We start from the raw sequence: 72,089 nt of genomic DNA on the forward strand, positions 1-72,089 counted from the left end.
ATTCTCTCTAGTGCCTGTTGCTGATGAGGTGATCTCATACAGGGTTAGCGGCCAGGTAATTCGGGGGAGGACACTGTGCTGGTACATCCAGCACAGTGTACATGTGGTTCTTCTGTCCATTAGGGTCTAGTCAAATAACTTTCCCAGGCACTTGACAGGGTTATTGACGAATTATGGATTTTTTTCTCTCTGGATCGTCATGCTGAACCTGTCTGTCACCTTTCCTTGTCTTTCTGTCACCTTTCCTTATCACCATGCTTCTCGAATTGCAAGGTTTATTAATCAAAAGTTAAACATTACATTTAGTAAAATGTTTCAAGCATTCAGCATAGTTAAACATGATTACTGTCAGTTATTGTGAATCATTCTTTGCAACACAATACATTCAATAAACTGTTGAAATGAGATTAATTTTGTTACTCAGGGTTCCTTTGTTTCTCTGCTACAGAGAGAACAACAGGAAAACCTGCTTAAGCTATAGACCCATCATTTTAAGTGTTCAGCGAAGCCTCTCTCCGTCTCCCGCTGGTCACAACTGCACTAAGCCAGAGGGGGAGTCGTGTCATCAAATACCTAATTCAGTGGGATGAGGCCTCAGGTGTAAACCTTTCTTGTCTCCTCTGATAAAAGACACTTCTTTTGAAGATGAGGATGTGTACTGGGGCTATAGGCTGCTGTTTTGTGGAACTCACAAATGGAGGGGATTGCAATTAAAAGACAAATGAAGCAGGGATCCACATCACTGGGGAGTGGTGGTCGTGTACTTCAAAATGATGAATAATTCTGTGTGTAAGAGCTCACATGAACTCATGTCCAAAGTGGATCAGACATCTCATTAAAGGAAGCAGCTCAATAAAACATGCATCTGGTCTAATGGATTCTCTCTAAAGATACTCTTCTCTTCTCTACTATGTCACGTCAGCTGTACGTTGGAGTGGACGGATCTGGGGAGCACTAAGCTGAATGTTAAGGGGCCAGTATTGATTGATTGGCCAGTATTGATTGATTGATTTTCTCCATAACAAACTTCTCTCTAACCCAGAAAAACAGATATAATTCACCATTTAAGTACCGGTCATACCAAAAGCTATATTTACATGTTCTTTGCTACATTGTTTCCACATTGCAGCAGCAGACAATGAGCCTAAAAGGTTGACGCCTGGAGCAGTAATAAAAACACATTTTATATTAATTAGTTCAAAAAATGTAATTAGTCAAATTAAATAAAAAGGATGTGAAGCACATAAAAAAAAAGATAGGATATATAGGATATTGATAAGATGTATAGGATATTGATAGGATATGTAGGATATTGATAGGATATGTAGGATATTGATAAGATGTATAGGATATTGATAAGATGTATAGGATATTGATAGGATATGTAGGATATTGATAGGAGATATAGGATATTGATAAGATATATATAGGATATTGATAAGATACAGTGGGACAAAAAAGTATTTAGTCAGCCACCAATTGTGCAAGTTCTCCCACTTAAAAGATGAGAGAGGCCTGTAATTTTCATCATAGGTACACTTCAACTATGACAGACAAAATAAGAAAAAAAATATCCAGAAAATCACATTGTAGGATTTTTTATGAATTTATTTGCAAATTATGGTGGGAAATAAGTATTTGGTCACCTACAAACAAGCAAGATTTCTGGCTCTCACAGACCTGTAATTTCTTCTTTAAGAGGCTCCTCTGTCCTCCACTCGTTACCTGTATTAATGGCACCTGTTTGAACTTGTACAAAAAGACACCTGTCCACAACCTCAAACAGTCACACTCCAAACTCCACTATGGCCAAGACCAAAGAGCTGTCAAAGGACACCAGAAACAAAATTGTAAACCTTCACCAGGCTGGGAAGACTGAATCTGCAATAGGTAAGCAGCTTGGTTTGAAGAAATCAACTGTGGGAGCAATTATTAGGAAATGGAAGACATACAAGCCCACTGATAATCTCCCTCGATCTGGGGCTCCACGCAAGATCTCACCCGTGGGGTCAAAATGATCAGAACGGTGAGCAAAAATCACCAGAACCACACGGGGGACCTAGTGAATAACCTGCAGAGAGCTGGGACCAAAGTAACAAAGCCTATCATCAGTAACACACTATGCCGCCAGGGACTCAAATCCTGCAGTGCCAGACGTGTCCCCCTGCTTAAGCCAGTACATGTCCAGGCCCGTCTGAAGTTTGCTAGAGAGCATTTGGATGATCCAGAAGAAGATTGGGAGAATGTCATATGGTCAGATGAAACCAAAATATAACTTTTTGGTAAAAACTCAACTTGTCGTGTTTGGAGGACAAAGAATGCTGAGTTGCATTCAAAGAACACCATATCTACTGTGAAGCATGGGGGTGGAAACATCATGCTTTGGGACTGTTTTTCTGCAAAGGGACCAGGACGACTGATCGTGTAAAGGAAAGAATGAATGGGGCCATGTATCGTGAGATTTTGAGTGAAAACCTCCTTCCATCAGCAAGGGCATTGAAGATGAAACGTGGCTGGGTCTTTCAGCATGACAATGATCCCAAACACACCGCCCGGGCAACGAAGGAGTGGCTTCGTAAGAAGCATTTCAGGGTCCTGGAGTGGCCTAGCCAGTCTCCAGATCTCAACCCCATAGAAAATCTTTGGAGGGAGTTGAAAGTCTGTGTTGCCCAGCAACAGCCCCAAAACATCACTGCTCTAGAGATCTGCATGGAGGAATGGGCCAAAATACCAGCAACAGTGTGTGAAAACCTTGTGAAGACTTACAGAAAACGTTTGACCTCTGTCATTGCCAACAAAGGGTATATAACAAAGTATTGAGAGAAACTTTTGTTATTGACCAAATACTTATTTTCCACCATAATTTGCAAATAAATTCATTAAAAATCCTACAATGTGATTTTCTGGATTTTCTTTTCTAATTTTGTCTGTCATAGTTGAAGTGTACCTATGATGAAAATTACAGGCCTCTCATCTTTTTAAGTGGGAGAACTTGCACAATTGGGGGCTGACTAAATACTTTTTTGCCCCACTGTATATAGGATATTGATAGGCTATTGATAGGATATGTAGTATATTGATAGGATATGCAGGATACTGATAGGCTATGCAGGATATGAATCAACAGACTCATTTGTATTTTCTTTCACCTATACAGTGAATGGAGGCTTGTAATGCCCAAGCCAGATCAAGCTATGCAGCAGCAGGTATTAGAGGTGGTGATGGTGAGTAATGTTAGTGGTGGAGGTGGCAGACGACAGATAGTGAGTGCCACTCCAGTGTCAAGCACCACTCTGTGTGTCAGGTACTGGTACTCTCCTCACCCCTACACAATTCTCCTCAGTTTTCAGTCAATCATAGAGCTGCTGCTGCCAGACTGGATAGGGGCTTTCTCACCTGTCTGGAACAACATGCTATATGCACTACATATGTCATATAAGTAACACCAAATTCACTGAAATGTATCTGTAATGCCATTATAACAGATGTAGATAATGTGACCTCACCTCTCCATTATTTCCCTTGAAAGCAGCATAGAACATGCCCTCGCCCTGCGAAGCAACTTCCCCTCCAATGATGCGAACTAGTCAGTCCACTTATAATCAAACTCTAAAGAGAATTCCTAATGCCAAAGCTATTACACTCCCATTGACAGACTCGCTCTCTACACCCCCTCCTGAAGGTAGATACCGTAAAGCTCATTGAGAATCAGAGCCAGACACAGTGTTTTTCATCTATGGTGACCTTTGATTTTCCATCTGCCAAGACATGCAATTTCATCGGATTGCCTAGTGGGTGGGGAACCTTTACTCCTATGGGGAAGGACTGGCCACCAACATGATGCCATTTACTAAGATAACACTGTGGGTGTGTATAGTCGGTCCGGAGGACAGATGGGGGGGGGGGGGGGGGTGAGAGAGAGAGTGACTGCAAGGTATTTTTCCTTGGATAACTACAGCTTTGCATATATATATGTCTTTAAAATCATATACTTCCTGGTGTGGTTGTGATATCATTCCCTTGCACATTTGAATTGCCTCTTCCCTAAGGTGAAGTATTAATTAATCAACTGTAGTACATTTCAGCCAGAAACAACTGAACACAATACAACCAGGGCTCTGAATCTAAACACAACAAAAATGTTTAGTGCATCTTTTCATTTGCTTCAGGACAGCTCATATAACTGACATGTTAGTTATAATGTGAATGATGTACAAAGCTGGATATTCATTAAAATAAGATGTGGTTAGATCAACATTAGATGAGCTACAAAACCAAGTGAAGCTCAATTTCTTTAAAAAACAGAACCCAACACATTTCAGTCATTGTTTCACCGGTCAAAAACAAACTGGTACTTTCATCAAGTACTTTTGATCCATAGAAGCTTGACTTATAGTATTGCACGTAGCATGGCCTTGAGTGTTACATTGACAGGTGTGATCTTTCAAATGGTTATGTTCAGTGGTAAGAAATGCTGCAATTCATTTTGTGTGAAAAAGGAACAAAATGACCATGACATTATGTACTTTAATGTTATTAAAAAGTAAATGCCACACAAGGGTAAGGTTTTTAAATGGCACCTTCCATACGATCTAGAGAGTACAAATTAGAGAAAAAAACGGTGAAAAGTCCAAGATCACATACATTCATGAACATCTTTTCTAGATACCAATGTCCAATATAAAAGATTCTTCCTCCAAAACGACATTTCATGAAAATACAACTTCAATTTCATGGGACATTTTGTTCCATTTTGACCCAGATTGAGTCAGTAATGACGTCTGAAAGGATACATCTAAAGAGGCAGACGGACTGACTGCAGCTGGAAACGGCCAGATGAGAGCCCCTCTTATTAGGTTAATAGAGGAGCTACATCAGAGGGAGCACTCATAGCATAGAACAACTCTGCAGGATTGACATAGTTCGGTCTGGCAGTTTGATGTTCCACGAGGAGAAATCACGATAGTTGGGGCCTTAACAACCTCATGTATTTCACAAGAGTGAGAAAGAGTCAAGGACGCACGGTCAGGGTTCCCGGATGCAGTTTAGAATCATTTAACTGCTTCAAACATCAAGCACTTAATCAAATCACTGTGGGCTTGAGGTATTAATGAATTAAATACATGAATAAAATGATATTTTTATTATATTGAATACATTTACGTAGGTGTTTTATGTATTGTGTAATGTATTCCCATTGGTATTCATCACCTACTGTGTGTACTACAACATCAACCTGTGAGAGAGAGTGGGGAGAAAGAAAGATAAAAGAGAGAGATATAGATGGAGAAAGAGAGACTGTAAATGTACCGATACTGAAGACTGGTCTGCTTAACTATCAGTCTCTCTCAAACAGAACCACAGGCTGCAGAACATACCAGATATAGCAGCAGCACAGCCAAAACAACTATCTGAATAATAATAACTCCCTGTAGGAGGATGTCTCATATGCCAACAGCAGGTTGGAAATTCTCATTACTTCTTCAACAAAAGAAAGATGTAATGATCAGAACTAAAAATTAAACGCTCATAAAGTCCTGCTTTTTGGGGTGGGGGGGGGGGGGGGGGGAAGCGACAGCAAAAATAACATCACAATGTGTGGGACTGTGCAATAGATTGATATACAGTATGTAAGACATGGTAGTGACCTCTCATAAACAACCCCAGACCCCCCTCTCTTTCTCTCTCTCGCTCTCGTCAGAGCAGAGGAGTGCACAAGGACAGGACAGTTCAAAGAGTTCTGGTACAGAGAGAGACAGACAGTGAGCTGATGTTGTTGACCTGAGGGTTCAGTGCTGCTGGGTAATTGGCCATTCATCCTTTGTGTGTGATTCACCAGCAGTCACGTCCTTGGCGTCCAGAGAGAATGACTGTCCATCCGTGTTTCAAAGCACCAGAGAGAGTAAGACAGACAGAAATAGAGAGAGACAGAGCTGCTAACCCCAGAAGTCAGGTCCATCAGTTCAGTCTACAGTGCATAGAAAGACATTGTTCCAAAAAACACATTGGCCTGCAGCCCAATAACATCTCTTCTCTCCCACACTCTCTCACAAATTGTGTCTCCTTTCTCTCAAACACACACACTTCTCTCTCTCTCTCTCTCACTCACACACACACACACACACACACACACACGTTGTTCTCTCAATGTCCCATTGGCACCTCAGGCTGTAATTTCTGAGACTGACACTCAGCCCTGGAAAACATGAATCTCCTCTTCACTGAAACAATGCTGTCTCACCAACCTGAGAAAGAGAGGAGGGAGATTGATAGAGGAGGAAGGTAAGAAACAAGGAGAAGGTGAGAGGGGGAGTCAGACAAAGCCTAAATGTGGGAAAAGTTATCCAATGTTATACAAGTTAACTTCCTTGCACTACATAGCCTGAAATAGCTTGAATCTACTAAATTAACATTAACATAAAAACATACAGCATTGCTTCTATATTTAGAAATGTTTTTCTATGTTTTTATTTAACTGGGCAAGTCAGTTAAGAACAAATTCTTAATTTCAATGATGGCCTAGGAACAGTGAGTTAACTGCCTTGTTCAGGGGCAGAATGACAGATTTTTACCTTGTCAGCTCGGGGACTCGATCTTGCAATCTTTCGGTTACTAGTCCAACACTCTAACCACTAGGCTACCTGGCGCCCGGCTAAATGCCTAACTGGAGTGTGTAGAGGGGTGTGGAGTGTCACTCACCCCACAGTCAGCTCAGTGAAGGCTGAGGGACCACACACACACACAAAGACCTTTGACCCCTCAGGCCTAACCAGGAAGTCAGTCAGCATGGAGGCCTCAACCCGCCCCTTCCTGCCTGCCCACCCATCACACGGCTCTGACAGAATATACTCCACCTGGAACCTGGAACCATAGATTAGAGCAGAACAGAACCCATCACACAGCTCTGACAGAATATACTCCACCTGGAACCGTAACAAACGAATGCATCTTCTGCCTTACCAATTGACAGACGGATCATCAGAACACACTATACACTGAGTGAGCATAGAGATCAAGAGAGTGAACATTCTCTGTCTGCCTAGCAGCAAGACGACATGTCCAGTAACATGTATGTGTTAATGCTGCTTCACAGGTAATGGTTCACATGAGAATCTAGTCAATATGGTAATGATGGGGAGTGTTCACACACCATGAAGACATGCAATAATAGACATCTGAAGCGAGCAAGAACACACACACACACACGAGATTCACCACAGAGGGTCCGTCTTGCTGACATTAACGCAGCCAGCCTCATAATGACCACCCTCAATATGAATACACAGTAAAACACACACCTCTCATCTTCAGCTGCGAGGCCGTCAAGTTCAGAGTGCCACAGGATGTCTCTTTCCTGTTTGTTGAAGAACATCAGTTTGGTTTTCCTAGAACACACACAGATCTAACGCCGTCAGAACAACATTGTCCTTTACAATGTATTCACATCCTCAGAAAGAGAACAATGACAGCCTTGTCCTTTACAATGTATTCACATCCTCAGAAAGAGAACAATGACAGCCTTGTCCTTTACAATGTATTCACATCCTCAGAAAGAGAACAATGACAGCCTTGTCCTTTACAATGTATTCACATCCTCAGAAAGAGAACAATGACAGCCTTGTCCTTTACAATGTATTCACATCCTCAGAAAGAGAACAATGACAGCCTTGTCCTTTACAATGTATTCACATCCTCAGAAAGAGAACAATGACAGCCTTGTCCTTTACAATGTATTCACATCCTCAGAAAGAGAACAATGACAGCCTTGCAATAGCACAGCAGTCAGAGTACAGCCTCCTTCAGTTTCTATTCAGTCAAAATTAGAAAGGAAATACTCTGCATAACATATCTGAAAGAATGGGATCAACAATACAGCAATGTATTTGATTTGATAGGCAGAATATTTTCCATACTGCTTATACCTATCCAAGCCTTTCATACATTGGGGCAAAAAAGTATTTAGTCAGCCCCCAATTGTGCAAGTTCTCCCAATTAAAAAGATGAGAGAGGCCTGTAATTTTCAGCATATGTACACTTCAACTATGACAGACAAAATGAGAAAAAATAATCCAGGAAATCACATTGTAGGATTTTTTATGAATTTATTTGCAAATTATGGTGGAAAATAAGTATTTGGTCAATAACAAAAGTTTCTCAATACTTTGTTATATAACCTTTGTTGGCAATGACAGAGGTCAAACGTTTGCTGTAAGTCGTTCACAAGGTTTTCACACACTGTTGCTGGTATTTTGGCCCATTCCTCCATGCAGATCTCCTCTAGAGCAGTGATGTTTTGGGGCTGTTGCTGGGCAACATGGACTTTCAACTCCCTCCAAAGATTTTCTATGGGGTTGAGATCTGGAGACTGGCTAGGCCACTCCAGGACCTTGAAATGCTTCTTACGAAGCCAGTCCTTCGTTGCCCGGGCAGTGTGTTTGGGATCATTGTCATGCTGGAAGATCCAGCCACGTTTCATCTTCAATGCCCTTGGTGATGGAAGGTTTTCACTCAAAATCTCACGATACATGGCCCCATTCATTCTTTCCTTTACACGGATCAGTCGTCCTGGTCCCTTTGCAGAAAAACAGCCCCAAAGCAAGATGTTTCCACCCCCATGCTTCACAGTAGGTATGTTGTTCTTTGAATGCAACTCAGCATTCTTTGTCCTCCAAACACGACGAGTTGAGTTTTTACCAAAAAGTTATATTTTGGTTTCATCTGACCATATGACATTCTCCCAATCTTCTTCTGGATCATCCAAATGCTCTCTAGCAAACTTCAGACGTGCCTGGACATGTACTGGCTTAAGCAGGGGGACACGTCTGGCACTGCAGGATTTGAGTCCCTGGCGGCGTAGTGTGTTACTGATGGTAGGCTTTGTTACTTTGGTACCAGCTCTCTGCAGGTCATTCACTAGGTCCCCCCGTGTGGTTCTGGGATTTTTGCTCACCGCTCTTGTGATCATTTTGACCCCACGGGGTGAGATCTTGCGTGGAGCCCCAGATCGAGGGAGATTATCAGTGGTCTTGTATGTCTTCCATTTCCTAATAATTGCTCCCACAGTTGATTTCAAGCTGCTTACCTATTGCAGATTCAGTCTTCCCAGCCTGGTGCAGGTTTACAATTTTGTTTCTGGTGTCCTTTGACAGCTCTTTGGTCTTGGCCATAGTGGAGTTTGGAGTGTGACTGTTTGAGGTTGTGGACAGGTGTCTTTTATACTGATAACAAGTTCAAACAGGTGCCATTAATACAGGTAACGAGTGGAGGACAGAAGAGCCTCTTAAAGAAGAAGTTACAGGTCTGTGAGAGACAGAAATCTTGCTTGTTTGTAGGTGACCAAATACTTATTTTCCACCATATTTTGCAAATAAATTCATAAAAAAATCCTACAATGTGATTTTCTGGATTTTATTTTCTCATTTTCTCTGTCATAGTTGAAGTGTACCTATGATGAAAATTACAAAATTCTTTTTAAGTGGGAGAACTTGCACAATTTGTGGCTGACTAAATACTTTTTTGCCCCACTGTATCTACATGAAGTGCTTAGGGGGAAGGGGCTATACTAGGGTTTTTTTCTGGGTGGATCCATGACAGTGTATTTCACCTGAGTGAGCCCAGGTCCTGGAGAGCCAATCGGATCACCCGAGCCATCGGCGTGAACCCCGTGCCGGCTGCTAACAGGTAGAGGTGAGTGACCTCGCGCAGGAGGCGGAGACTGAATGGACCATCTGGGCTGCTGACAGACAGGTGGTCACCTAGGCAACCAGGGAAGAGGAGAGAAGGAAACCCATTAAGCTGATAAACCACACAAACACAAAAATAAGCAAAAACAGATAATACATAAATAAAAAAAGACTTCATTATTCAAGCTATCCTGATTTGTAAACAGAACATTTCCTACCATCAGCTATCCATTTCCTCTTTCATGACGTTTCTCTTTGTACTGTACAGCTAGTCTTCGTTGTAATGGAGAATGTTTTTCTTCTTTAACTGACTGACTGGGAAATAAACATCCTCCATCTGTCCCAATGTTGCAGCTGGGCCAGCATCGCCAGGCAACCACACACATCACTCAACACTAGCATATTATTCAGGTAATGGGGGCCAGATGAGGACATAGCCTGAAGCCCTGTCAGTGAGCATAGTTTACACAGAAAGATAAAGAAAGAAGCCTCTATATTTCCTGTCTACTTCTGTGCAGATCGACTGGTAGGACAATTACTTTTCCAGGAAGAAGGTGATTCCACTGTTAAGAGGACAAGACACAAGACAAAGGCCAGGGAATCTGATTCATTGTGGGTGGAAAGGAAAGGAGGGTTATATTCTGGCACCCTGACTATGTAGAAGGCTGGACTCTGAGAAGAGGGGTTGAGATGATAGATGGGATAAAACAACCTGTTTATGAGTTTTTAAATAGAAACTAATTACACCATCAATCCTGTTTGGGGGCTGAGCAATCTCCCCCTGTAATTGATTTATCTGAATAGTGCCTGCTACTGCTGATGTATGAATAAGAGAGGAGAGAGAGAGAGGCGAGAGAGAGCGAGAGAGGAGAGAGAAAAGAGAAAGGGAGGTGACAAAATTATACAGGATGAGAGAGAGATGAGGAAAAAAGATAGGGTCTAACTAGGGCTGTGACGATTATAGAATTTTAGGTAACGATTAATTGTCATGCAAATGACCACAGTTATTGTCATAATTGTATTTTCTGTTGAAAAATGTTTTGAACTTGTACCGTATCTTTGACAATGAGCTACGACTTACCTACTAAATACAACAGCATTGGTGACACCCCTATCTCAAAAACTAATGGTTTGGACCACTTGGATCTTTTGGAAATGAAGCTTCTCCTCCCGACCGTACCATTCTGCTCGTAAAACGACTACCAAATGTACCCACTTCATGTAAAAATGCTATTATCTACTTGAATATAAAAGTTGATAATTGTCCATAATTGTTGGTTACACGATTATAATCGATAATTGTGCTAGCCCTAACTACTTGTAACATCTGACATTTAATACTCAAAATACATAATGAGACTGGAATTGCAAAGTGCTACTATTAATCATAAGTATATCCCTAATCACAATGGTAAAACTATAGTCCTCCCTGTGAATGTTAAAGTCCTAATCATGTTATTACTAACGGTCCTGTAAATGCAGTACCCGATCATAATCACAATCAATGCTTGTGTACTGCATTTTAAAGAATAAATGTTGTTAAAGGTTTTTTTATTTGAATCGACACACAGGAGTCAAGAACTTCTGTCACCTAGTCTACTTGTGTACGCAGCAGAAAAACATGTAAATGAGTTTATGGTAAACAAAAGGTAATCTAATCAATCCTGGTTGGAAGAAAAATAACCTTCCCTCTGGTTTGTGACGTGCTATTTTTTCCATCATGTTGTTGCCTACCTTGCTCACTTATCTGAGATATTAATATTCCACAGGGTGGCTAAACCACCTACAGGCTGACATATGCTGCTGTACATCTCACAAGCAAGCAATGAAAAAAGAAAGTTACATCAACTGATTTTGTGTACCGCCTACGTCTACACATGGCAAGGTTGAAGTAGGAGAACGTTATAAAACAAACACACTTGACCTCTACATATGAATATTCCACTTACATATGAACACACAGCACACGAACACACACGTACATTTACACACACAAAACGCACACAACCTACTCACTAACAACCTTATATTTATTTACTTTACTCTTATTATCATCTATCCGAATGCCTAATCACTTTACTCTGCCTTCATGTATATATCAACCTCAAGTAGCTCGTACCTCTAAACATTGATGTGGTACTCCCTGTATATAGCTCCACATTGATGTGGTACTCCCTGTATATAGCTCCACATTGATGTGGTACTCCCTGTATATAGCTCCACATTGATGTGGTACTCCCTGTATATAGCTCCACATTGATGTGGTACTCCCTGTATATAGCTCCACATTGATGTGGTACTCCCTGTATATAGCTCCACATTGATGTGGTACTCCCTGTATATAGCTCCAAACATTGATGTGGTACTCCCTGTATATAGCTCCACATTGATGTGGTACTCCCTGTATATAGCTCCACATTGATGTGGTACTCCCTGTATATAGCTCCACATTGATGTGGTACTCCCTGTATATAGCTCCACATTGATGTGGTACTCCCTGTATATAGCTCCACATTGATGTGGTACTCCCTGTATATAGCTCCACATTGATGTGGTACTCCCTGTATATAGCTCCACATTGATGTGGTACTCTCTGTATATAGCTCCACATTGATGTGGTACTCCCTGTATATAGCTCCACATTGATGTGGTACTCCCTGTATATAGCTCCACATTGATGTGGTACTCCCTGTATATAGCTCCACATTGATGTGGTACTCCCTGTATATAGCTCCACATTGATGTGGTACTCCCTGTATATAGCTCCACATTGATGTGGTACTCCCTGTATATAGCTCCACATTGATGTGGTACTCCCTGTATATAGCTCCACATTGATGTGGTACTCCCTGTATATAGCTCCACATTGATGTGGTACTCCCTGTATATAGCTCCATTCTTGCGTATTTTATTTGAGTCCTCTTTTGATCGTTACTATTTAAAAACAATATCTATATATATAATAATAATTCAACTCTGCATCTTTGGAAATGATTCGGAATGTCAATGTAAAGTCTACACCAGTTGTTATTTATCACATACACCGAATACATCTGAACAACCCACTTAGCTGTTACAGTGAGGTTTACTGGGGGCCTCAGACTTACCGATGTTGAGGTTGTTTAGGTGTGGAGTCAACACTCCATCTGGGTAGACTTTGATCATGAGGAAGATGTCAGTGGCTGCAGTCCCCTGTGTGGAGTCCAGTGTAGCTGGTACCAGTGTTTCCTCGACTGGCGTGTAGGGCTTCACCACCTCACTGTCTACACATATTGCATTAACATTAGCAATTAATTTCATGGAATGCTATGGGATTAGCGGTAGCCAGATATGAAATGTGTATACAGTTGACTAACACTATAAGGCTTGTTTTTCTCTGGAGGCCAGGAAGGAGCTGGTACGATGTACATTACTGGCGGTTTTAGATTTTAGTGATGTTATATATATATGCAGGCCTCAACCACTACCCTGAGAGCAACTGATTCAGTGTAGCATGCGGCCCTCAGGTTCATTAATAATCAAAAACATTTAACACATCATTGTGATCTCTACAGCGCTGTTAGCTGGTCGTCATTGACATTGCGTAGGCTTAAACACTGGTATACACTGATTTATAAGGCCATATTGGGTAAAATGCCATTTTATCTCGGTTCTTTAAAAAAAAAATCTGATCAGTTATGGTCCCATTCTCATTTGCTTTTAACAGTACCAAGAATTAGAACAGGTCATGGTAGAAATAGTTTTAGTTACTCAGCTCTGTGGTCCTGGAATTCTCTCCTGAACATTTAACCATTTGATGATCTAGTCACGTTGGTGGAGTTTAAACACTTGGTCGATGTAAATATCATAGAAGCGTGTAATTGACTTTAGAACTGCTGGTTTTTTGTTGCGACATTTGTGTTTCTTTACATAATAGTTGTACTGTATATGTGTCTATAGTTTAGTTCAATGTTGTTTTGTCTGAAACGTTGTTCCCCCTGCTGCTGTTGGACCAGATCTCTCTTGAAAAATTGATTTTATCTCAATGAGAAAAACCTGTATAAATAAAGGTTAAATAAAAAAATTAAATGTAGCATAGCATAAGCACGAGCAATGGACCGCATGGGCTGCTTTGGGATTAGCGCTTGCCTAGATGTAGCGTTAGCATTAGCATGGATCTAAAGGCTAGGCCTTACCTTGGATGAGGGACTTGATGTAGATGTGTTTCCCAACCGGCACGTGCATGAGCGTCCCTAGAGGGAGCTGTAACCGGAACACCCAGGTGTCGTGTGTGACTGCTGTCTTAGAAACTAACATACACTCTCTGTAGAAGATGGCTAGAGAGAGAGAGAGAGTGAATAACTAACATGTGATTTTGGTTAATAGGGGAATGTAATAAAATCAATTCAGAAGATAAGACAAATGGATAAACATCTCTTTGGATGTGTCTGAAATGGCATTCTGGCTCTTTCCTGACTTCCTCTCTCCTTGCCTCCTCAAAACGCATTGGAGGTGAAAGTCCAAGGTCCATCCCTTCTTACATACTCCTCCAAAGCATTTTGAGAAGAAGGTGAGGAGTGAGGCTGTGAGGAATCAAGGAAAGACATATTGGAAAAGAGCCCCTATTCATTCATACCTCGATCTTTCTTCCTGAAAAGAGAATCATGGAATTCCAGTGGTTCACCAAGCTCCTCCCACTTTCCTTTGGCCGCTTTACGCATGCTGACCTGAATCTTCCCCACAGCACACGCTGTGTGGACTGTACCAGCATAGTGAGTGAGTGAGTGAGTGAGTGAGTGAGTGAGTGAGTGAGGAAGAGAAGGAGAAAGATGGGGAGGGAGGGATCGAGGGAGGGAGTTGGTAAACGTTAACAGTTAGTCCGCTTTAGCTTATGAAAAGACATCAGACCATAAATGTTCTCCTTACCAGCAACGCTTCCATCTACTTCTTGGGCTAGACCTGAAAAAGAGAGACTCCTAGTGAATTGTTTACCAGAAATGTATAGAAATCAAATTCATAACCCCATTTACAGAGATAGAGAAGGAAAGGGAGAGAGTAAGAGAGAGACAGATAGACAGAGGGGGATAGAGATAGACCGATAGGGGGTTTAGTGGAACTGGGCACAGTGTTTATTTCCTCTGGTTGACACAGTCAATATTTCCCTCCAACATTAATAAGCCAGTGATAAACACTGGAAACTAATTGTGTCAAGTCCTCTGGCAGGCTGAAACACAGATGGAGAAATCAGCTCTGAAAGCACTCAATAATATAATTACAGCCGATAATGGACTAGGTCTGTGATGGTCATGGAATTCTGGATGACGATAATTGGCCAGTCAAAATGACCATGGTCACAGTAACAACCGTTCGAATAGCAAACAATAAGAAGAAAAAACATTTTTTTGACACACATTTTCTCCTACTCATCTCCCCTCCTGACTGTACATGCTGTGTAGTGCTGGGGGGTCATTGCCTAGGCAACCGAAGACTCATTTGCTACAACACATTGTTTGTTTCAGCAAGGAGCAACAATGTTTCAACACGTTGTTAATAGTCCATGTTACACCAGAAATGGACTCAACCGCACAAATGTCCGATCTTCTTTCAGCTGTTCGTCAACACCACAACAACAAAAATGTAATAGAAATGGTACATATATTTCTTAAGGGGGTCTACATCTGTTGAAGGGTAAAGGTAATTGTGCCAGCCCTAACTAGGGTACAGGATAGATAGCATTGTGACAAATGTCACAACAAAAACTGTAAAAAAAAATATATATATATATTTGTTTAAACGATAAGAGAAAAGAAAAGAATAAAACTATTCACAACGCAGATATGGTGCTGCATATGGCCGCTAGGGGGCAATGCAGTTCAAACTAACGCAGTCATGGCAACCCATAACCTAAAAAATATCGACGAAACCATCGATGACTTCACCCCATTGTTTCCTATGAGAATGCTCAGTGGCGTATTTGAAGATCAGGAAGTGTATTTTCAGCAAATCACCATCTTGCTGGAGGTCTGACGAAGATGGCGGCTTGAACAGACGCTTTTTTACCGAGCTCCGTACCAAACTTCAGAAAGATTGTGAGAAAAAAAACAAGTTTACAGTCATTACTATTTTTATTTGTTTAAGATATTAAGAACCTTCCTGTTACTGTAATAATAATTGGATCATTTATTTTGCCATGTCCATGCAAAGTCGTGACCAAAAAAAGGAAGAAGTTACCCATTCTATTGCTAATCAACAAGAGAGAAACGTGCTTATAGACAACTGCCATAACTACGCTTGGCCTATGGAAAATATCATCCTTTCGAATGCTGTTGAAGATGACTAATTCCCCTCTTTACCGGTTACTCCGTAAAAACCTCCACCCTCCAAAAAACCCAACATGAACTCTGACATCGTGGCTACCCTCTCCTTACTCATCAACTCCAGGTCTGATGCCATTGAGAAAATGGTAGGCGCGAACACCAAGGCTTGAAAAAGACTGGAGTTTGAATGTGGTGACATCAAGGATGTGAAAACGAGAGTGGCAAAAGTTGAAAAAAGGTGGAAAAGAATAACAATGTCTACCATAGACGTCTCACTGATCTGGAACAATACACAAGATGGAACCTGAGGCTACGGCTTGCCAGAGGTGGAGAATGAAGATGGAACCTGAGACTATGGCTTGCCAGAGGTGGAGAATGAAGATGGATCCTGAGACTCTATGGCTTGCCAGAGGTGGAGAATGAAGATGGAACCTGAGACTCTATGGCTTGCCAGAGGTGGAGAATGAAGATGGAACCTGAGACTCTATGGCTTGCCAGAGGTGGAGAATGAAGATGGAAGCTAGACTCTATGGCTTGCCAGAGGTGGAGAATGAAGATGGAACCTGAGAGACTATGGCTTGCCAGAGGTGGAGAATGAAGATGGAACCTGAGACTCTATGGGCTTGCCAGAGGTGGAGAATGAAGATGGAACCTGAGAGACTATGGCTTGCCAGAGGTGGAGAATGAAGATGGAACCTGAGACTCTATGGGCTTGCCAGAGGTGGAGAATGAAGATGGAACCTGAGACTCTACGGCTTGCCAGAGGTGTAGAATGAAGATGGAACCTGAGAGACTATGGCTTGCCAGAGGTGGAGAATGAAGATGGAACCTGAGACTCTATGGGCTTGCCAGAGGTGGAGAATGAAGATGGAACCTGAGAGACTATGGCTTGCCAGAGGTGGAGAATGAAGATGGAACCTGAGACTCTATGGGCTTGCCAGAGGTGGAGAATGAAGATGGAACCTGAGACTCTATGGCTTGCCAGAGGTGGAGAATGAAGATGGAACCTGAGAGACTATGGCTTGCCAGAGGTGGAGAATGAAGATGGAACCTGAGACTCTATGGGCTTGCCAGAGGTGGAGAATGAAGATGGAACCTGAGACTCTACGGCTTGCCAGAGGTGGAGAATGAAGATGGAACCTGAGACTCTATGGCTTGCCAGAGGTGGAGAATGAAGATGGAACCTGAGACTATGGCTTGCCAGAGGTGGAGAATGAAGATGGAACCTGAGACTCTACGGCTTGCCAGAGGTGGAGAATGAAGATGGAACCTGAGACTCTATGGCTTGCCAGAGGTGGAGAATGAAGATGGAACCTGAGACTCTATGGCTTGCCAGAGGTGGAGAATGAAGATGGAACCTGAGACTATGGCTTGCCAGAGGTGGAGAATGAAGATGGAACCTGAGACTATGGCTTGCCAGAGGTGGAGAATGAAGATGGAACCTGAGACTCTATGGCTTGCCAGAGGTGGAGAATGAAGATGGAACCTGAGACTCTATTGGCTTGCCAGAGGTGGAGAATGAAGATGGAACCTGAGACTCTACGGCTTGCCAGAGGTGGAGAATGAAGATGGAACCTGAGACTCTACGGCTTGCCAGAGGTGGAGAACGAAGATGTGCGAGGAGAGGTTATCCGCATCTGCCAAGAAGTTTTGCCTGCAGAAAACAAAGTTGGTGATACCATTGACGTTGTGCATCGCCTCGGCAAGAAGCAACAGCAGAACGATTCAAGACCCAGGGGTATCATCATCCTCTTCACTGCCAGATTCTACAGGGATGCTGTCTGGAAAGCTGCTAGGAAGAACGGCTTCCTTCAGAGCCATGGTCTGCTTTTCGCCGAGCATCTCAGCCTGGAGGACATAGAAAGAAGGAACAAGTTGTGGCCAATGATCAAGATAGCACGAAATGAGGGAAAGGCTGCTTACTTCGTCGGAGGACGAGGCTTCATCAACGGTTCAGAAATCCATATTCCTCCCTAAAATCTCACCAGAAGGAACAGGTTGATGGTTTCAGCCATGGTATTCTCATTTTCCTTATATTGTTTACTTAACAAGCATCAGGTGACTATTTTTCAAGGAATACTCAGGTACTTCAATTTATTAGTTTGTTCTTGTATGACCGGAAGTCCTATTTTGTTTACAAACTTACGAAGAAGACTGAAAGTTGTATTTATTTTGTATGTATACAGTAACTAAGATACTGTTTTAAAGGGCATACAGGTCTGCTCTGACTTTACACGGTTATTGTTCTATTTAGTTATTAATACTCATTTCCCAATAAAAGGTCTTAGGAACATGTAAAATATTTTATATTCATTTTTTTTATGTTCAGTTTTCATATGCACTTAAAATAGTAGGTAACCTTTAATTTAAATTATTAATTTGTATTTTATTTCTCAGAATAGTTCCTGATTACACTAGAGGGTTTTTAGTCTCTTACTACAAGAACCCTTGGTTTGGTCTTGAACATAATTTTCAGTTGAGTTGAATTTCAAAGACGGATAACGTCTAGCTCAAAGTTTATGGAATAAGCTATTTTCACTTTAAATTTACTTAAATGGTGCTCGGTTCCTTATCGTTTACATTCACTGCTCCTACGTCTTTGACTAATCCTACTACAGTTTATACTTTTATATAATCTTTGTTGTTTTGTCTTTGTCTATCGTTTCTCTTAATGCTAGGGGGTTACCAAACAATGTGAAGCGGAAGGCCTTATTTTTTTATTTGCTAAACAATTTCGAACAGATTTTAGCTTTTTTCAAGAATCTCACTCTATTTCGGCTGATGCCAACTTCTGGAGGTCACAGTGGGGCAACGATATTTGGCTCTCCCATGGATCTGAACGCTCCGCTGGTGTCACTACAATGAAAAATACCTTTGGTGGTAATATTCTACACTCGGAATGTGACCCCTTTGGTCACTTTATTTGTCTTGTGATCAGTTACAATGACATTATGCTCATTACTGTAAACTTCTATGGGTACAACACCAAACATGAGAATGATGAGTTGCTTGAATCTATAGAGAAACATATACTTCATTGGTTATCTACATTTCTGAATTCGTTATTATTGATAGGAGGGGACTTTAACATTACTATAGATAATTCAACTGATAGATGGCCCCCAGGTAGACCAACCAATCAGAATTTGGGTTTAATACTTTTTATGGAAAGGTTTGATGTTACTGATATATGGAGAGAGAGGTTTCCGGGCCGAAAGATCATTCACTTGGAGTAACAAAACAGGTTCAAGACAACCCAGAATAGATTTTTGGCTTATATCCAAATGTATTGATAGTGAGTGTGTTACTACAAATATTTGTACTACTCTCCTCACAGACCATAGGGCCATTTACATTGATATCAAAATATTTACCCCTGATACTAACCTTGGTAGAGCATCCTACTGGAAGCTAAATAGCTCATTATTAAATAATGATATAGTTACATTTAAGGTTAAAGATCTGTTCTCACACTTTTGGGAAAGGGCTTGTGAAGAAAAATCTTATTGCAAGAACTGGGAGCTCTTTAAATTGGAGGTGTCCAAATACCTTAGAAAATATGGTAGTAATCTTGCTAAGACCAGAAGAGCTGAGGAGGAAAAGGTGATCATTAAGATAACTTCCCTTTCTCAGAGGTCCCCAGCCGACATCTCGGGGGAGGAGAAGATGGAACTGATTGAGTTACAAAATAAACTGGATAAAATATATAGATTAAAAGCAAAATGAGCCTTTATTAGATCTAGGAAAAAATGGATTGAGGAGGGAGAACAGAATTGATCTTGAGAAATGTCACTCTAAAAATAACACTATCCATAAGTTAAACATTGATGGTGTTATTACAGATGACCAAAAATTAATCTCTAAATACTGTAGCAATTTTTACAGAAAATTGTATAGCTCTACGTACTGTCAGGAATCCACAGATATGTTTTTTAACTCACTGAATATTGTTCACTATATCAGTGATATAGAAACTAAACAGTGTGATGAACCCATCAAAGTTGAAGAGATAGACTCTATCAAACATCTAAAGAACAATAAATCACCAGGTGTTGATGGAATTACATCAGAATTTTACAAATTATTTTCTGAACAAGTAGCTCCCTTCCTATTTGAAGTCATTTTAGAGAGTATTAAAAACAATGTTCTCCCTCCTACAATGAGTCAGGGGTTAATAACACTGATACCTAAACCTAAAAAAGAAGTGCTGCTCATCGATAACTGGCGTCCAACATGTCTTCTTAATAATGACTATAAGATATTAGCCTTAAAAATAATTAAAGAAGTCCTGGATGCAATCATTGATGAAACACAGTCTGGCTTCATGAGGAACAGACATATTTCTAACAATGTCAGACTAGTATTAGACATACTTGACTACTCAGACCTAATAACCGAGGATAGCTTCATATTATTTTTAGATTTTTCTTAAGCATTTGACACAGTAGAGCATCAGTTCCTCTTCCACTCCATTGAGAGATTTGGCTTTGGGGATTTTTTCTGTAAGGCTATTAAGACTCTCTATGCAAATGGTAACAACACTATCAAATTGAAATATGGCACCTCACCTTAGATTTGAATTAAAGAAAGGAATTAGGCAAAGTTGTCCTCACTCTCCATACCTGTTTTTATTAATCACCCAACTTCTTGCAAATTCTTTAAATAATAGTCCTGTACAAGGTATTTCCATAGCTGGTAAAGAAATTATTATAAGCCAGCTGGCTGATGATCCTACACTTTTTCTGAAAGACGCTAACCAAATTCCCATATCGATCAATGTGATACAATCCTTTTCCAAAGCGTCTGGTCTATATCTTAACATTAATAAATGTGAACTCATAGCTGTCAAAGATTGTGTGGCACCTTCATATTATGGTATTCCAGTAAAAGAAGAACTTACATATTTAGGAATAACCATTACAAAGGATCAAAAGTCTAGAGGCTTACTAAATGTTAACCCTCTTATTAAAAACACCCAGAAGAAGCTAAATCAATGGCTACAGAGGGACTTATCTTTAAAGGTAGAGTCCTAATAACCAAGGCTGAAGGTATCTCTAGACTAACATATGGCGCTCTATCTTTATATCTTGACAGTAAAATAAGCAAGGAGATAGACCAGATGCTTTTCAACTTTCTGTGGAGAAACCGCACCCATTACATTAGGAAAACTGTTGTAATGAACACTTATGAGAATGGTGGGCTGAATTTTCTGGACTTTACTACCTTAAATAATACTTTTAAGATCAATTGGATAAAACAATTCCTAAGAAGACCCACTTCTATCTGGAATTTTATACTTTTGGTGGCCTTAACTTCATTTTGTTTTGCAATTATAATATTGACAAAATTCCAGTGAAACTTTCTCCTTTTCATCGGCAGGTTTTCTTGACATGGTCCTTAATTTATAAACACAATTTTTCTCCACACAGATATTACATATGGAATAATCGGGATATATTGTATAAAAATACTTCTTTACTTTTAGAATATTGGTTCCGAAATAATATCCTATTGGTGAGCCAACTGGTAAATGCAGAGGGTCTTTTACTCAGTTATAAAGAATTCTTATCACTTTACAAGGTCCCTGTAACACCTAAAGATTTTGCAATTGTTTTAGACGCCATTCCCTCAGGTGTTGTTCTGTTATTCAGGAACGTGTCAAGACCTGACCCTCAGAGCCTACCTTCTATTAACCCTGTTGACTCATCAGTAGGAAAGATTGGTTTCTCTTTTGGTCCATTCAACAACAGAGCGATACGCACCTTGATTCAGCAGGATGTTGTATCTATACTTTATGTCATGCCTTATTGCAATGGATTTATTGATAATATCGGTTGGAAGAAAGTTTGGATGTTGCCACACACATACCTACTTGTTAACAAAATTAAGGAAGTTTCCTTTAAAATTATTCATAAATATTATCCTGCCAACCACTATATGAAGAAGTTTAAGGAAAACATAAACTCAAATTGCTCCTTTTGTAATGACCACCCAGAAACAGTGTTGTATCTTTTTTGGCATTGTATGCATGTAAGAAAACTGTGGAAAGACATCAGTAGATTTATAATTGAACACATTTATGAAGATTTTACACTATTGTGGAGAGATGAACTGCTTGGATTCTTTACATACGATAGAAATAAGCTGAAACATTTTTATGTAATTAATTTCATTATTCTTTTGGCCAAATTTCATATACACAAATGTAAATTTACAAACAAAAAAACACATTTTCTTACCCGACAAAAATAAATTGAACTGTATTTTAAGACAGTTAAATACTCAACTAACAAAACATCTGTTGGAATTGTAAGCGTATGTATGTCCCTTAAGGTCCTTGTGTAATTGTAATGTGATATTGTACCCCCTAGCTCGATTGTCCATTGTTTATCATTTAAATATACTTGTGTTCCCTCCTGTACTTTCTGTATTGATTTGTTGTTAACAAAAAAAAACCATCTTGCTTCATGGAGGAGTTTTTGGAAACATTGCATGCGCAGTTGACGTTGCAGGCTATCTCAAGTTGAAGGCGGCCATCAGCAACTAAATTATCCTTCTAACTCGTCTGTGTGCAATTTTAAAGTAATCGGTTCAAGGACATACATCTGGTGAAATAGAAGCAATTATTGGTACCATGGTCGTGTTTTTTATTTTTATAACCATGAAAAATGACCAGAAAGATCACCATTTTCCCATTCACTATAATGGGGATACTGTTTTCTGGAAACAATGCCTACAGTAGTATCGCGGTCGGCCATTAACTTGAAATCCTCAATGCGAGGAGGCAGTTGTACTGCTGCACCTTACTGCTGCACCCACTCAGCAGCGGTAGTAGTTTATGCCACTTTTAGGTTATCTGCTGTGTGCCTCCATGTTCTCAGTAGTCAGTACATGGGACTTCATTTCAGGGCTGGGCGATATGGCCAAAATATCATATCACATTTGACGGTACGCAGTTATTTTATGTTTTTGAATAATACAAATTCTAAATATGCTTTATGAATAGTTCATGAACCTAGGGTGGCAACACAAATTATAAGTGATTCAATGGGTCTTTCTCCATTCTGAATGTTTTATACTGTTCAATCCAACTTCAAACAAAAATAATGTTAAGCATTTTCATACATTTCTGCATTTCCTGCACTTTTGTTATAATTTCCACACTGTGCCATGCAAGGCTGCATTATATGGGCAAAACAATATAGACCTAGTTAATTGGTGAACTCCTGGAATAGAATGATTATAGTTGGAATTAGAGGTCGACTGATTAATCGGAATGGCCGATTAATTAGGGCTGATTTCAAGTTTTCATAACAATCGGAAATCGGTAATTTTGGACGCCGATTTTTTTATATATTTTTTTACACCTTTATTTAATCTTTATTTAACTGGGCAAGTTGGTTAAGAACACATTCTTATTTTCAATGACGGCCTGGGAACAGTGGATTAACTGCCTTGTTCAGGGGCAGAACGACAGATTTTTACCTTGTCAGCTCAGGGATTCAATCTTGCAACCTTACGGTTAACTAGTCCAACGCTCTAACCACCTGCCTCACGAGGAGCCTGCCTGTTATGCGAATGCAGTAAGAAGCCAAGGTAAGTTGCTAGCTAGCATTAAACTTAATCAATCATAATCACTAGTTATAACTACACATGGTTGATGATATTACTAGTTTATCTAGCGTGTCCTGCGTTGCATATAATCGATGCAGTGCGCATTCGCAAAAAAGGACTGTCGTTGCTCCGACATGTACCTAACCATTAAACATCAATGCCTTTCTTAAAATCAATACACAGAAGTATATATTTTTAAACCTGCATATTTAGCTAAAAGAAATCCAGGTTAGCAGGCAATATTAACCAGGTGAAATTGTGTCACTTCTCTTGCGTTCATTGCACGCAGTCAGGGTATGACAGTCATGTCTACCATGACTGAGCGATGGTAGACACCAGCAGGCTCATAAGCATTCATTCAAACAGCACTTTCGTGCGTTTTGCCAGCAGGTCTGCTGTTTATAACTTCAAGCCTATCAACACCCGCGATTAGGCTGGTGTAACGATGTGATGTGAAATGGCTAGCTAGTTAACAGGGTGCGCGCTAATAGCGTTTCAAACGTCACTCGCTCTGAGACTTGGAGTAGTTGTTCCCCTTGCTCTGCATGGGTAATGCTGCTTCGAGGGTGGCTGTTGTCGTTGTGTTCCTGGTTTGAGCCCAGGTAGGAGCGAGGAGAGGTACGGAAGCTATACTGTTACACTGGCAATACAAAAGTGCCTATAAGAACATCCAATAGTCAAAGGTATATGAAATAGCAAGAAAGTGTTCGTGACTCACGTGGTCGAGCAACTGCTCTCTCCTTGACTGACAGGGGTCAGGGCTTGGTGTGGGAAGCGGCATGTATCAGGAGGGAGAAAAATGGCTCAAGTAGAAAACGATCAAAACTGACAGTACACGCGCCAGAGTTTCCCATCACATTTTTAAAAAACAAACACTCAAATAGCGTTATAGAAGGTAAAGTAAAAAATCCAAACCGGTCCGTGCATAGTACCATATGGTATACCGCCCATCCCTACCTTATGTCCCACTTCTCATCAACGTGGTGTTTCATTTCAGTGATGATGTAAGACAGCGTGTTCATACAGTACATACAGCAGATGTCCAACAATGTATTTCGCTGCGCCTGTGATAACTTCTGCAAATCTGTGTACGCGACCAATACACTTTGATTTGATATTGTTAATACCACGGTTAATGCCAAGTATGAGGTGTTTGACTTTGAGAGCTTGCGTTTTGTACTTGCAGAGCAATCATTGTACAATTTCTCCATCTGGGTTGTTCGATATGGCATCTTGTAGTCTGGTTCTAGATATGCCATTAGTGCATTGAAGCCGACATCCTCTACCATTGAAAATGGCTGCATATCAACTTCAATCATTTCTGTAATCAGCGCTGTGATTTTCTCACTCCGTCCAATATCGCACTTCTTTCGTGTGAAGACTGAAGAGCCTGTCTAATGACTGTTGTTTGGGGCCTGCGCTGCTGCTGCCAGCAACGGTTCGGGTGCTAATTGGCACACCGATCCCTTAAGCGGGATCATTTTCGTCAACATCCACTGAATTGCAGAGCGCCAAATTCAAATTAAATTACTAGCTTTTTCAATAGGAGACAGAGAGAAAAGTTCTACTCCAAGCTGCTCGCGCATGCAAAACTCTGGGGACACACAGCTATCCACTGACGCGATGTGATCATTCTCACTCATTTTTCAGAATAAAAGCCTGAAACTATGTCTAAAGACTGTTCACACCATGTGGAAGCCACAGGGAAAGGAATCTGGTTGATATCCCTTTAAATGGAGGGTAGTCATGCAATGGAACAGAGAGATTTCAGAATAACAGCACTTCCTGGTTGGATTTTCTTCAGGTTTTCACCTGCAATATCAGTTCTGTTATACTCACAGACAATATTTTGACAGTTTTGGAAGCTTTAGAGTGTTTTCTATCCTAATCTGCAATGTATACGCATATTCTAGCTTCTGAGCCTGAGAAATAGGCAGTTTCATTTGGGCACAGTTTTTATCCAAAAATCAAAATACTGCCCCCTAGTCTCAAGAGGTTATAAGGTGCCTCCCTTTCAGACGGTTAAGCATTGCACCTGTACTGCCACTGTTGCTCAATTCCACCTCGCAAAGTTTGCGTTTCATCACCTTCTCATTTAACTTCTCAAAGTATTGCCAAACAGGACTTTGTTGCTGTCACATCCCTGTCATTTTCCCAACTGTTAACGACAATGAAGTTCAGAGCGCTTTATATCCGTGGCAAATCATTTGAAAGATGCATATCTCCACCTTCTAACGTTACAGCATTTTTGCGTTAGGTATGTTCCCTTTATGATGATGATCGGGAGCTGTTAGTGCTAGGTGTGATAACTGCACTGTGATTTACATTTTATGGGAGGAAATAAGAAAAATCTATAATAATAAACATAGTTTTTCAGTTAACGATGCCAATTTGGTTGAAACGTTCACACCCCTAGTACAGGATGGTTAGGGAGAAAGAAAGAGTATGGCTGTAATTAGATGGATAAAAGAAAGGAGATTGAAAGAGGCGGCTACGATAACGCATGTCAGAAAACAGCTCCCTGGCATAGTGGACAGTCACAATGTTGTATCAAAGGAAGCTGCGACTTACGTTGACGCAGTATGTAGGACATTTTCCCCAGAAGAACTTCCACCCGTAGAACACCATCTTGCAGGTCAACTATGGTGCAGCCAGAGCTGGGGAGCTGCGAGAGGAGAGATAATAAGGGAGAAGAGGGAAAGAGAGAAAAGAGGGGGGGGGGGGGGGGTTAAAGAACAACTACTGCCCATTCTGGCTCACATTTCACTCAAATCTTGGCATTTTAAAATTGCAAAGTGGGGATGTTTACCTTCCGTTTGGTGTAAACCACAATATTGACTGTGACATCAGTTTGAAACCAGTCATACCTAAAAAAATAAATAATAATTGTACAGATACAGTATGTTCATTACCTTCTCACATCTATCTATCACACCTCACATCATCCAGTCTGTCACCATTCTCAATATCATAACAGTTGTTCTTGTTGTTTTGTGAGTGTACCTGGGCCGGGCGTCTTTGGGTTGGGTCGGTGGCGGGGCGGCTGAGGGTTGCAGTGATGAGGAGGGTGAGGGAGGGGTGAGGAAAGCAGGAGGGAGCATGGAGGTGGGCGGAGGAGGGGGGGCTAGACCTGAGGAGAGAGAGACTAGAGTAAGGACTCTGATTTCAGCCACACAGGATATAGAACACCCACACACAAACATCAGACAGTACAGAACAATCGTGGAGGGTTTTCTGCACTATTCTTATTGTTATTTTGTACATTACCATTTAAATGAGTGATGCTGTCCTTTATCACAGACTGAGCTGTGGAGACAAATTAGAAAGGGTCAAAAAACATCCTGCATGAAAGAGAGACTACGGTGCATTAAAGTCCTGAGACAGAGGGATTGTGTGTTACTGTACCTTTGAGAGCAGTGCTGGCCTTCACAGCCATCCTCCCTACCAGACACTCCTTTAACATGGACTCATAGTTCACCCACCGGTGGACCTGCTCATATGGCCACAGATTCAGGGACAAAGGCAGACATGGAGAAAGTGAGCTTAGACACACACGGCATCATAACACACATTATGTGCGTTAATGTTTTGAACTTGTGTGTTTTAACATGTGAACTTCCAAGGTAGTCCTTTAACTCGGGAGAGTCCAATGAGAGCTGACCTGGTCAAAAAGGTCTGTTCCGTCTATCCCAGCTGCCTTCATCAGTTCCTCTTCTCCTCCAGGGTGGAAATCCATGTAGGGGCTCACATTATAAACCATGCCTGAGACACACACAGGAAATAACAGTATTTATTCACTAAATACTCACAAACTCGTGTAAGAAATGACCAGCATTGGAGGGATGGTGGCTCCCAAAAGTCTTCACCCAAAAGCCTAACTGAAGTATAAGATGTAATACTGTAAGAGGTGTGACAAGTTAGCGCCCTCTGCTGACAGAAACTAATGTCCAGTCTTATACACGGAGTATACCAAACATTAGGAACACCTTCCTTAAATTGAGTTGCAACATTTTGCCCTCAGCACAGCCTCAATTTGTCAGGGCATAGACTCTACAAGGTGTCGAAAGCGTTCCACAGGGATGCTGGCCCATGTTGACTCCAATGCTTCCCATAGTTGTGTCAAGTTGGCTGGATGTCCTTTGGGTGGTGGACCATTCTTGATACACACCGAAACTGTTGAGCGTGAAAAATCCAGCAGCGTTGCAGTTCTTGGCACAAACCGGTGCGCCTGGCACTGACTACCATAACCAGTTCAAAGGCACTTACATTTGTTGTCTTTTCCATTCAACCTCAATGGCACAAAGACAATCCATGTCTCAAGGCTTAAAAATCCTTCTTTAACCTGTCTCCCCTTTATCTACACCGATTTAAGTGGTTTTACAAGTGACATCCATAAGGGATCATAGCTGTCACCTGGTCAGTCTATGTCATGGAAAGAGCAGGTGTTCTTAATGTTTTGTATACTCAGTGTACAGTCAGTCTACATGTATGTGGGCCCACTCACAACGACAAATATAACAGTGAATTCAGCCAATACATTCAAATAAATGGTTATGAATGATTAAACTATGATTGAACTATACACATTGTAATGTATGGTGTTGAGGGGGAGTTGAAGGCTGTGCCCAGCCTCCAATTCTTTCTATAGAAAGCCTTCTCACAACAAAGACACATACCCTACTCAAAGACATTATCCCAACAAACACAACATTATCCTCTCAACAAAAAGTAATTATCCCACCAAATACAACATTATCATCCCCAACAGAGACATTATCCCAACAAACACAGAGCTATCTTCCCACGCTGTAGCTGGGTGACTTACTGACCCTGAAAAAAGAAAGGGTCGCAGGGAAACACTGTGTATGAGAGGAGAAGGTATGTTCACCACAGGGAACCTTCATGTGTGTATACAACCGCCAATAACTGTCTTATAGCCTACTGATATTAAATTGGTTAGCTAATGCCTTCATCACACATCCCTATGGGAGTGCTGATGAGTGTGATCAACAAATCTGAAAACATTATCATCATGTCTCATTATTATTCATGTTATCAGCATACGGTTGTGTAATTCCATATTTCTTCACCAACCTAATGCTGCTGCTGGGTGTTGTTATTTGTTTGTCAACTAAGTCCATAAAGGTTCTTCCTGTGTGCCAAGCATATGTGGGTGTATGAGTTTGGGTAAGAGGAGAGGTATAGGGAGGGAAGAGAGAAAGAGGCACACAAAGGGAGGGAGGGCACCCCTGTTCTGCTCTGAATAAGAAGAAGTGGACAGAGTCCTAGTCACTAAAGCCTGCATAATCTTCTTTCATAGCAAATGCAATTAAGCTTTATTACTCAATGTCCTTGGACAAATCAACCCACTCCATGACTACCAATGAGTGCATTTAATCTCAATGACGCACATGTGGAAACGAGAGGATGAAATGTGTTAGATTCCTTACGAAAGTGATTCCTCACGAAACCCAGACCAAAAAAATTGCATGATTTTGGGGATTTTCACTCTATGTAATCCATATACAGTGCCTTCGGAAAGTATTCAGACCCCTTGACTTTTTCCACATTTTGGTATGTTACAGCCTTGTTCTAAAATGGATTACATGTTTTTTTCCCTCATCAATCTACACACAATACCAGATAATTACAAAAACAGGTTTGTAGAAATGTTTGCAAATGTATTACAAATAAAAAACTGAAATATAACATTTACATAAGTATTCAGACCCTTTACTCAGTACTTTGTTGTAGCACCTTTGGCAGCGATTACAGCCTTGAGTCTTCTTGGGTATGACACTACAAGCTTGGCACACCTGTATTTGGGGAGTTTCTCAAGCTCTGTCTGTCAGGTTGGATGTGGAGCAACGATGCACAGCTATTTTTGGGTCTTTCCAGAGATGTTCGATTGGGTTCAAGTCCGGGCTCTGGCTGGGCCACTCAAGGACAGTCAGAGACTTGTCCCGAAGCCACGTCTGCATTGTCTTGGCTGTGTGCTTAGGGTCTTTGTCCTGTTGGAAGGTCAACCTTCGCCGCAGTCTGAAGTCCTGAGTGCTCTGGAGCAGGTTTTCATCAAGGATCTCTTTTTGCTCCATTCATCTTTCCCTCGATCCTGACTAGTCTCCCAGTCCCTGCTGCTGAAAAACATCCCCACAGCATGATGCTGCCACCACCATAGGGATGGTGCCAGTTTTCCTCAGAGTGACCATCAGGTGCTTGTCATCTCCCTGACCAAGGCCCTTCTCCTCCGATTGCTTAGTTTGGCCGGACGGTCAGCTGTAGGAAGAGTCTTGGTGGTTCCAAACTTTTTCTATTTAAGAATGATGGAGGCCACTGTGCTCTTGGGGAACTTCAATGCTGCAGATTGTTTTTGGTACCAATCCTCAGATCTGTGCCTCGACACAATCCTGTCTCGGAGCTCCACAGACAATTCCTTTCGACCTCATGGCTTAGTTTTTGCTCTGACATGCACTGTCAACGGTGGGACCTTATATAGACAGGTGTGTGCCTTTGCAAACCATGTCCAATCAATTGAATTTACCACAGGTGGACTCTAATCAAGTTGTAGAAACATCTCAAGGATGATCAATGGTAACAGGATGCACCCGAGCTCAATTTTGAGACTCATAGGAAAGGGTCTGAATACTTACGTAAATAAGATCTGTTTTTTGTTATTTTTTATAAATTTGCAAACATTTGTACAAACCTATTTTCACTTTGTCATTATAGGGCATTGTGTGTAGATTGATGAGGGGGGGAAACAATGTAATCCATTCTAGAATAAGGCTGTAACGTAAGAAAACACACTGTAATAGTTCTTTGGAGGAAGAATTGTTGACATATATTTGACATTTGTATTTAAAACCATAATTGAGAAATGATTTATTAAAGCTGGCATATTATGACATTTTGTCCTAACTTAGGCTTCCTTTAAGACTCCATAATGGTACTTCTGTAGGTGCTACAAAGCAAAAATTGATGTCATATGAAGCTATACTGCCTTCTCTGTCAAATTAGTAGTATTTTTATTTCAATAACTTTTTCTTTACATTAACTTATGAATATTGAAAAATATAAACATGATATTGAAATTGGCAACTGTTTTAATATAAGGCTGAACATTATACACTCTACAGACTAACAAAGTTCCAGAGCGGGACCTCTGCTACTAGTTATGACCCATTTTTTAAGCATTAACAAAAGAGTGAATGTGAAGATTGATTCAAAATAGTGAATTGCAGAATGTGCAAAGATACAAGTAGAAGGAGGGCTGTGATTGGTTACATTGCTGAACTATGCCAATTTAAAAAAGGGGCCATAACTTTAAAACTTGCAGAGATCCCAGTCTGGAACTTTGATAAGCCCGTAGAGTATATAATGTTCAACAATATATTGCATTTTTAAACATATTTTCTATATTCATGTTGTGTGATTAAATATTCATAAATTAATGTAAGACATTTTTTGTGAAATCAAAATACTACTCATATTACAGAGCAAGTGGTAAAGCCTCATATGAAACACCTGTTTGCTTTGTATTGCAGCATCTACAGGTTAAACATTATTGGCTATTAAAGGAGGCCTGGGCAAGGCTAAATGGAATAAATATGCCACCTTTGATTAACTATTTCTCAATTGTGCTTTTAGATACAAATATCAAATACAATCTTTCCCTGAAAGGACTATTCTATGGATTACATTTAATGAAAATCCCCAAAATCATGTAATTTGTTTTGACTGGGTATCGTGGGGAATCACTCAATTAGGACTACAGAAGGTGGAGAGAAGAATTGTGAACAGATAGTATGCGGCTACTGTGTGTATGTGTACTTTTCACATTTATTTCCCTGAACAATTTAAGTAATACCACAGTTTCTCCAACTCTAGCCCTGGAAAGGCATTGAGCCCTTGACTAGTTAAATCTAGTGTGTTAGTACTGGGCTGAAACAAAAACCTGAAAAACGCCATGACCAGTGTTGTTTGTGTGTACAGTATAGGGATAACTTGTGTAACCTCGTATGCAGGTCCAGCAGTCATCACGTGTGTTGTGTTTTTGCAGCTCCTCCCCCGTGACGTCTATAAGTCTGCCTCTCAGCCCTGTCAGGTCCTGGCCACTCTTAGCCACACTGATCCAGTCCATCAGACTGTGGCCAGGCTTCAATGCTACCTGAAACAACATGGAAGAACAGCCCTCACAGTCAGAAAAGGTGGTATCATGATAACACAGCCTTACACTTACAGTTCAGTAAAGTGGTGTCAAAGGGTGTGGCATGATGACAATCCATTTAAGGTTGACTTTGCATACAGGGTCTTCTAACTCAATATAAAATTGGACTACAGAACGTTCACATGGTAGGACCACAATAGTCTAATCCATTGATGGAACATCAACATTATGTATGATTATAGGCATGACTCTCACACAACAATCATGTCGTCAACTACCGGTACAGTACCTTGTTCCTGCCGGACTGACCGGCTGGAGCAACACGCTGCTGAGAGCTGGCTGCAGGGAACGACTGGGATGGGACGTTCAGCATCGCGACTCTTCGAAAGCAGGCCAAATTCCGGAGGAATCCTGTATAAGACGGGTCTTCGATTAACACGACAATAAAGGACCAACTCTTGGAGGTGTGAACCACTGTGAAATTATGTTTCCGTTGTGTCACAAGAAACACATTTCCCTGAAGTGACACTAGTTGAGTAATTTAGCTAACTATCTAGCTGACTGGCTAGCACCCCGGAAGAGCAAATTCACAACAAAACGCCCAAATATGTCCATAATATCAGACGTATGAAATAACCGGTGACCTAGATCTCGACCGAACCAAATGACACTTCCAAAACATTGTTCGTTCAAAAATATTTGACTATGTAAACAACACCTATTTGGCGTTGTCACTGTTAAAAACTACATTCCCGCGGTAGCTGCTGATGGTGTCGCAATATGATGACGAAATTGTTAAAACACTTCAAGTAAAACTGTATCCAAAATACCTAGAGCGCCATCTAGTGTAAGGATAAATCTCGACAGTCGCTCTGATACAGTACAAAGCGCTTAGAAAAATTCCGAAGACGATGTAAATAAAGGTAAAATAGGACTCATATTTATGTTTTTATAGGGTATATTTTTGGCAATATAAATGTGAGTATTTGGAAACGCTAAATTATAACTTAGTACACGTAGCCTACCTGGTATGAAACCAGAGAAAAAAATGGTCACATTAGAAACATATTTCGCTCTTCCTCCATCTCCCTCCTCCTCGTCCTCTTCTGAATCTTCGTTGGAATGATTTAACATTCCAATATGTTAATAATTTCCATAGGACTACAGTTATTTTGTCACAATTCAGAAATGTGACTATCCCATGTATCACATGAGCCTTGTACGTACAATGGCCTACTGCAAAACAATATAAAAAGACGGTTTGAATGTATTGACATGACCAACCAGCGTCAGTGCAGGGATAGTTCTATGTCCCTACATAATCTGATTAGTCAAATCTCACTAAGAGGATTCCTAGATGGGAATAGTTTCTTCTTGACACGTGACTTCAAAATAAAAGCGCAGTGGGTTATAGGTTTGATGTGCGTCAGAAATTCAACAACATGCATAATAATCAATCTCAGATGAAAAATGTATTGTGGCAACCATGAGCGAGAAAGTTAATCTGGGAAACAGGCCTGTGTTTGATCATCTTCAACAATGTGTGAGCTGCTCCCATCACTTAACAGCCTGGTACAATCATTCACCGCTGACCACGGTGTGTTGTGCTCAAAGCTCCAAACACAAACACACACACACACACACACACACAGACTTACACAAACACACACACATTCGGTAGATGCGTGAGAGAGCTGCAGAATGGCCAGTTGGGCAGTAATGGAGGGAAGCTTGTGCTGACGAGAGCAACACCTGGACACAGCAGGAGTTCAGGAAGGACGGACATGGGATGGGTAACAGACAGACTCGGCCAGGCCAACCGAAACCAGTTTCTCACACACACACACACACACACACACACACACACACACACACACACACACACACACACACACACACACACACACACACACACACACACACACACACACACACACACACATGCAAGCTTGCTGTGCCTTTTGTCAGGTTTTATATAGTTAATACATTTGAGTTTATAGTTAATAGACTGTTCATTTTGGGTCAGAAGTGTAGCTAATAGGTACGCTGTGCATACTTTTTTATTAGTGGTAGTTGGCTAATATTAAACGTATGGCCATAGTAATCCATAAGGTGGCAGTGCAACCATGAGCCTGAGTCTCTCTGCTGGTACACTGTTCTGTAAGGTGTTCTGTAGGTGGCAGTAGATACTCACAGTGACAGGACACTATGGTTGACTAGCTGTTATGAAATCCTTTTCCTTTTTGTCACAAACATCTTGTTCTGAACATGAACATTCTGACAATATTCAGCTAAAGCAGATGACTTGATTTGGTGTAGGCCTAAAGGAGCAGTTGAGTTCTGTTTTTAGGTATTTTCCCAGGTAAAAGCCTATAGCATAAAACATTGTTGCTTCAAGAGAATGTGGTTTCAGATGGTTTCATCAGATACTGTAATCTCTGATTAGGACATGTCCATGTTTGCACCACGAATACACTTTTTACCCAGCCAGTGCAATATCTTTACCCATGATCCTCTCCTAAATTACATGATGCTCTTAGACTGTAAATGCTCTTGATTGGACAAATAAACTCCCCACTAGAGATGACAGACAGAGAGACACCTGAGAGTATAAGTGCAAAGTAGCAGTGATTGTGATAGGTATTTATTTGTCTGCTTCAAATGTGCCACATTATTTTTCTGTTCCGCCCCTTCTCTTTCTCTCTGTCTCTCTGTCTCTCTGTCTCTGCCTCTCCCTCTCTCTCTCTCTCTCTCTCTCTCTCTCTCTCTCTCTCTCTCTCTCTCTCCCTCAATTCCACTCTCTCTCCCACCCCATCCCCCACTCCCCTCTCTCTCTCTCTCTCTCTCTCTCTCTCTCTCTCTCTCTCTCTCTCTCTCTCTCTCTCTCCCTCTCTCCCTCTCTCTCTCTCTCCCACCCCATCCCCCACTCCCCTCTCTCCTCTCTGTCTCTACCACCCAGACCCGACCCAAGCGTAGCAGCACAGGGCAGATAATTACAATTTCAAAACCATTAGCCAGATCATTACCAGCTAATCCCCTGTTTGGTCTGATGAGTCACGCATTACATTTTCGACCATGCAGGCTGGACAGACAGCTTAGGGTCTCTCTCTCCCCAACATGGCCCTTCGCGTGTCTGTCTGTCTTCCGGGCCCTTTGCTAAGAGGCCAAAGGGTCAAGGGTCCTCAGAGACACAGACAGGGAACCTAGAGCTAGATCTACAAGAATTAACATTCAAACTGTGAAAACCCCACCATACAAAATGATGTTTCACTCTTCATTGGTTCATTCTCCTCTATTGAACAGACTAATGTATGTTGTTGAGCAACAAAGACGTGCCATGCTATATGGTAGAATATATACAGCAGCAGACAGTTAGCAGAAAGCCTAGCGATGCACCCATCAGACCGTGTGGTGCCATCATCAGCAATGGGATCCAGCTAGCTGGTGCTGAGACTAGGGTTTCCATGGCAACACTGCCAAGTGACTGAGGTGGATTTCCAAGATTGGAGGCTGCTTTGCGCCAGTGTCCAAATATGGATAAACATACTGTCACTCATTGCTTCATTGTCTTTGTCTGGTGAAAGGTGAAAAACAGATCACTTTTTTCCTCTATGTGTTTTGACTGTACGATGTCATTCTCAATCTAACGCTGTCATTGATATTTGCAAACTATCGTAAGTATTGACGGTGATGTGTGAAGGGTACATTTCAGTGTAGGGAAAGACGTGGCTGTATGAGAAGAAGCACTGTTTCTTTAGATAGGTTAACAGAGCATTGTAGTCCTATAATTACACATAGAATCCTGGGATTTCTATGATTGCAGTTCACTGATTTTGATGAGAAATGTCTCCTTTCTGACAGTGGTGTTAATGTGGCAGAGTGAAGGGGTGATAGCAGAATCCTCATTTGATTAACCTGTTCTACCTGTAAATCTAGGTAAATCTACCTAAAATGTATTTATATAGACAACTGGGTAGCACATTTTTTATAGTACAGAAATTCACAAGTATTAACTAAAAAAATACTTGTTAAAATGGTAATGACATTTCCCAACAGAAACAATCAGAAACAAATATAATATATGACCTAGAGCAGTGGTTCCCAAACTTTTTATAGTCCCGTACCTCTTCAAACATTCAACCTCCAGCTGCGTACCCCCTCTAGCACCAGGGTCAGCGCACTCTCAAATGTTGTTTTTTACCATCATTGTGAGCCTGCCACACACACACACGATACAATACATTTATTAAACATAAGAATGAGTGTGAGTTTTTGTCACAACCCGGTTCATGGGAAGTGACAAAGTGCTCTTATAGGACCAGTGCACAAATAATAATATTAATAATCAATAATATATCATTTTGTTCTTTATTTAACAATCTTACATATAAAACTTTATTTGTTCATCGAAAAATGTGAATAACTCACCACAGGTTAATGAGAAGGGTGTGAATAACTCACCACAGGTTAATGAGAAGGGTGTGAATAACTCACCACAGGTTAATGAGAAGGGTGTGAATAACTCACCACAGGTTAATGAGAAGGGTGTGAATAACTCACCACAGGTTAATGAGAAGGGTGTGAATAACTCACCACAGGTTAATGAGAAGGGTGTGAATAACTCACCACAGGTGAATGAGAAGGGTGTGAATAACTCACCACAGGTTAATGAGAAGGGTGTGAATAACTCACCACAGGTTAATGAGAAGGGTGTGAATAACTCACCACAGGTTAATGAGAAGGGTGTGAATAACTCACCACAGGTTAATGAGAAGGGTGTGAATAACTCACCACAGGTTAATGAGAAGGGTGTGAATAACTCACCACAGGTTAATGAGAAGGGTGTGAATAACTCACCACAGGTTAATGAGAAGGGTGTTAATAACTCACCACAGGTTAATGAGAAGGGTGTGAATAACTCACCACAGGTTAATGAGAAGGGTGTGAATAACTCACCACAGGTTAATGAGAAGGGTGTGAATAACTCACCACAGGTTAATGAGAAGGGTGTGAATAACTCACCACAGGTTAATGAGAAGGGTGTGAATAACTCACCACAGGTTAATGAGAAGGGTGTGAATAACTCACCACAGGTTAATGAGAAGGGTGTGGAATAACTCACCACAGGTTAATGAGAAGGGTGTGAATAACTCACCACAGGGTGAATGAGAAGGGTGTGAATAACTCACCACAGGTGAATGAGAAGGGTGTGAATAACTCACCACAGGTTAATGAGAAGGGTGTGAAAACTCACCACAGGTTAATGAGAAGGGTGTGAATAACTCACCACAGGTTAAGTGAGAAGGGTTGAATAACTCACCACAGGTTAATGAGAAGGGTGTGAATAACTCACCACAGGTTAATGAGAAGGGTGTGAATAACTCACCACAGGTTAATGAGAAGGGTGTGAATAACTCACCACAGGTTAATGAGAAGGGTGTGAATAACTCACCACAGGTTAATGAGAAGGGTGTGAATAACTCACCACAGGTTAATGAGAAGGGTGTGAATAACTCACCACAGGTTAATGAGAAGGGTGTGAATAACTCACCACAGGTTAATGAGAAGGGTGTGAATAACTCACCACAGGTTAATGAGAAGGGTGTGAATAACTCACCACAGGTTAATGAGAAGGGTGTGAATAACTCACCACAGGTTAATGAGAAGGGTGTGAATAACTCACCACAGGTTAATGAGAAGGGTGTGAATAACTCACCACAGGTTAATGAGAAGGGTGTGAATAACTCACCACAGGTTAATGAGAAGGGTGTGAATAACTCACCACAGGTTAATGAGAAGGGTGTGAATAACTCACCACAGGTTAATGAGAAGGGTGTGAATAACTCACCACAGGTTAATGAGAAGGGTGTGAATAACTCACCACAGGTTAATGAGAAGGGTGTGAATAACTCACCACAGGTTAATGAGAAGGGTGTGAATAACTCACCACAGGTTAATGAGAAGGGTGTGAATAACTCACCACAGGTTAATGAGAAGGGTGTGAATAACTCACCACAGGTTAATGAGAAGGGTGTGAATAACTCACCACAGGTTAATGAGAAGGGTGTGAATAACTCACCACAGGTTAATGAGAAGGGTGTGAATAACTCACCACAGGTTAATGAGAAGGGTGTGAATAACTCACCACAGGTTAATGAGAAGGGTGTGAATAACTCACCACAGGTTAATGAGAAGGGTGTGAATAACTCACCACAGGTTAATGAGAAGGGTGTGAATAACTCACCACAGGTTAATGAGAAGGGTGTGAATAACTCACCACAGGTTAATGAGAAGGGTGTGAATAACTCACCACAGGTTAATGAGAAGGGTGTGAATAACTCACCACAGGTTAATGAGAAGGGTGTGAATAACTCACCACAGGTTAATGAGAAGGGTGTGAATAACTCACCACATGTTAATGAGAAGGGTGTGAATAACTCACCACAGGTTAATGAGAAGGGTGTGAATAACTCACCACAGGTTAATGAGAAGGGTGTGAATAACTCACCACAGGTTAATGAGAAGGGTGTGAATAACTCACCACAGGTTAATGAGAAGGGTGTAATAACTCACCACAGGTGAATGAGAAGGGTGTGAATAACTCACCACAGGTTAATGAGAAGGGTGTGAATAACTCACCACAGGTTAATGAGAAGGGTGTGAATAACTCACCACAGGTTAATGAGAAGGGTGTGAATAACTCACCACAGGTTAATGAGAAGGGTGTGAATAACTCACCACAGGTTAATGAGAAGGGTGTGAATAACTCACCACAGGTTAATGAGAAGGGTGTGAATAACTCACCACAGGTTAATGAGAAGGGTGTGAATAACTCACCACAGGTAATGAGAAGGGTGTGAATAACTCACCACAGGTTAATGAGAAGGGTGTGAATAACTCACCACAGGTTAATGAGAAGGGTGTGAATAACTCACCACAGGTTAATGAGAAGGGTGTGAATAACTCACCACAGGTTAATGAGAAGGGTGTGAATAACTCACCACAGGTTAATGAGAAGGGTGTGAATAACTCACCACAGGTTAATGAGAAGGGTGTGAATAACTCACCACAGGTTAATGAGAAGGGTGTGAATAACTCACCACAGGTTAATGAGAAGGGTGTGAATAACTCACCACAGGTTAATGAGAAGGGTGTGAATAACTCACCACAGGTTAATGAGAAGGGTGTGAATAACTCACCACAGGTTAATGAGAAGGGTGTGAATAACTCACCACAGGTTAATGAGAAGGGTGTGAATAACTCACCACAGGTTAATGAGAAGGGTGTGAATAACTCACCACAGGTTAATGAGAAGGGTGTGAATAACTCACCACAGGTTAATGAGAAGGGTGTGAATAACTCACCACAGGTTAATGAGAAGGGTGTGAATAACTCACCACAGGTTAATGAGAAGGGTGTTAATAACTCACCACAGGTTAATGAGAAGGGTGTGAATAACTCACCACAGGTTAATGAGAAGGGTGTGAATAACTCACCACAGGTTAATGAGAAGGGTGTGAATAACTCACCACAGGTTAAAGAGAAGGGTGTGAATAACTCACCACAGGTTAATGAGAAGGGTGTGAATAACTCACCACAGGTTAATGAGAAGGGTGTGAATAACTCACCACAGGTTAATGAGAAGGGTGTGAATAACTCACCACAGGTTAAAGAGAAGGGTGTGAATAACTCACCACAGGTTAATGAGAAGGGTGTGAATAACTCACCACAGGTTAATGAGAAGGGTGTGAATAACTCACCACAGGTTAATGAGAAGGGTGTGAATAACTCACCACAGGTTAATGAGAAGGGTGTGAATAACTCACCACAGGTTAATGAGAAGGGTGTGAATAACTCACCACAGGTTAATGAGAAGGGTGTGAATAACTCACCACAGGTTAATGAGAAGGGTGTGAATAACTCACCACAGGTTAATGAGAAGGGTGTGAATAACTCACCACAGGTTAATGGGAAGGGTGTTAATAACTCACCACAGGTTAATGAGAAGGGTGTGAATAACTCACCACAGGTTAATGAGAAGGGTGTTAATAACTCACCACAGGTTAATGAGAAGGGTGTTAATAACTCACCACAGGTTAATGAGAAGGGTGTGAATAACTCACCACAGGTTAATGAGAAGGGTGTGAATAACTCACCACAGGTTAATGAGAAGGGTGTGAATAACTCACCACATGTTAATGAGAAGGGTGTGAATAACTCACCACAGGTTAATGAGAAGGGTGTGAATAACTCACCACAGGTTAATGAGAAGGGTGTGAATAACTCACCACAGGTTAATGAGAAGGGTGTGAATAACTCACCACAGGTTAATGAGAAGGGTGTGCTTGAAATGATGCACATAACTCTGCACTGTTGGGTTGTATTGGAGAAGGTCTCAGTCATAAATCATTTTCCACACACAGTCTGTGCCTGTATTTAGTTTTCATGCTAGTGAGGGCTGAGAATTCACTCTCACATAGGTACGTGGTTGCAAAGGGAATCCGTGTCTTAACAGCGCGATTTGCCAAGGCAGTGGCAGTGGCTTCTGATTAAATAACATTTTCACAAAACCGCTTGTTGCAAGTTCGATGAGACTCTCTTGTTCAGATATTGGTAAGTGGGCTGGAGGCAGGGCATGAAAGGGATAACGAGGGCCTCCCGAGTGGCGCAGTGGTCTAAGGCACTGCATCGCAGTACTCGTCGTGCCACTAGATATTCTGGGTTTGAGTCCAGGCTCTGTCGCAGCAGGAAACCCATGGGGTGGCGCACAATTGGCCCAGAGTCGCCCGGGTTAGGGGAGGGTTTGGCCGGCAGGGATGTCCTTGTCCCATTGAGCACTAGCGACTCCTGTGGCGGGCCGGGCGCAGTACACGCTGACACGGATACCAGGTGTACGGTGTTTCCTCCGACACATTGGTGTGGCTGGCTTCCGGGTTAAGTGGGCATTGTGTCAAGAAGCAGTATGGCTTGGTTGGGTCGTGTTTCAGATGAATCATGGCTCTCGACCTTCTTCTCTCCCGAGTCCGTATGCGAGTTGCAGTGATGAGACAAGACTGTAACTACCAATTGGATACCACGTAATTGGGGAGAAAAAGGGGTAAAAAAATGATTTAAAAAAAGGGATAATGAAACCAGCTGTTTGTGTCATCCGTTTCGGGAAAGTACCTGCATAATTGCGCACCCAACTCACTCAGGTGCTTCGCTGTATCACATTTGACATTGTCCGTAAGCTTGAGCTCATTTGAACATAAAAAAATCATACAATGATGGAAAGACATGTGTGTTGTCCTTGTTAATGCAGACCGAGAAGAGCTCCAACTTTTTAATCATAGCCTTAATTTTGTCACGCACATTGAATATAGTTGCGGAGATTCCCTGTAATCCTAGATTCAGATCATTCAGGCGAGAAAAAACATCACCCAGATAGGCCAGTCGTGTGAGAAACTTGTCATCATGCAAGCAGTCAGACAAGTGAAAATTATGGTCAGTAAAGAAAACAGCAAGAGCCTCTCGGTGGATGCTGCAGTGTACCCAAGAGCCTCTCGGTGGATGCTGCAGTGTACCCAAGAGCCTCTCGGTGGATGCTGCAGTGTACCCAAGAGCCTCTCGGTAGATTCTGCAGTGTACCCAAGAGCCTCTCGGTGGATGCTGCAGTGGACCCAAGAGCCTCTCGGTGGATGCTGCAGTGGACCCAAGAGCCTCTCGGTGGATGCTGCAGTGGACCCAAGAGCCTCTCGGTGGATGCTGCAGTGGACCCAAGAGCCTCTCGGTGGATGCTGCAGTGGACCCAAGAGCCTCTCGGTGGATGCTGCAGTGGACCCAAGAGCCTCTCGGTGGATGCTGCAGTGGACCCAAGAGCCTCTCGGTGGATGCTGCAGTGGACCCAAGTGGCGTCGGGAGCAACTGCTTGCACTTGTGTTACCACTCCACTACGTCTCCCTGTCATGGCTTTTGCACCATCAGTACAGATACCAAAACATCTTGACCACCAAAGTCTGATGGATTTGATGTCACAAAGCTGTCCAGTACTTTAAATATATCCTCTCATATATCCTCTCCTGTTGTCCTGGTTTCCAGTGGTTTGCAGAAGATGATGTCTTCCTTAATTTAGCCCCCATAAACGTAACGGACATATACCAGGAGCTGTGCCAGGCCAGCCACATCTGTTGACTCATCCAGCTGTAACGCATAGAATTCACTGGCTTGTATGCGAAGCAGTAATTGTTTCAAAACATCTCCTGCCATGTCCCTGAAGCGTCGTGAAACAGTGTTGTTTGATGAAGACATTGTCTGACTAGTTTTTTGGCCTTTGTCCCCAGAATTGTCCCAGCCATATCCGGGGAAGCAGGAAGAATTAAGTCCACAATAGTATGGGGCTTGCCTGTCCTAGCCACTCGGTAGCTCACCATATAAGACGCTTCTAGCCCTTCTTATTAATGATATCCGTTGATTTTATACATGTCTTCTTACTCAAAGTCGTCTTAATTTTCACTCAAAAAACTCCCATGGCTTATTTTTAAAATTGGCATGTTTTGTTTCTAAATGTCTGTGCAAGAGTGAAGGTTTCATTGAGTTGTGAGATAGTTATTTTGCCCATATAACACACTGTGGCTGAGGAAAGGCACCACTCCAAATATAAATGAACCCCTAATCAATATAGTTCTCATCATATTTGCACCTCTTCGATGGTCCAATGTCCCTGTCTGTTGTTTGGTGCTTTCCCGGGTTAGGGGACAGTAGCTCTTCTGCTGCATCAGATTCACAACTGCCAGTGTCCATGCTAGCTGGGCTAACAACAAATGTAGAATTAATGATGCTAGCATTGTGTGTTCGTGGAAGCAGAACAAGTTGTGTCGTCAACAGGTGCAGATGTAGTACTGCTGGTAGTAACAGTACTACCAGTAGAGCTGGTATGTGTCTCTATGGACGCAAGCCTTACTTTTTTTTAACCATTCATCAATTTTCAAGCAAACGGAATGAGCAGCAGCTATGTTTGGCCACATATGGACCGTTAGTGGAATTCCCGCGAGAGAGTAACGGTTAATGTGACTGGATGTTAATTATTTGACAAGGCTACCTATATTTGACAATTGTGTTATTTCGCTGAACACTAGATGGTTTAATTTTATTTTGGGCAGAGAAACGAGGCTACTCAGGTGAGATAAAACCCCTCAGCCAAATGTATAGCCTGTTGGAAAATATAAATGGACTGTTTGAATTTATTTTTATTTATTTTTTAAATCACATTTTTATTTGGTGTATCCGCGACGGCATTGCACATACATGGGAATACCTGACCTAGAGTATATGCATAGTGAGAAATACTGAAAAATGTTGATTTCTCTTTTGATAGATCTCTCAGAGCCAGAAACCTGTCCGGATGTTTCATTGGCTCTCCTGTGCCCTGACTCTGATGGACCGCTGGCTGACTAGAACCTTTGAAGTGATTGTGTTCAGTCTGATTGGCCGATTGGCCGTGTCCAACATGGATTCATGGTTACACCGGGTCAACTCTCCATGAATCATCTCACAGAGTCGTGACCTATGACCTTCCACTGCCCAGCCAATGGCTTTGACCACAGCCCACTTAATCAGTTGCCATTCATTTATACATACATTTCTATTAATCCGATATGTGGGTTTTATGTGTGGATAAATCATGTCTTTGGTTATTTGTGTTGTTTGGCAGTGTTAGAATGAGTATCTGTCAATGGAAATTAAGGTTCACTTTTTTTAATTTTATTTTTTTATTTATTTTCTTTTGTAACAGTATTTTTATTGGAATTTCACAATTTTCACTATTAAGAGATACAACAACAGAGACAAAGCAACAACAAAAATAAAACAGCACTCACTTACACATACCTACGCACATATATATATATATATATACATACATATACATACACACATGCATATACACATATATACGCGTACACACATACATACCCATACATACGTACACCATTTTCCTCTTCCCGCTCGGTGCTTCTCTCACCCCATCCACATCATTGCGTCTCTCAATACATACAAGGTTCACTTTGTTAAGAAACCCTATTTGTCACATATGAATGTTCAAGTTTCTTTAAAAAAAAAACATGAACATTCATATGTTCACGTTCCATTTACCAGTCAAACAGAATCCCAAGGCCAGGAAGGAATGCATCTCACCATTGCTCCAGGGACCCAGTGATGTCACGGTGTCCTAATTGACTTGACAATCCTCGTCCATCTTAGTAGGCCAAGGGGGAGTGGGGGAGGGAGAGAGTGAGAGAGAGTGAGTGAGGGGAGGAAAGAAAGAAAAAAGAAAGACAGACAGAAAGAGAAGAAATGCTCCATGTCAGGATCCAGGGCTGACAGAACAGAAACACCCCCCTGAGAAAGACTCGGTTGGACTAAACCAACTGAGACCCCCATACCTACTCCATTCCACATCTAACGTTTGGTGTCTACCAGTGGGAGGGCTAGGGCCTGTCAGTCAAAACATTGAGGGCATGCCGCTGTTTCAAAACATGTGCTTAAAGGGTGTGAAGTTTAACTGCAGTGGGGCTGGAAGCAGCAGTAAAAGTCTCCTTGAAATTTAAGAGACAGACCTGCATCTAGCCCCCTCTCCTCTCTGGTACTGCAGGGGGCTGGATGTTTCTAAGAGACAGACATGCATCTAGCCCTCTCTCCTCTCTGGTACTGCAGGGGGCTGGATGTTTCTAAGAGACAGACCTGCATCTAGCCCCCTCTCCTCTCTGGTACTGCAGGAGGCTGGATGTTTGTAAGAGACAGACATGCATCTAGCCCCCTCTCCTCTCTGGTACTGCAGGGGGCTGGATGTTTCTAAGAGACATACATGCATCTAGCCCCCTCTCCTCTCTGGTACTGCAGGGGCTGGATGTTTCTAAGAGACAGACATGCATCTAGCCCCCCTCTCCTCTCTGGTACTGCAGGGGGCTGGATGTTTGTAAGAGACAGACATGCATCTAGCCCCCTCTCCTCTCTGGTACTGCAGGGGGCTGGATGTTTCAAAGAGACAGACATGCATCTAGCCCCCTCTCCTCTCTGGTACTGCAGGGGGCTGGATGTTTCTAAGAGACAGACTTGCATCTAGGCCCCTCTCCTCTCTGGTACTGCAGGGGGTTGGATGTTTATAAGAGACAGACCTGCACCTAGCCCCCTCTCCTCTCTGGTACTGCAGGTGGCTGGATGTTTATAAGAGACAGACCTGCATCTAGCCCCCTCTCCTCTCTGGTACTGAAGGGGGCTGGATGTTTCTAAGAGACAGACCTGCATCTAGCCCCCTCTCCTCTCTGGTACTGCAGGGGGCTGGATGTTTCTAAGAGACAGACCTGCATCTAGCCCCCTCTCCTCTCTGGTACTGCAGGGGGCTGGATGTTTCTAAGAGACATACATGCATCTAGCCCCCTCTCCTCTCTGGTACTGCAGGGGCTGGATGTTTCTAAGAGACAGACATGCATCTAGCCCCCTCTCCTCTCTGGTACTGCAGGGGGCTTCATGTTTGTAAGAGACATACATGCATCTAGCCCCCTCTCCTCTCTGGTACTGCAGGGGGCTGGATGTTTCAAAGAGACAGACCTGCATCTAGCCCCCTCTCCTCTCTGGTACTGCAGGGGGTTGGATGTTTATAAGAGAAAGACCTGCACCTAGCCCCCTCTCCTCTCTGGTACTGCAGGTGGCTGGATGTTTATAAGAGACAGACCTGCATCTAGCCCCCTCTCCTCTCTGGTACTGAAGGGGGCTGGATATTTCTAAGAGACAGACCTGCATCTAGCCCCCTCTCCTCTCTGGTACTGCAGGGGGCTGGATGTTTGTAAGAGACAGACCTGCATCTAGCCCCCTCTCCTCTCTGGTACTGCAGGGGGCTGGATGTTTCTAAGAGACAGACATGAATCTAGCCCCCTCTCCTCTCTGGTACTGCAGGGGGCTGGATGTTTGTAAGAGACAGACATGCATTTAGCCCCCTCTCCTCTCTGGTACTGCAGGGGGCTGGATGTTTGTAAGAGACAGAAATGCATCTAGCCCCCTCTCCTCTCTGGTACTGCAGGAGGCTGGATTTTATAAGAGACAGACCTGCATCTAGCCCTCTCTCCTCTCTGGTACTGCAGGGGGCTGGATGTTTGTAAGAGACAGACATGCATTTAGCCCCCTCTCCTCTCTGGTACTGCAGGGGGCTGGATGTTTGTAAGAGACAGACATGCATCTAGCCCCCTCTCCTCTCTGGTACTGCAGGGGGCTGGATGTTTGTAAGAGACAGACATGCATTTAGCCCCCTCTCCTCTCTGGTACTGCAGGGGGCTGGATGTTTGTAAGAGACAGACATGCATCTAGCCCCCTCTCCTCTCTGGTACTGCAGGGGGCTGGATTTTATAAGAGACAGACCTGCATCTAGCCCTCTCTCCTCTCTGGTACTGCAGGGGGCTGGATGTTTGTAAGAGACAGACATGCATCTAGCCCTCTCTCCTCTCTGGTACTGCAGGGGGCTGGATGTTTGTAAGAGACAGACATGCATCTAGCCCCCTCTCCTCTCTGGTACTGCAGGGGGCTGGATGTTTGTAAGAGACAGACATGCATTTAGCCCCCTCTCCTCTCTGGTACTGCAGGGGGCTGGATGTTTGTAAGAGACAGACATGCATCTAGCCCCCTCTCCTCTCTGGTACTGCAGGGGGCTGGATTTTATAAGAGACAGACCTGCATCTAGCCCTCTCTCCTCTCTGGTACTGCAGGGGGCTGGATGTTTGTAAGAGACAGACATGCATCTAGCCCTCTCTCCTCTCTGGTACTGCAGGGGGCTGGATGTTTGTAAAAGACAGCCATGCATCTAGCCATCTTTCCTCTCTGGTACAGCAGGGGGCTGGATGTTTGTAAAAGACAGCCATGCATCTGGCCCTCTCTCCTCTCTGGTACTGCAGGGGGTTGGAGGTTTCTGCTGTCATGTGTCACATCACATCAGCAACGCCATGTGACAGTTATGAGTGATACTAGTGCACCAGAAAGCAGTTAGGATGGTCTTCTACTGTGTTCTGTCTACATTCATCATTGTATAACTGCATGAGATTGTTTTTGCCTAATAGACCAGATTGACAGATAAAAAGGGTGAACACACACACACGCATTCAAGCACACACATACATTTACACATACATGAACACACACACACGCATTCAAGCACACACACACATTTACACATACATGAACACACACACACGCATTCAAGCACACACACACATTTACACATACATGAACACACACACAAACACATATACACACACAGTCTGTAGCCTTTAGGATGTGTGTGATGGGTTGAATAAACTGTTTTGTTTTGTCCTAATCCCTATAACCCAGGCTTGTGTCTGCTGGCTCTGTGGAGATGAGAGATGTCACTCACTGCTGTAAGCTTCCTCTATCCTCTGACGCCACATGATCCTATCTTTAATGTACCTTATTTTTCTGTGTGTGTGTGTGTGTGTGTGTTTGTGTGTGTGTGTGTGCACTTGTGTGTGTATGTGTCTATGTCTGTGTTCATATAGCGAGTGTTTTTTGGCTGTACAATGTCTTTGGTGAGATTGAAATGAGTATTGAACACCAGTTATGCACGTTGGTCATGTCTAACAGCCTTTTACAGGTGCTGGGATATACTCAGCTCTGCTTAATGGTGCATTTAGCAGCTACAATAATTAACTCGGTGGAGGGACTGGATGATAAAGCACAAACTGTGAGACATACACAAACACATGTACGCACACACACACACACACACACACACATGCATAAGTGAACACAAATACACACACACACACAATAAAGCACAAATGCACGCACACATATACAGCGGCTTGTGAAGTTTTTCACCCCCCCCTTGGTATTTTTCCTATTTTGTTGCCTTAAAACCTGGAATTAAAATGGATTTTGGGGGGGTTTCTATAATTTGATTTACACAACATGCCTATCCACTTTGAAGAAGCAATTTTTTAAATTGCGAAACAAACAAGAAACAAACTTGGGTGTGCATAACGTTCTCCCCCCAAAAGTCAATACTTTGTAGAGCCACCTTTTGCAGCAATTACAGCTGCAAGTCTCTTGGGGTATGTCTCTATAAACTTGCCACATCTACCCATTTGGATTTTTGCCCATTCTTCAAGGCAAAACTGCTCCAGCTCCTTCAAGTTGGATGGGTTCCGCTGGTATACAGATTCTCAATTGGATTGAGGTCTGGGCTTTGACTAGGCCATTCCAAGACATTTAAATGTTTCTCCTTAAGCCACTCGAGTGTTGCTTAGCAGTATGCTTAGGGTCATTGTCCTGCTTGAAGGTGAACCTCCATCCCAGTCTCAAATCTCTGTAAAACTGAAACAGGTTTCCCTCAAGAATTTCTCTGTATTTAGCGCCATCCATCATTCCTTCAATTCTGACCAGTTTCCCAGTCCCTGCCAATAAAAAACAGCCCCACAGCATGATGCTGCCACCACCATGCTTCACTGTAGGGATGGTGTTCTCGGGGTGATGAGAGGTGTTGGGTTTGCCCCAGACATAGCGTTTTCCTTGATGGACAAAAATCTAAATTTTTGTCTCTTTCGACCAGAGTCTCCCTACTTGCCTTTTGGCGAACACCAAACTCGTTTGCTTATTTTTTCTTTAAGCAATGTCTTTTTTTCTGGCCACTCTTCCGTAAAGCCCAGCTCTGTGGAGTGTATAGCTTAAAGTGGTCCTATGGACAGACACACCAATCTCCGCTGTGGAGTTTTGCAGCTCCTTCAGGGTTGTCTTTGGTCTCTTTGTTGCCTCTCTGATTAATGCCCTTCTTGCCTGGTCAATGAGTTTTGGTGGACGGCCCTCTCTTGGCAGGTCTATTGTGGTGCCACATTCTTGACATTTTTTAATAATGGATTTAATGGTGCTCCGTGGGATGTTCAAAGTTTCTGATATTTTTTTATAACCCAACCCTGATCTGTACTTTTCCACAACTTTTTCTCTGACTTGTTTGGAGAGATCCTTGGTCTTCATGGTGCCACTTGCTTGGTGGTGCCCCTTGCTTAGTGGTGCTGCAGACTCTAGGGCCTTTCAGAACTGGTGTATATATACTGAGATCATGTGACACTTGGATTGCACACAGATGGATTTTATTTAACTAAATATGTGACTTCTGAAGGTTATTGTTTGCACCAGATCTTATTTATCTGCTTCATAGCAGAGGTGGTGAATACATGTGCACTCTTTCCATGTATTACATTTTAAGTTATTTTTTTCATTTCACTTCACAAATTTTGACTATTTTGTCTATGTCCATTACATGAAATCCAAATAAAAATCTATTTAAATTACAGGTTGTAACGCAACAAAATAGGAAAATGCCAAGGGGGATTAATACTTTTTCAAGGCCTTGTACACACTGTGAAACTACATATTGTCTGAGGAGTATTTTTCTCCGCTCATACAGGAGTAATAAAGGCCTAGTAAACTAATTTGGTGGGGATTTATCAGGGGGTGCTGCAGCACCCTCAGCACCCCTACTACCCACGGTTATGTCTTCATTAGTCTTAGATGTGGTGTGGACAATTACAGGCTATTAAAATATCCAACATGACAAGTGAAACTTTTATGTTCATGTTTCTTTCATTTGCAGCATAAAAACTTTATTTTTACCTTTTATTATTTATTATTTAATTTTACCTTAATTATCCTTTTGTTTCAAGGACTTAGTCTAAAATTACACCATCGGTTATTTTTCCTTGACAGTGTTCTCATTAATGACCAACAACAAGTGATTAAAGATATTATGTACGTGATATAGGGAACACTAATAATCAGTCCAGTAGGATAGCAGACAGGCTTAACCTTTTCATATTTTTATTCAATTCAACACTTTCGGCTAATTCATGTATTTGGATCAGACCCAGCTGTGTGAAGGGGATCGTGCCTGGGCTCTGATATCCCTCATAAAGACCATATGACCTAATAATTACCCTGCTAATGATATCATCATCCATCCCCCGCTCCACTCCCTCCTCCACGCACCGCTATTCTCCTTCAAAAACAGAGAGAGATACCATGTACTGTGTCAAATCATCTCAGGTAAATGATGTCTCGTTAAAATAACTCAGGGCCGAGGGTAGAACTAAGTGGACCACAACCAGTAAAGACAAATGTTTGACCTCAGTAGTTTTCAAATTGGATTCCTGTAGAAAAAAATGAAACTTTGGATTCAACTTTTGTTTGTTTAAATGGAAACCTTTTGTTTTTGTAGCTCCTTTGACTTGAAGCTCTATGCGGCCTGCTGTACTTGGCTAAAGCCTAGTTCATTAAGCTTCATGAGTTAGTTGGGAGCCTAAAACAGCGGTTCCAGCTGTGATGGTTCACCACATTACAGAGCCCCACGGACCTCTTCTGCTGTGATTAATTACTAAAATAATGATTCACTTAGTAGCCTCTGCTCCCACTCAGCTCAAATGATTCCCCACTGGAGCCAATCCCCACATAACGTTCTGTCATAAGTTTGAGTCAAATGTAAAATCATTTGCAAGTAATTGCATCAAATGTCTGCAGCTGGAAGTGCTTGCATGTGTTGTTTAACCAGATCAGATCCGCTAGACTAGGTCACCATTTTGGATCTTCTTTTACAATATTTAAAAAAATATGTGTGTGTGCCTACGTGTGGCATCATAGTTTCTCCTACCTCTCCTCGGCACAGTGAGTAACATGACCACTCAGGTATGTCTGGTTCTCACCTTCGTGTTTAATCTTAGCAAACACATCCTAAATAGATCTCTACTATCCCTAAAGACACACTCTCTTCTCACAGCCCATCACTTCTCCCCTCTCTTAAAGAAGACAGTTGTATTATGTCAGCCGGTAATAAAGTCTCTGATAAGTACATGGCTTGTGTTTACTAACAAGTAAAGGTGAAATTTAACACCTATCTCTAAAGTAAATATGCACACTCCTGCTCCCACACATCACATACTGTATCTCAGAGAGAGAGGGGGGGACTGATATAGAGTGGGAGGGAGGGGGAAAGAGAGAGGGGGGACTGATGGAGAGTGGGAGAGAGAGAGAGAGAGAGAGAGAGAGAGAGCGAGAGAGAGAGCGAGAGAGAGAGAGAGAGAGAGAGAGAGAGAGAGAGAGAGAGAGAGAGAGAGAGAGAGAGAGGGGACTAATAGAGAGTGGGAGGGAGGGAGAAAGAGAGAGGGGGGACTGATAGAGAATGGGAGAGAGAGAGAGAGAGAGAGAGAGAGAGAGAGAGAGAGAGAGAGAAGGAGAGAGAGAGAGAGAGAGAGAGAGAGGGGACTGATAGAGAGTGGGAGGGAGGGAGGGAGAAAGAGAGAGAGAGGTGACCAGGCTCAGGTTGTGAATGCGGGGTAAACATGCTGACAGTGTGAGCACAGCTGGGAGTGCTTAACTCACACTACCTCCCTGCATAGAGCCCTGCATTGTTCCACAGGCGCCTCTGGCTCTTTTCCTCCTGATAATTACACCTTATTTCACTTAAAACAAGCCTCCAACAAACCAACACAAAAACACTTGCCTTTTCTCTCCTCTCGCCTGTTACATTGCCTTCATTTTCTCTCCTCTGCATCTCCCTCTCTATAAATCTATGCAAGAGAAGAGTGTTTAATCTATGTAAGATTGTATGTTCATGAGCTAACATGTCCAAACTCAGGTATGCTGTGCCACAAGACATTTTTTTAACCGGCTCAGCTAAAGCCTTGGTATTAGCTCTGGGTGCAAATGCAAGGTTACTCATCACACATCACACACAGTTTGATGTATTTGATACCATTCCACTAATTCCGCTGCATCCTCCCTAATTAAGCTGCCACCACCTTCCTGTGTCACACAGGCTCAGCTACAAACCATCTATGCTACACTTACACACCTTCCCCCGCCTAACACTAAATATATCTTACACATCACCTTCAGTAGACTATCACTGTCTCTTAGTTTGGAACTAGCAACAAAGCAGCATGACTCCATCAATGTCCAGACAGAGTGAATGAATAGTTGAATCCCCCATAGAGACAACCTGTTGTCCCTCTCATAACCACAACACACACATGGCCTCGGCTCACAGGTCACCAAATTGGATGACATAGCTTAAATCAGCTCATCAAACTGAGGGAAATGAGGCCAGTCTCCATGGTATCATATATTGACTGAATGAGACCATCAGCGCTTAAAATGTCTTCACTCTTTACTCAAAACATCATGCCCACTACCCCCAGTGAGCTTAAGAGAAGTGGGAGGAGGTACAGTATTTTGACAGATATAATTATGATTGCAAGCCAATATCAGTCAGGCGTCCGTGTTGCTTATTATGCATATATCATGTAACCAGAGTTAAAGAGGAGACCCAGGTGTTGACGGAAAGACACCTGTATTTTAAAATGTGTTGATGGACACCAGTGTGCCAGGCTGGCACAGAGCCAACATGCCAATGCCATCTGTCTCCTCTTCTTCTTCCCTCTCTTCCTCATCCTCATCCTCCTCTCCAATCATCTCCTGGCCAATAAATGTCAATATGAGACAGGCAGACAGATTAATCCCATACACACAAACACATGAACATGTACACACACACACACACACACATGAACATGTACACACACACACACACACACACACACACACACACACACACACACACACACACACACACACACACACACACACACACACACACACACACACACACACACCTCAGCTCAACAGCAAACACATGCTTTGCTAATCAGCTTAGCATTTAAAACTGACTCTCTCTTTCTCCTTTCCCCCACCCCCTTCTTTCTCCATCTCACTTTCTCTCTCTTCCTCTCTTCCCACTCAATCTCTCCCTCTCCCCTTTCTCCCCCTTCCCCATATCTATCAGCCCCAATCAACTACACTTTCTCTCTCTTTCTATACCCTTCTGCCCCCTTCTCTCTCAGCCCTCCCTCCTCCCCATCCCTTGGAGGAGGATTGATATCTAATTATGTCAGGTCACTCGTCCAGATGGACCCATCGCCCGTCCTTTTGTATCCCCCCTCACCACTCCCACAGGCCCTCTGACCTCCTACAGCATCGCCCTGGAAACCAACCTGTCTGAGCTAGCTAGGTCCCCATGGGCAGAGTGTGAGGGGGAGGGGGGATGAGACCCTTGGGTTTACTCAGGGAAGAGATGCAGAGAAGGGTGGATAGGGGAAGAGGAGGAGAGGAATACTTGGTATTCCAGGCCGATCTCACGACTGGTTAAGCTGCATGAATAGATGTAGCTGGCAGGGAGGGTGGCCATGGATGTGTCTCTCTCTCTATCTCTCTCTTGATCTCTCTCTCTCTCTTGCTTGATCTCCATCTCTCTCTCTTCATTGTCATCTCTCTCTTTCTCCTTAGGTCTCTCTCTCTTTATTTCTCTCTCTTCCTCTTTCTCTCTTTTCTCTGCTCTGGTGCCAGACAGATGGTTCAGTACACAGACAACAAGCATTTGTTTGAAGAGCATCAATAACTCCACTAATGTGAAAGAGAATAAAGCGATAGTGAATAGGACATTATGTAGGACATCATATTGCAGGGTTGGGAATATGTCTGTCTCTGTGGTGATGTTTTAAACAACCAAGACACATATAGTACAGTGAAGACTGTTATATATTTGATTTGTTGATAGTATAACCTTGATGCCTTGATTTGATTGAAACGGGTAGATGTATGATTTTCTTCATGGTTTTCAGATGGTGGGTAATTTCTTCCAAAGGTCTAGGACTTTCAAACTAACATTGACTCTCCACTAATTGTGTTCTCCCCTGAGACACTGCAATATATTTTAGGGCAGTAACCACTTGTCATATGCATTCAATTACCCCTTAAAGAATTGAGTATTGAAGTTGTAATTTGCAGGGCAGCTTATTTCACTTAAAACAAGCCTCCAACAAACCAACACAAAAACACTTGCCTTTTCTCTCCTCTCGCCTGTTACATTGCCTTCATTTTCTCTCCTCTGCATCTCCCTCTCTATAAATCTATGCAAGAGAAGAGTGTTTAATCTATGTAAGATTGTATGTTCATGAGCTAACATGTCCAAACTCAGGTATGCTGTGCCACAAGACATATTTTTTAACCGGCTCAGCTAAAGCCTTTACCCAACTGACTGATCTCCCACACTGCACTAGGCTAATCATACCCTGACTGATCTCCCACACTGCACTAGGCTAATCATACCCCGGCTGATATCCCAGGGTGCATTTGTGCTGATGTTTGGCTGTCCATGCCAGTCCAGACTGCCAGTTGGGAACCGTTGTGTACCAAAAAAATACATTTACAGCAACCAAATTTCCAAGTTAGAGTTTCAGTTTAAAACCACTTAATGTTTGTCATTGATGTCATTGTAGAGTAAGCTGCATTTGGGCCTTGATGTTTAGTTAAAGCACACATTTCAGAAAGATTAATTGTCACCTGACATGAAAAATGAAATGTCTTTACTATTACGATGCGTATTTACAGCACACTTCAGCTGTTGGTTTGTTTTTCAAGCCCTTCATGGATCGTTATTGATGTGTATATCAGTCTGGGTAAGAGAGATGCCAGAGTCATAAATCAAAGCCAACCAACAATCTCAAAGCCAGGAAGGAGGGCAGAAATCAGAGAGCAAAACGTTACCCAACTCATCACAGCACTTAGTGTGTCCGCTCTGATGCAATCCCATCTACTACATATCTCAATACTTTTATAAGCATTCATCAGCATATATAAAAGCTTCATGAAAGTTGTTATGCATTCTTATCAATGTGTACTATATCGAATCATCTCAGATTCTCAATATATTCCCAACAACCAATACATAAACCGCATATACTGTAGATCTGTGCTATGCCTCTTTGATTTTAAACACAGGCATTATGAGGACAAGCTTATTTACTGTCTGAGAGGAAAGAACAGAAAAAGAAATAACAGCAAACAGAAGTCTGGATGAAGAGATGAAAACCGTCATTATGCTTTGCTGGGTTTCTCTCGCTTCACATCCGTCCGTTGCACTCATTTCCAAATGTCAAAACACACGCTTTTCTAAGACACTCGAAGAAAATAACAAAAAGAGCTGATTTCTAAACCAACGGTGCATTATGCACAGCCTCTTGGATGGTGGATGGTATTTCCTGCCAAGGTTGAAATTTCCATTGCTAATATGAACTTTGCTTATAATGTTAGCTAGCATCGCTTCCTCAGCCTCTCGTTATTGTTTTTCCACTAAAGTAAAGCAAAGCCGCGAAAATTCCTGGGCAAATATAAACTTTGCTTAAGTACTTATATGGCTGTTTTCTCTCTCCCATATGGCGGCCAAAGGCACAAAGCCTCAGAGAGAATACAAAGCCCTCCCTGCTCCGCTAAGCCCATCCCCACCCACAGACAAAAGACCCAGGGCCTTCAAAGGATCTGGGAGCCTTTAACCAGTTAACAGGAGTCGGACGAGTTGGACCATCAGTGTTTGAGAATGCTTTGCTTCACAAAACCTTTCAGAGATCATTCAGCTTCTCCTGCTGACTCCCACTCCATTGAAGGGAGAAAATTGACAAGATGAACTCCCTGCAAATATACTGTGCCCATTTTGTAAATAGCCCATCCAACCAACTACCTACCTCATCCCCATATTTGTTTTTGTTTTTCTGCTCTTTTGCACACTTGTATTTCTACTTGCACATCCTCATCTGCTCATATATCACTCCAGTGTAAATTGCTAAATTGTAAATACTTTGCCACTATTGGCCTATTTATTGCCTTACCTCCTTACTACATTTGCACACACTGTATATAGATTTTTCTATTGTGTTATTAACTGTACGTTTGTTTATCCCATGTGGAACCCTGTGTTGCTGTTTGTGTTGCACTGCTTTGTCTTGGCCAGGTCGCAGTTGTAAATGAGAACTTGTTCTCAACTGGCCTACCTGCTTAAATAAAGGGGAAATATATATATTTTTAAATGTTGTTCTGTACTCATTCTCTCTCACTCTCTTCCCTTTGTTCTGTCTCTCTTGTTACTTCCCTTGGAGGGTAAGTCATTATCACTTTGTGAGATTGAAATCAAACAAGCTGAAATGAATCTTAAACCTGTTGTTGTTGGTAAGAGTCTGAAAACCAACTGAAGTGCGACTAAACCCCATGCTGATACAAAGAAATGTAATTTTCAGATGGAAATGTATTTCCCTCCCAGTCATCTACATACAGTGTATAATACAAGCTACACATACTAGGCACTGTGGCTGAACATAGAGTAATTGCTGGGGAGAGATTTAAGATGTAAAGCCTGACTGCTGCATGTGTCTTTATGACAAGAGTGTGAAGTGTTATCATTAGTAATGTGATTAACACCTTCTCAACAGGGGGTGGGCTGGGTGAGCCGGGCTGGGGTAGGGTAGGGGGAAGAGGGTGTGTGTGTGGGTGTGTATGTGACCATGTGTGCTTTCTCAGTTGCAGCTCTCCTTCTCTTTTATTTTCTTTCATTCTCTCTTTCTACTCTTTATATCTCTCTCTCTCCACGACAATACCTTGTTGGCGAAGAACGCATTCTGTCAATATTTAGTAAATATGGAGAAGTCTATGGCCAAATCTCTCAATGTGTATTTGCTTCTCTCACTGATTAATTTATCTGTCCCCAACTAATGTTGTTTCAACCTTCTATTTATTTCTCTTCCTCTTTCCCTCTCTGTGTCTGTGTCTTTCTCTGTCTCACTGTCTTTCCCTCACATACTGTAACTTGCAGTGTAACTTCTATATAGCATAGAATTACAATTAGTATTCCCCCTCCCTCCATCCTTACCTCCCTGTGAGTGTCTATAATTACCCTGTTAATATATTACTGCACAGCATCGATTACCTGGCTAATCTGATCCCAAGCCTTCATTGATTCTTGAGCTGTGAGCGGCCCGACAATAAGCACTTTGAGCTGAGGGCCGCTCAATAGCGCTCCCACAATGGGATCTCTCACTCAGCTAATAGGCTAAAACAAGCCAAACATTTTGGTTTCCTACTCAACACACCAATGAAGAGTATGGGAGCTGAATGCAGATGACTTTCTTAAACCTCTCGAGTGTAGGGGGCAGTATTTTGATGTTTACCCAAATGAAACTGCCTATATCTCAGGCCCAGAATCTAGAATATGCATATAATTGTCAGATTAGGATAGAAAACACAAAAAATTCCAAAACTGTCAAAATATTGTCTGTGAGTATAACAGAACTGATATTGCAGACAAAAACCTGAGGAAAATCCAAAGAGGAAGTGCCTTCTATTTTGAAAGCTCCCTGTTCCATTGCATGCCTTCCCTCCATTTAAAAAGATATCAACCAGATTCCTTTTCCTATGGCTTCCACATGGTCTGAACAGATTTTAGACATAGTTTCAGGCTTTTATTCTGAAAAATGAGCAAGTATGATCACATCGAGTCAGTGGATGGCTTTTTCGAATTTTCGTCTGCCCGCTATGATCTGCACGAGCCTGTGAATTTCTGAACAAAACTCGCCAACTAAATGGAGGTATTTTGGATATAAAAATAATCTTTATGGAACAAAAGGAACATTTATTGTGTAACTGGGAGTCTTGTGAGTGCAAACATCCGAAGATCATCAAAGGTAAGCGATTCATTTTATTGCTTTTCTGACTTTCGTGATCAATCTACTTTGCTGCTAGCTGTTTGTAATGTTTTGTCTGCTGAGAGAGATGTCCTTACATAAATGCTTGGTTTGCTTTCGCCGAAAAGCTTTTTTGAAACCTGACACGCCAGGTGGATTAACAACAAGCTAAGCTGTGTTTTGCTATATTGCACTTGTGATTTCATGAAAATTAAATATTTTTAGTAATTCAATTTGAATTTGGCGCTCTGCAATTCAGCGGATGTTGACGAAAATGATCCCGGTAAAGGGATGGGTGCGCCAAGAAGTTTTAACAAGCAGTTTTTTCTCTCCCTCTTCTATCCCTCTCTTTCTACGCCTCCTATTGCACTCCTCTCCTCATCTTGTTTCTCTATTCATTTCCTTGTTTCTCCCTTTCCCTCTCTCCTTCCCTCTCCATCTCTCTTTCTCTCCAAATCTTTCTCTCTCCCCTCCATCTCTCCTTATCCTTCTCTCTTTCTCCATCTCTCCCATCTCTCTCACACTCTCTCTCTAGCTCTCCCTCTTTCCCTCTCCCTACACACTTAGAAAAAATGGTGCTATCTAAAACTTAAAAAGGTTTCTTCAGCTGTCCGCATAGGAGAACCCTTTGAAGAACCATTATTGGTTCCAAATAAAACCCTTTTGGGTTCTATGCAGAACTCTTTCCACAGAAAGGGGTTCCACCTAGAACCAAAAAGGATTCTACCTCGAACCAAAACGGGTTCTCCTATGGGGACAGCAGAAGAACTCTTTTGGAACCCTTTTTTCAAAGAGTGTATCTCTCATTCCCCCTCTCTCCTTCCTTCCTTCTCTCTCTCCCTCTTTCAGTCCGAGGCCCATCTGAGGGCCAGCTGGCTTGAAACAGCTGAAGCTCATAAATCACAGCAGAGAGGCAGAATTCCATACGCCACGTTGGCATGCGCTCTGTCAGCCATGAAATAAAGATGTAGTGGAGCAGGGGGTCAAAGGATATTACCCCCCACTAGCACCATCGTATACCCCCTCCTTCCACCTGCACGATGACATCCTCTCCCCAGGAAGTCGGTCTCAGTCTCACATCCCTGTGGTTAGGTTTGTGTGGTCCCCACTAGCCTTCCATAATTCACAGCTTGTAACACCTCAGCAGTCTCCGTGTTCCCCTGTCCTCCCACCACAGTCCCCCCACCCTAAACTCTCGGTCCTGGGTCCGGACTGGGCCCTGCCGCCCCGCACCCTCCTCTCCCAGAAAAGCGGACAGGTCACCCTGTGGCTGACAGAAACCTGACACTCAGACAGAGTGTCTGTAATGATGTCAAACACACCAGGGCTATGTGGCCTCTGCTAGGAGCATATCAGTCACAAGAAGGGAACAGGGACACACATCTCTATGACTGCCTGTCAGTACTAACATACAGGACCCACATGCTCACACAGACACACACACACAGACACACAGACACACAGACACACACACACACACACACACACACACACACACACACACACACACACACACACACACACACACACACACACACACACACACACACTGACATAAACACCAACATCCAACACCATAAACCAACGTTATGTATTTTCACCCTTCCTCCTTTTGTTTTTCAATGTGTCATGCTGTATGTGTTGACATGTTTATCCCAGGCCTCTTCCCTCCCCCTGAACACAACTCTCCAGCATGTCATCATGACACACACACTAATTCAGGAACAAGCAAGACATGGATTATCCAGATATCCTCCATGTGATTCCCATGTGCTCCAGTAGCTCAGGCAGCCATGATGAAGTCTGGGCAGCTGGTCAGCCAGCCACAACAATAAAGCCTTTCACATAGTTACACTACTACATTAACACACACTTTCCTTTTAGTTTTCCTATTAAATATTTCTTCCTTTTACTCTTCTCCTTTTACTTCCTCAAACTTCTTTTATAAAACGTTGACTAAAAACAACGCCATATGGTCATAAATTGATAGATCTCCATCAATACACACACCAGACTCATTTGTGTTGGTGTACACATTAATGAACGTATTGCATGTAACCTGGATATTACACTTTCTATGTCTTGATGTGTTCATGTTTTTTCCATCACTTTTTCAACAACTGCTCCAATGAACCATGGTGTAGAATATAATACTAATTATAAACTGGATGGTTCAAGCTCTGAATGCTGATTGGTTGATTACTAAATAAACACTGATGTACTTCTTACCTTCAATTCAAGTTTCTCCCAACCCTCTCTCTCTTTTACCCCTCCTCCATCTCCCTTTCCCATCTTCTCTCTCCTCCCTCCCTCCACCTCTCTCTCTCTCTCCCTCTCTCCATCTCGCCCTATCTCTCAATCTCTGTCCCCCCCTCTCTCTCCCCTCTACCCCCCCCCCTTTCTCTGAATTCAATTCAATTCAAAGGGCTTTATTGGCATGGGAAACATCTGTTTACATCTCTCTCTCTTTGTGTGTCTGTCTTTTCCTCTGTCTCGCTCTGTCACTGTATTTTTCAATTTCAATTTATGGGGCTGTATTGGCATGGGAAACATAGGTTTACATTGCCAAATCAAGTGAAATAGATAAAAGTGAAATAAACAATAAAAAATGAACAGTAAACATTACACTCACAAAAATTCCAAAAGAATAGACACTTCAAATGTCATATTATGTCTATATACAGTGTTGTAACGATGTGCAAATAGTTAAAGTACAAAAGGGAAAATAAATAAACATAAATATGGGTTGTATTTACAATGGTGTTCTTCACTGGTTACCCTTTTCTTGTAGCAACAGGTCACAAATCTTGCTGCTGTGATTGCACACTGTGGTATTTCACCAAATAGATATGGGAGTTTATCAAAATTGGATTTGTTTTTTGAATTCTTTGTTTGTCTGTGTAATCTGAGGAAAATATGTGTCTCTAGTATGGTCATACATTTGGCAGGAGGATAGGAAGTTAACAAGGATCAGGCTAAGACCCAGATGCAGACACAGATGCGGATAGTACGAGTCTCAGAGTTTACTATAGTACAAGACGTAGACAAAAGGTAGGTCAAGGCAGGTAAAGAGTCGTAATCCAAATCAGAGTCAGGCAGGCAGGACAGCAGGCAGTCAGGCAGGCAGGACAGTAGGCAGGATCAGGACAGCAGGCAGTCAGGCAGGCAGGACAGCAGGCAGGCAGACAGGATCAGGACAGCAGGCAGGCAGGATCAGGACAGCAGGCAGTCAGGCAGGCAGGCAGGCAGGACAGCAGGCAGGCAGGCAGGCAGGACAGCAGGCAGGCAGGCATGATCAGGACAGCAGGCAGTCAGGCAGGCAGGACAGCAGGCAGGCAGCATCAGGACAGCAGGCAGGATCAGGACAGGCAGAAGGGTCAGAACTGTGAAGACTAGGAAAACCAAAAACTAGAGTACAGGAAACACTGGAATAGGCTGGTAGGACTTGACGGGACAAGACGAACTGGCAACAGATAAACAGAAAAGGCAGGTATAAATACTCAGGGCATAATGAGGAGAGATGTGAGACACCTGGTGGGGGGTGGAGACAAGCACGAAGGCAGGTATAAATACTCAGGGCATAATGAGGAGAGATGTGAGACACCTGGTGGGGGGTGGAGACAAGCACGAAGGCAGGTATAAATACTCAGGGCATAATGAGGTGAGATGTGAGACACCTGGTGGGGGGTGGAGACAAGCACGAAGGCAGGTATAAATACTCAGGGCATAATGAGGAGAGATGTGAGACACCTGGTGGGGGGTGGAGACAAGCACGAAGGCATGTATAAATACTCAGGGCATAATGAGGAGAGATGTGAGACACCTGGTGGGGGGTGGAGACAATCACGAAGGCAGGTATAAATACTCAGGGCATAATGAGGAGAGATGTGAGACACCTGGTGGGGGGTGGAGACAAGCACGTAGGCAGGTATAAATACTCAGGGCATAATGAGGAGAGATGGGAGACACCTGGTGGGGGGGTGGAGAAAAGCATGAAGGCAGGTGAAACAGATCAGGGTGTGACAGAAGTGCAGCTCCGTTTAAACGACATTTTGTGGGCAGTGTGCACATACAGTGCCTTGCGAAAGTATTCGGCCCCCTTGAACTTTGCGACCTTTTGCCACATTTCAGGCTTCAAACATAAAGATATAAAACTGTATTTTTTTGTGAAGAATCAACAACAAGTGGGACACAATCATGAAGTCGAACGACATTTATTGGATATTTCAAACTTTTTTAACAAATCAAAAACTGAAAAATTGGGCGTGCAAAATTATTCCGCCCCCTTAAGTTAATACTTTGTAGTGACACCTTTTGCTGAGATTACAGCTGTAAGTCGCTTGGGGTATGTCTCTATCAGTTCTGCACATCGAGAGACTGAAATTTTTTCCCATTCCTCCTTGCAAAACAGCTCGAGCTCAGTGAGGTTGGATGGAGAGCATTTGTGAACAGCAGTTTTCAGTTCTTTCCACAGATTCTCGATTGGATTCAGGTCTGGACTTTGACTTGGCCATTCTAACACCTGGATATGTTTATTTTTGAACCATTCCATTGTAGATTTTGCTTTGTTTTGGATCATTGTCTTGTTGTAAGACAAATCTCCGTCCCAGTCTCAGGTCTTTTGCAGACTCCATCAGGTTCTTCCAGAATGGTCCTGTATTTGGCTCCATCCATCTTCCCATCAATTTTAACCATCTTCCCTGTCCCTGCTGAAGAAAAGCAGGCTCAAACCATGATGCTGCCACCACCATGTTTGACAGTGGGGATTGTGTGTTGAGCTGTGTTGCTTTTACGCCAAACATAACGTTTTGCATTGTTGCCAAAAAGTTCAATTTTGGTTTCATCTGACCAGAGCACCTTCTTCCACATGTTTGGTGTGTCTCCCAGGTGGCTTGTGGCAAACTTTAAACGACACTTTTTATGTATATCTTTAGGAAATGGCTTTCTTCTTGCCACTCTTCCATAAAGGCCAGATTTGTGCAATATACGACTGATTGTTGTCCTATGGACAGAGTCTCCCACCTCAGCTGTAGTGATCATGGGCCTCTTGGCTGCATCTCTGATCAGTCTTCTCCTTGTATGAGCTGAAAGTTTAGAGGGACGGCCAGGTCTTGGTAGATTTGCAGTGGTCTGATACTCTTTCCATTTCAATATTATCGCTTGCACAGTGCTCCTTGGGATGTTTAAAGCTTGGGAAATCGTTTTGTATCCAAATCCGGCTTTAAACTTCTTCACAACAGTATCTCGGACCTGCCTGGTGTGTTCCTTGTTCTTCATGATGCTCTCTGCGCTTTTAACGGACCTCTGAGACTATCACAGTGCAGGTGCATTTATACGGAGACTTGATTACACACAGGTGGATTGTATTTATCATCATTAGTCATTTAGGTCAACATTGGATCATTCAGAGATCCTCACTGAACCTCCGGAGAGAGTTTGCTGCACTGAAAGTAAAGGGGATGAATAATTTTGCACGCCCAATTTTTCAGTTTTTGATTTGTTAAAAAAGTTTGAAATCTCCAATAAATGTCGTTCCACTTCATGATTGTGTCCCACTTGTTGTTGATTCTTCACAAAAAAATACAGTTTTATATCTTTATGTTTGAAGCCTGAAATGTGGCAAAAGGTCGCAAAGTTCAAGGGGGGCGAATACTTTCGCAAGGCACTGTAGCCTGTCTTCTCTTGAGAGCCATATCTGCCCACGGCGGCCGTTCTCAATGGCAAGGCTATGCTCACCGAGTCTGTACATAGTAAAGGTTTTCCTTAAGTTTGGGTCAGACACAGTAGTCAGGTATTCTGCCACTGTGCACTCTCTGTTTAGGGTCAAATAGCATTCAGTTTGCTCTGTTTTTTTGTACATTCTTTCCAATGTGTCAAGTAATTCTCTTTTTGTTTTCTCATGATTTGGTTGGATCTAATTGTGTTGCTGTCATGGGGCTCTGTGGCGTCTGTTTGTGTTTGTGAACAGAGCCCCAGGACCAGCTTGCTTAGGGGACTCTTCTCCAGGTTAATTTCTCTGTAGGTGATGGCTTTGTTATGGATGGTTTGGCAATCACTTCCTTCTAGGTGGTGGTAGAATTCAACGTCTCTTTTCTGGATTTTGATCATTAGCGGGTATTGGCCTAATTCTGCTCTGCATGCATTATATGGTGTTTTACGTTGAACATGGAGGATATTTTTGCAGAATTCTGCATGCAGAGCCTTAATTTGGTGTTTGTCTCATTTAGTGAATTCTTGGTTGGTGAGCGGACCCCCGACCTCACAACCGTAAAGGGGGTGGCAGGGTAGCCTAGTGGTTAGAGCGTTGGACTAGTAACTGGAAGGTTGCAAGTTCAAACCCCCGAGCTGACAAGGTACAAATCTGTCGTTCTGCCCCTGAACAGGCAGTTAACCCACTGTTCCTAGGCCGTCATTGTAAATAAGAATTTGTTCTTAACTGACTTGCCTAGTTAAATAAAGGTAAAAAAAAGGACAATGGATTCTGTAACTGATTCATGTATTTTTAGCTGGATATTAATTTGTATGTTGAATTTTATGTTCCTTTTGATGGCATAGAAGGTCCTTCTTTCTTTGTCTCTCAGATCGTTCACAGCTTTGTGGAAGTTACCTGTGGCATGGATAGTTTAGGCCGAGGTATGTATCGTTTTTTGTGAACTCTAGGGCTATGGTGTCTAGATGGAATTTGTATTTGTGGTCCTGGCAGCTGGACCTTTTGTGGAACACCATCATTTTTTGTCTTTTGTCTTGAGATTAACTGTCAGGGCCCAGGTCTGACAGTATCTGTGCAGAAGATCTAGGTACTGCTGTAAGCACTTCTTGGTTGGTGACAGAAGCTCCAGATCATCAGCAAACAGTAAACATTTGACTTCAGATTCAAGCAGGGTGAGGTGCTGCAGACTGTTCTAGTGCCCTCGCCAATTCGTCGATACATATGTTGAAGAGGGTGGGGCTTAAGCTGCATCCCTGTCTTACCCACCCAGCCCTGTGGAAAGAAACGTTTTTTTGCCCATTTTAACCGCCCACTTGTTGTTTGTGTACATACATTTTATAATGTTGTATGTTTTCCCCCAACACAATTTGTATAGCAGTGTCACTTCCTGACCATAGAGAGCCCTGGTTTCTCTATGGTGTAGTAAGTCAGGGCGTGATGAGGAGGTGTTCTAGTTTAGAATTTCTATGTTGGTGTTTTGGTTTGTTTCACTTGATAATAAAGATGTGGAACTCTACGTACGCTGCGCCTTGGTCCGTCTCTAACCCGATCATGCCAGAATATCCCACCACAACAGGACCAAGCAGCTTGCCCAGGAGGAGAAGGTATCCTGGACTTGGGAGGAGATATTGGATGGGAAGGGATCCTGGACTTGGGAGGAAATCCTGGCAGGACAGGATCGCCTTCATTGGCAGCAGACGCAAGGAGAGAAGGGAGGACAGTGACAACGACGCGGTTTGCGGCCACTTAGAAAGCCCAAAAAACAGCCCAATTTTTTTGGGGGGGTCACACAGGGTGGTCACACAGGGTGGTCGGCGGAGCCGGGGACCAGAGCCCGTCTGGGAGAGGATGGAGAAATTGGAGGGGAGTAAATGGAGGGAGTTAGCTCCCCGTACTCATCCTGAGGAGCGTGCGATCAGTCTGGTGAAATCTGTGCCGGCTCCACGCACCAGGTCTCCAGTGCGCCTCCACAGCCCAGTACATCTTGTGCCAGCTCCCCGCACTCGTCGTGCGGAGTGTGTCATCGTTCCGGTACAATTTGTTCCAGCTCTACGCACCAGGTCTCCAGTGCGCCTCTACAGCCCAGTACGTCCTGTGCTAGCTCCCCGCACTCACCGTGCGGAGGTTGTCATCTGTTCGGTACCAGTTGTGCCGGCTCCACGCACCAGGTCTCCAGTACGGTACTTTCTGTGTCTCCTCCTTGCACTCACCCTGAACTGCGTGTCCCCAGTCCGGTACGTCCTGTGCCTCCTCCCCGCACTTGCCCTGAAGTGCGTGTCACCAGTCCGGTGCCACCTGTACCGGCTCCACGCACTAGGCCTCCAGTGCGCATTCACAGTCCAGAGCTTCCGGCGACGGTTCCCAGTCCAGAGCTTCCTGCGACGTTTCACAGTCAGGAACCTCCAATGACGGTCCACAGTCCGGAACCTCCAACGACGGTCCACAGTCTGTAACCTCCTGAGATGGTCCACAGTCTGGAACCTCCAGCAACGGTCAACGGTCCGGAACCTCCAGCGACGGTAAATGGTCCAGAACCTCCAGCAACATTCAACGGCCCGGAACCTCCAGTGACGGTCAACGGTCCGGAACCTCCAGCGACGGTCAACGGTCCGGAATCTCCTGCGCCGGTGCCCAGTCAAGGCACGGTGTCCAGTCCAGCTCCATGGCAGGGGCCCTCCTCTGCGCCGGTGTCCAATCCAGACACGGCAAACAGCCCAGCTCCAAGGCCGGAGCCTTCCTCTGCGCCGGTGCCCAATCCAGACACGGCAAACAGCCCAGCTCCAAGGCCGGAGCCTTCCTCTGCGCCGGTGCCCAATCCAGACACGGCGAACAGCCCAGCTCCAAGGCCGGAGCCTTCCTCTGCGCCGGTGCCCAATCCAGACATGGCGAACAGCCCAGCTCCAAGGCCGGAGCCTTCCTCTGCGCCGGTGCCCAGTCTAGGCACGGTGTCCATCCCAGCTCCAGGGCCGGAGCCCTTCTCTGTGCCGATGCCCAGTCCAGGCACGTCGTTCAGCCAGGCGCCATGGTCAGATCTGGGGTCTGGGAGGGTGCTACGACCCCGCACCGGAGCCGACACTAGTCATCCCCCCCTAACCATCCCATTTGGTTTCAGGTTTTGCGGCCAGAGTCCGCACCTTTTTTTGGGGGGGGGGGGGGGGGTGACCATAGAGAGCCCTGACCATAGAGAGCCCTTGTTTCTCTATGGTGTAGTGGGTCAGGGAGTGATGAGGGGGTGTTCTAGTTTAAAATGTCTATGTTGGTGTTTTGGTTTGGTTCCCAATTAGACTCAGCTGGTAAATGTTGCCTCTAATTGGGGATCATATTTAAGTTGCTGTTTTTCCCACCTGTGTTCGTGGGATATTATTTTGTGTTTATGCACCACGTAGTCACGTTTCGTTGGTCCTTTATTTGTTTTTGCTCGAAGTTTCACTTGATAATAAAGATGTGGAACTCTACGTATGCTGCATCTTGGTCCGTCTCTACACATGATCGTGACAAGCAGACCCTCATGCCAAATTGAGACAAAAGAAGACTTTTGCCTTTGTTTTGTTTGTTTGTCAATTAGGGTATGCAGGGTGAATATGTGGTCTGTCGTTTGTCTCCTCTTTGTGGATTGTGGTGATCAGTCAATTGATCCAAATATTGGGGAAGTTGCCAGAGCTGAGGATAATGTTAAAAGAGTTTTAGTTCAGCCAACTGGAACTTGTTGTCTGTATATTTTATAATTTCATTGAGGATGCCATCAACACCGCAGGCCTTTTTGGGTTGGAGGGTTTGTATTTTGTTCTGTAGTTCATTCAAAGTAATTGGAGAATCCAGTGTGTTCTGGTAGTCTTTAATAGTTGATTCTATGATTTGTACTTGATCCTGTATATGTTTTTGTTGTTTGTTCTTTGTTATAGAGCTAAAAAGATTGGATAAGTGGTTTATCCATACATCTCCATTTTGGATAGATACAGTGACTTGCGAAAGTTTTCACCCCCTTGGCATTTTTCCTATTTTGTTGCCTTACAACCAGGAATTAAAATAGATTTTTTTGGGGGTTTGGATCATTTGATTTACACAACATGCCTACCACTTTGAAGATGCAACATATTTTTTTTATTGTGAAACAAACACGAAATAAGACAAAAAAACAGAACTTGAGTGTGTATAACTATTCACCCCCCCCCCCCCCCCCCCCCCCCCCCCCCAAAGTCAATACTTTGTAGAGACACCTTTTGCAGCAAATACAGCTGCACGTTTCTTGGGGTATGTCTCAAAAAGCTTGGCACCTCTAGCCACGGATTTTTGCCCATTTTTGCTACAGCTCCTTTAAGTTGGATGGGTTCCACTGGTGTACACCAATCTTTAAGTCATACCACAGATTCTCAACTGGATTGAGGTCTGGGCTTTGACTAGGCCATTCCAAGACATTTAAATATTTCCCCTTAAACCACTCGAGTGTTGCTTTAGCAGTATGCTTAGGGTCATTGTCCTGCTGAAGGTGAATCTCCGTCCCAGTCTCAAATCTCTGTAAAACTGAAACAGGTTTCCCTCAAGAATTTCTCTGTATTTAGCGCCATCCACCATTCCTTCAATTCTGACCAGTTTCCCAGTCCCTGCCAATAAAAAACATCCCCACAGCATGATGCTGCCACCACCATGCTTCACTGTAGGGATGGTGTTCTCGGGCTGATGAGAGGTGTTGGGTTTGCCCCAGACATAGCGTTTTCCTTGATGGCCAAAAATCTAAATTTTAGTCTCTTCTGACCAGAGTACCTTCTTCCATATGGTTGGAAAGTCTCCCACATGCCCTTTGGCGAACACCGAACGTGTTTGCTTATTCTTTTCTTTAAGAAATGGCCTTTTCTGGACACTCTTCCATGATGCCCAATTCTGTGGAGTGTATGGCAAAAAAATGGTCCTATGGGCATATACTCCAATCTCCACTGTGGAGCTTTGCAGCCCATTCAGGGTTATCTTTGGTCTCTTTGTTGCCTCTCTGATTAATGCCCTCCTTGCCTGGTATGTGAGTTTTGGTGGGCGGCCCCCTCTTGGCAGGTTTGTTGCGTTGCCATATTCTTTCAATTGTTTTTTTTCATAGATTGAATGGTGCTCCGTGTTCAAAGTTTTTGATATTTTTTTATAACCCAACCCTGATCTGTACTTCTCCACAACTTTGTCCCTGACCTGTTTGGAGAGCTACTTGGTCTTCATGGGGTCGCTTTCTTGGTGGCGCCCCTTGCTTAGTGGTGTTGTAGACTCTGGGGCCTTTCAGAACAGGTGTATTTATACTGAGATCATGTGATAGATCATGTGACACTTAGATTGCACACAGGTGAACTTTGTTTAACCAATTATGTGACTTCTGAAGGTAATTGGTTTTACCAGATCTTATTTAGGGGCTTCATAGCAAAGGGGGGTGAATACATATCCACACACCACTTTTCAGTTTTTATTTTATATTTTTTGAAACAAAAAAAATAAAAAATTATTCACTTCACCAATTTGAACTATTTTGTGTATGTCCATTACATGAAATGCAAATAAAAACCTATTTAAATTACAGGTTGTAATGCAACAAAATAGGAAAAACCCCAAAGGGGATGAATACTTTTTAAAGGCACTGTAACTCTGTGTTGTTTGTTTTGAGTTTTTCAATTTTCCCAGAAGTTGTTAGAGTCTATGGCTTCTTTAATTACATTGAGCTGATTTCTGATGTGCTGTTCCTTCTTTTTCCGTAGTGTATTTCTGTATTGTTTTAGTAATTCACTATAGTGAAGGCTTAGGCTCGGGTTTTCTGGGTCTCTATGTTTTTGGATGGATAGCTTTCTCAATATCTTTCTTAGGTTTTTGCATTCTTCATCAAACCATTTGTCATTGTTGTTCATTTTCTTAGTTTGTCTGCTTGAAGTGTTTAGATTTGATAGGGAATCTGAGAGGTCAAATATACTGTTTAGGTTTTCTACTGCCAAGTTTACACCTTCACTGTTACAATGAAACATTTTGTCCAGGAAATTGTCAAGAAGGAATTGAATTGGTTGTTTTTTGGTAGATTTCCACACTATTTTCCTTCCATTTTTAGCATTTCTTAAAATTTCTTGACGCCTCATGAATGAGCAAAGCTCTGTTCAAGAAGTGTGAGATTTTGCTGTGATCTGACAGGAGTGTCAGTGGACTGACTGTGAATAAGAGAATCTGGGTAGTGGTCAGTGATTAAGCAGTTGCAGTACTACTGCCAAGAGATGAGCTATAGGAGTACCTACCACAGGAGTCCCCTCGAAGCCTACCATTGACTATGTACATACCCAACATCCAACCAGAACTGCAGGAGTTGTGACCCATTTTGTTGATTATGTTGTCGAAGTTGTGTCTAGGGGGGCATATGGGGGAGAGAATGCTGTCACCTCCAGGCATGTGTTTTCCCCCCTGTGTACTGAGGGTGTCAGGTTTTGTCCAGTTTGGGCATTTAGGTCGCCACAGACTAGTACATGTCCCTGGGCCTGGAAATGGTTGATCTTCCCCTCCAGAATGGAGAAGCTGTCATCATTAAAGTATGGGGATTATTTGGGGGGGATATAGGTGGAACACATGAGGACTTTTTTCTCTGTTGAAATCATTTCTAGCCAGATGTTCCTGTTTTGACTAATTGAATAGAGTGGGTTTGGTCTGCTCTATATCAAATTAGCATACTGCCTGAGTCTCTTCCCTGTTTCACACCTGGTAGTTTGGTGGATGTGACTACCAGCTCTCTGTAACCTAGAGGGCAACCAGTGGGTCCGTCTCCTTTATACCATGTTTCTTGTAGGATGACAATGTCTGTATTTCCAATTTCTTTGAAGAAGTCTGGGTTCCTGCTCTTTAAACCAAAGGCAGATAACCTCAGACCTTGTATATTCCAGGCTGTATTTTTCTCTGTCTGTCATTGTTTGTCCTCCTGCCCCCTGGTCAGTGAGAGGGGTCAAAGGTGAAAAGGATAGGTCCATATTTGTCCAGTTGTATTGTCTCTGCTGGCCCTGGTCTGTCTCACCTAAACTCTCTGTCTACAGACTCAGTCAGGATGTGCTGCCAGGGTCACAGCCCAAACACCCTATCACTGTGTGTGTGTGTGTGTGTGTGTGTGTGTGTGTGTGTGTGTGTGTGTGTGTGTGTGTGTGTGTGTGTGTGTGTGTGTGTGTGTGTGTGTGTGTGTGTGTGTGTGTTATGTGTAAAGTTGGACATGTGTACAACTCACACGTATACAGAACATAAACACCAACTTTCCTTTCGTTTTTTTCCTCTTAACACTTTCTTCTTTTAAATCCCTCACACACACTTCTCACTCATACACCCACAGCTGTTCTGCTTCCTCTGTCTAATCTGTAGAGCAGAAACATCAATGGGCTAGGAACAGGAACAGCACAATGGCTCCAAACACATCAGGCCTCTCTGTGTTTTAATGGACTGTGGCCATTGGTCTCCGGTGGAGGAGCTGTCTGTCTGTGTTCTGTTTTGTCTGAGAGGTTTAACTCCACACTGTAAAACCTGAGGTGGATTTCTTCCGACCTAAGACCCTTTGTAGAGGAACAAAAGAAAGCCTCGTCGTGGAGATTATTCCATTAGGTCAAGACCCGCCTTGCCCACCCACGGCGTAACACACACACACACACACACACATGCATACACATGCACGAATGCATGCACACGCACACACAGACACAAACACATATACACACACTGTAACCGTCATATCGGTGAGGATGTCAACGTTAAACCAGCCCAGCAGGCAGTGAACGTGACCACATAATTACCGGTTAGATACTGAACACTGTTGGCCAGGTGCTGCGTTTCACCCAGATTAGTGAGGGTTTTATTTTACCAGAAATAATATATCTTTGAGGGGGGGGAGTGAGACAGTGATAGATAGATATGAAGAGAGTCTGAGACCAAATGAGAGAGAGAGATACAGTAATACTCTGACAATTTAGAATTTAAAAAATCACACTTTAAACAGAGGAAAAAGGAATGAGAGAGAGAATTACATTTCAATGAGAAAGACAAAGACAAAAGGACAGAGAGATTGACACTTCAATTGACACTTTTGTTTATTATCTAGTTCACTTACTTTGGCAATGATAACATATGTTTCCCATGCCAATAAAGCCCTTAAATTGAATTAAATTGAATTGAGAGAGAAACACTGTGAGACAGTAAGAGGAGACTGTGTACGCCTTGTTGGCTCTAGCCCTGTTGGCTCTAGCCCTGTTGGCTCTAGCCTTGTTGGCTCTAGCCCTGTTGGCTCTAGCCTTGCGACTTGTTTCATTGGAATGGAACAGCCCTGATAAAATACTGTGTGACAGTTTTATTGTGACTGGTGCCTCCCTGAACATGAATTCCCTTCACTCCGACACACAGCTGTTATTTAGACAGCAATTAACAATCTCTGCATCGCCACGGCGATTTGATACGACTCAGCAGCGAGGAGGGGAAGGGGCTGGTGTGATGAACGTAAATAACAGAGTTTAATGAGACCTTCTGATTTTGATAGCGGCAGAAACATAAAACATATTCCCTACATCTGTGCAGTCAATCACAGCCCATGTAGGCAGAGTGGAACAATGCAGCTTCTTTTACAGGTGACATTACAGGATAGCCTGGTGTGACAGCCTGGTGTGACAGCCTGGTGTGACAGCCTTACAGAGCCTGATAGAGTGTCTGGGACACAAAGGCATGTAGGACACACCTGTAGGACAGCGATGCTATCATTGGGAGCCCTGCCAACCCTCTGAACCTTCAAGCCCATGTGTTTGGAAGAGATGCAATCATACTACTCTTAGAAAGGCAGCCATTGGCATCAATTCATCCCCCCTCCACCACCTCCTCCACCTTCACTTCACACACCCAAAGTGTTTCTCTCTACATCACAGGCATCCACCTGCCCCCCATCACCTCACGACAGGGGTAAACAAGCTGCTGGTATCTAAATAAGGTTACATCTGCCACTCCAAGTGTAGGAGGATGAAAAATAAAGAGGTATTTGCCCACAGCAGCAGACCAGAAAAGATC

General features: G+C 42.8%; 1 protein-coding gene across 2 annotated transcripts; it reads right to left on the reverse strand.

Moving 5' to 3' along the window:
• Positions 1–4,507: 4,507 nt before the first annotated feature.
• On the reverse strand, positions 4,508–32,545 carry cyb5r4 (cytochrome b5 reductase 4). Of its 2 annotated transcripts, none has more exons than XM_020505971.2 (16): positions 32,050–32,545; positions 31,607–31,760; positions 27,255–27,355; positions 26,999–27,083; positions 26,861–26,899; positions 26,597–26,723; positions 26,403–26,460; positions 26,165–26,258; positions 14,589–14,621; positions 14,299–14,421; positions 13,859–13,999; positions 12,791–12,946; positions 9,605–9,755; positions 7,299–7,385; positions 6,700–6,861; positions 4,508–6,245 (listed from the first exon to the last, which is right to left on the reverse strand). In XM_020505971.2, the coding sequence occupies exons 1-16, from the start codon at positions 32,131–32,133 to the stop codon at positions 6,191–6,193; spliced, it is 1,650 nt and encodes a 549-aa protein (XP_020361560.2). In that variant the 5' UTR covers positions 32,134–32,545; the 3' UTR covers positions 4,508–6,190. The 2 variants fall into 2 exon arrangements, with proteins under 2 accessions (XP_020361560.2, XP_020361552.2); XM_020505963.2 differs by having other exon boundaries at positions 6,700–6,931; positions 7,300–7,385; positions 32,050–32,537.
• Positions 32,546–72,089: the final 39,544 nt, after the last annotated feature.

This window comes from Oncorhynchus kisutch, linkage group LG2 (genome assembly GCF_002021735.2).
Source record: "Oncorhynchus kisutch isolate 150728-3 linkage group LG2, Okis_V2, whole genome shotgun sequence".
In the NCBI taxonomy this organism is placed as follows: Eukaryota; Metazoa; Chordata; class Actinopteri; order Salmoniformes; family Salmonidae; genus Oncorhynchus; species Oncorhynchus kisutch.

Coding starts and splice junctions, on each gene's coding strand:
- cyb5r4 (XM_020505963.2), bottom strand. CDS start 32,133: ATGCTGAACGTCCCATCCCAGTCGTTCCCTGCAGCCAGCTCTCAGCAG. Junction 26,724..26,860: donor CAGCATCACTCATTTAAATG/GTAATGTACAAA, acceptor CTCTCTCCTCAG/GTCTAGCCCCCCCTCCTCCG. Junction 12,947..13,858: donor CATCAAGTCCCTCATCCAAG/GTAAGGCCTAGC, acceptor CAATATGTGTAG/ACAGTGAGGTGGTGAAGCCC.